The sequence below is a fragment of the Rattus norvegicus genome, chromosome Y, assembly GCF_036323735.1.
Source record: "Rattus norvegicus strain BN/NHsdMcwi chromosome Y, GRCr8, whole genome shotgun sequence".
In the NCBI taxonomy this organism is placed as follows: Eukaryota; Metazoa; Chordata; class Mammalia; order Rodentia; family Muridae; genus Rattus; species Rattus norvegicus.
The window spans coordinates 33,187,994-33,260,082 of NC_086040.1; the positions used below are offsets into that span (position 1 = coordinate 33,187,994).

The following is a 72,089-nucleotide window of genomic DNA, read 5'->3' on the forward strand; positions in this document are numbered from 1 at the left end:
AATATGGCAGCTTGCTATTTTTGTAACATGGTAATTTGGTTGAACACAATAAATTACAGTAGTAACTGATCTCCCCTTCTTCCTGGATGAGTGAGGTGATGATTAAATGTTGATGTCAGCATCCTTCAGCATATTCAGATGAGCTTCTGCTTCTGTTGAAAATGATGCTGTGTTTGATTGTGGTCTGAAGCTTTGAAGCACTACTTGGCATCTCCTTCCTTGGAGGTCTCACTATTTAAACATTACAGATTTGATAGCTTGTTGGTAAGGTGAGGTCCAGCTTGTCTCCACTAGGTCATCTTCATGTGAATCCGGTGGTTATACGGTTTTGTTTTAGGGATATTTCATTTTTTCAATAATGGTTTTAGCTGACATTCATGGAGAGGATGAATCCTTAGAACTGTGCCATTAGTGAAAGGAAATCCTGTCTCGAGTATGTTTCTTTACAAAGCTGTGTCACACCATCCTTTGGGTCCTCTGCTGGAAAAGTAGAATCAAGTCTCAAATAATGCCTTTTAAATTGTATCCTCTAGTATTATAGGTATAGGACAGTACTGTATCATACCTCTGTGGATGTAAAATAGCTTGTACCTGCTTTATGATACGTAGTAGTGACCGTGCTTTATCAGAGCTGTTTTTAATGATGTTGCTCAGAATGTTTTCTTTCCAGATGATAATTGAGAAGCTAATATAAAAAAAATGGTGCCAGGTACCACAAGAGTAATAGAACTGGTCTGTTTTCTCGGGTTTTGTTTTCTTACTTTTTTTTTCTTTTTTTAATGGAGTTTGCTGGATGTCTCTACAGTTTTGTTCAGATGACTGCAGAACCTGGAAAAGCTGTTGCTGCTGTTGATGCATAACACACTGCTATTATTGGTCTTTTTATATAAATACAAATATATATATACAGATATATAATTTGAATTTTTGGAAACTTTAGCTGTGCTGGCAACTTTGGAAAAAAGTGTCCCCGTTTACTGTGTTGAGTTGCCACTGTACAGAAATTAACAGCCATATTGGTCTAGAAATGTTGAACTTAAGTTTTTTCCATTCGTACAGGGGTAACGCACTGTATTAAATATGTAAGGTCTTATCTACGTGGGTTTGATTACAAAAACTAATAAAGTATTCTCTAAATTAAAAAAATTAAAAAAATAAAAAACAAACAAAAAAAGATTCCTTATATCATGAATCCTTGTAAAACCAGTATACATTCTAATAATATTGTCAAAAAAAGTATTATACGTACAAAATTATGTGGCTGAATACTTTGAAGTAGTAAGAAGAAATAAAAATACATTTTCATAATAAAAAAATTCTGTTTTCCAATTCCATTTTCTGCAATGATTTCGGTCACAAAGGGGGCCCAGCTATAGAGTGAGGATAACAGCAAAAATACTGTATACCTACTTCAAATAAGAAACACCCAAATCCTTATTTTTAACAAAAAATTACCAGACATTAGGAGAGAAAAGGACAACATGGAGTACTGAATTCAGATCTCTAGACCCATTTGATATCAATACACTCTATCTCCCTTCCAGTGTTTGCATGCCCAGACTTGAGCTAAGATGATGTACCATGATTCTTCTTAAGGCCAAATATAAAATACCCGGTGATGGATAGGGAGAAAAATGTCTTGAGGACCAGTTAAACATCTACTTCAATTGGTTCATAAAAACAGGAGAGAGTCTATTTGAAATAGTCATTTGTGAATTCTACATTATTGACGTATTTGGCCAGAATCCAGGATAACATTCCACTAAAACACATTGGTGTAGGAATCACCAAAAGTATATATGTATATGTCAGCCAACAAATCTAGATAAGATTTGAGGTAAGAAGTGCATTCTGCTAGGAACCGGATATAGATATTTACTGAGAGACACAATTATAGCATGTCAAATACAGAAGTGAATGCTTGTAGCAAAGCAGTGAACTGAAAACGGACCTCTATTTGGTAAATTTTGAAAAAGGATTAGAAGACCAGAGGGTGCTTTCAACCCCATAAGAAAAACTATGCTAATGAACCAGAGCTTTTTGTACTAGACCAATATAAAATGAAAGTACATGGACGGAACTATGGCTCCAAATGCATATGTGGCTGAGGATGGCCTTTTTGGGCAACACTGGAGAGAGAGGCACTTGTCCTCCCTAGTTTGTGTTCCAGTTCAAGGTAATGTCATGGGAAGGAAAGGGTGGTTAAAGAAGCAAATGGAATGGGTAGGGCACTTATGTTCAGGAAACTGGGAAAGGAAGTAGTATTTTAAATGTATATATAGAAACAGCTAGTTAAAAATTAATTAATTTTGCTAAAGTATAAATAAAACTGAAGGATATAAAAGAAAATAAAGCTGCAGAGTCATCACAATTATTGACTCGGAAAGCTGAAGTCGTAGTCATAGTAATACTACTGCAAATACTGAGTTGATTAAGTCTCAACTAGAAGAACATCTCTCTCCCAAATTTCAGTGTCAGAGCCAAACTACACTATAAGTGTCCGAAGCACGGAGGCTATTAAGTTGATTAGGGACACAATACTTGTTTTCCCTTCTTCCTTAGGACCTTTTCTTCTTGACGAAAAAAGTAAAAGTCATGAGCTCTCAGGAAATCAACTGTGCCTTTCACAATAGTTGGCTTTTGGAATAAAGAAATGAAGGATATAATCCCTCAGGAACCATAAGAACAGGGAAGTCCAGAAGCTTCTGAGAGTCTCCCAGGTCCTGATAACCTTATGTAGAAGGCTCAGATTAAGGCTATCTCTTCAGCGACCACTCAACTCCTACCATTCACTGAGCTTTCTCAAAAACCACATATTTCTTCCTTATTTTTTATACCAAGACAGAAGGCCAGCTTCCTTCTTCCCATTTCTGATGTCTTCATCCTCTTTGTTATCACACCCCAATTTGCTCTGAATTGGAGGATATTAGTAAAACCTTTTGGTACTGAAGGAATATCTGAGAGGCAGTTGCAGTCACGACAATAGTTGTGACATCACAGAAGAAGCCAGGACTCTCAAAGTTACAAGAGAGTTTTCAGGGAGGGCATAAATATGATGTCACTGAGAACTGCTGTGACCTACCTGCTGAACACCTTTCCTTACATTGACCAGATTCGAGTTTGCAATTTCTAGGTATGTCTCCTGTGACACAGTGGAAACCTGTACATAACCCATCACTCTAAAGCTAGAGACTTCTCTCTGCTTCACTAGTGGTTACATGTTCTGAATGGAGAAATTTAGACAGGGACTTGGCATGGGTTGTAAAGATTTAGGAACATGGAGTGTAGGAGATTCTTCTGGGTATTACTTATATTCCCAGGTTCATTCCTGTGACTCAGTTCAATATTCTAGGAAATCTCTGTTTCCCAAAGGCCAGTATTTTCCCTACAGACGTTTAATTGTATGAATACTGTATTTCAATTTCTTATTGAAATTCATTGTTAGGGGACTTTGGAAATATTCCACAATGTGTACTCGAAAATTCTGCTTTCTAATTCCATTTTCTGCGATGATTTTATGGGTCACAAAATGGGACCAGGTAAAGAGTGAGTATAAAAGTGTAAATACTGTGTACCTACTTCAAATGGTAAACTCCCAAATTATTATTTTATTGAAAAATTACCAGACATCAGAAAAGCAAAGGACAACATGGACTATTGAGATAAGTTTCTTGTCCCATTTGATGTCAGTACTACACTATATAGCTTCCAGTGTTGTGAAGACCAAAAGTAAGATACCGGATGATATGCAGGGAGAAGAATGGCTTGAGGACCAGTTATAGGTCTACTTCAATAGATTATAAAAACAGGAAGGAGTCTTTTAGAAATTGTCATTTGTGAACTCTACATTCTTGAAATATTGGGTAGAATCCATGTTAACATTCTTCCTATCTTCCATAGCTGTATGATCCACCAAAAGTATCTATGTATACATCAGCCAATAAAAACTTGATAAGATTGATGAAGGTAAGAAGTGCATTCTACCAAGACCTGGATATAGGTATTTCCTGAGAGACACAGATACAGCATGTCAAGTACAGAAGTGAATGGTAGTAGCAAAGTAGTGAACTGAAAAGGGACCACTTTTTGGTAAATTTTGAAAAAAGATTAGAAGAGCTGAAGGTGCTTTCAACCCCATAGAAACAACAATGCCAATGAACCACCACTTTCTCATACTAGACCAATATACAAAGAACATACATTGAACCTATGGCTCCAAATGCATATGTGGCAGAAAATGAGTTTTTGAGCAACATTGGAGAGAGAAGCCCTTGTCATCCCTAGTTTGTCTCCCAGTTTAAGGGAATGTCATGCAGCAGACAGGCTGGTTAGAGAAGAAAGAAATGGAACGGTTAGGGATCTTATGGGCCGGAAACTGGGAAAGGAAATAATATTTTAAATGTAAATATAGAGACATCCAATTAAAAAGTCAATAAATTTTGCTGAAAAATAAAAAAAAAATTAATGACATAAAGGAAAAGAAAGCTGCCAAGTAATCACACATATTGACTCAGAAATCTGAAGTGATAGAGTAATACTAGTGGAAAGTCTAAGATGATGAAGTTTCAACTAGAAGCACTTGTTTCTCCCAAATATCAGTGTCAGACACAAACTGCACTATAGATATCCAAAGCATGGAGGAGTTTACTCGGAGCTAGGGACACAACAGTTGTTTTTTACTTCTTCCTTAGGACTTTTTCTTCTTGACAAAAGAGTAAAGGTCATGACCTCTCTGGAAAACAACTGTGTCCTTCACAACACTTGGCTTTTGGAAGTAAGAAATGAATGATATGAATTCTCCAGGAACCATAAGAACAGGGAAGTCCAGATGCTTCTGAGAGTCTCTCAACTTCTGATTCCCTTACGTGGTAGGTTCAGATCAAGGCTATCTCTTCATCGATAGCACTCAACCCCTACCTATAAATGTCTCACTGAGCTTTCCATAGGACCATATATTTATTCCTTGTTTTTTATACCAAGACAGAGGGCCAGCTTCTTTCTCCCTAATTCTGATCTCTTCATCCTCTTTGTTATCACTCCCCAATTTGCTCTGAATTAGAGGCCAATTAGTAAACCCTAGAGTTACTAAAGGAATATCTAAGAGGCAGTTGCAGTCAGGACAACACTTGTGACATCATAGAAGAAGATAATGCTCTCCAGGTTACAAGAGAGTTTTCAGGGAGGCTTAATGTTGATGTCACTGAGAACTGCCATGGCCTACCTGCTGAAGACCTTTCCTTATACTGACCAGATTCGAGTTTGCACTTTCCAGGTATGTTTCCTCTGACACAGTGGAAACCTTTATGTACTTTATCTCTCTAAAGGTAGAGATTTCTCTCTGCTTCACTAGTGGTTACATGCTCTGAATGCAGAAAGTTATTAAGAGGCATGGCATGGGAAAAAAAATTTAGGAACATGGAGTGTAGGTGATTCTTCTAGATAATATTTTTATTCTATATGTCACAGGTTCATTCTTGTGACATAAAGTTCAATTTTCTAGGGTTTCTCAAAGATCAGTATTTTCCCTACAGACCTTGAATAGAATGAATATTGTATTTCAATTTCTTATTGTAAATTCCTTGATAAGGGACGTTGTAAATATTCCTCGATGTGTACTCATAAATTTTGTTCTCCAATTCCATTTTCTTCAATGATTTTGGTCACAAGTGAGTCTAGCTATAGAGTGAGTATTAACAGTGTAAATACTGTGTACCTACTTCAAATGATAAACTCCCAAATGCTTATTTTATCAAAAAATTACCAGACATCAGGAAAACAAAGGACAACATGGACTATTGAATTTGGTTTCTTGTCCCATTTGATATCAGTACTACACTATGATGCTTCCAGTGTTCCTATGGCCAGACTTGAGGGTTTAGGATGTTTTAACATGATTCTTTTTTCAGGCCAAATCTAAGATACTGGATGATGGGCAGGGAGAACAATGGCTTGAGGAGCAATTAAACATCTACTTCAATAGGTTCATAGAAAAAAAAAAAGATGAAGTCTATTTGAAATTGTCATTTGTGAATTCTACATTCTTGACATAGTTGGGCAGAATCCATGTTAACATTGCACTTAACTACATAAGTGTAGGAGTCACTAAAATTATGTGTATACATCGGCGAACAAACCCAGATAAGATTTATGACGGTAAGATGTGCATTCTGGCAGGAACCGGAAAAAGATATTTCCTGAGAGACACAGATACAGCATATAAAATACAGAAGTGAATGCTAGTAGCAAATCAGTGAACTGAAAACAGACCTGTTTTTGATAAACTTTGAAAAAGGATTACAAGAGCTTAAGGTACTTTCAACCCCTTAAGATCAACAATGCCAATGAACCAGAGCTTTCTCGTACTATACCAATATACAAAGAAAGTACATGGACTGAGCTATGGATCCAAATGCATGTGTGGCAGAAGAGGGCCTTTGGGAAACATTGGAAAGAGAAACCCTTGTCCTCCCTTGTGTATCTTTAGTTCAAGGGAATGTCATCCTGGAGAAAGGCTGGTGAGAGAAGAAGGAAATGGGAATGGTAAGGATCTTATGGGCAGAAAACTGGGAAAGGAAATTATATTTAAAATGTAAATAAAGAAACATCCAGTTAAAAAAAGCAATAAAATTTGCTAAAAAATGAAAAAAATGAAAGTTATAAAAAAAGAAAAAGCTGCCAAGTAATCACATATATTTACTCGTAAATATGAAGTGGTAGTCAGAGTAATACTAGTGGAAAGACTGAGATAATGAAGTCTCAACTAGAAGCTCTTCTCTCCCAGATATCAGTGTCAGACACAAACTGCACTATAGGTATCCAAAGCATGGAGGCATTTACACTGAGCTGAGGAGACAATACTTGTTTTCCTTTGTTTCTTTGGACATTTTTCTTCAGGGCAAAAAGAGTAAAAGCCATGAGCTCTGAGGAGAACAATTGTGCCCTTCCCAACACCTGGCTTTTGGAATGAAGAAACTGATTATATAAACTCTCTGACTTCCAGGAACCATATCAAGCAAGGAAGTCCAGATGATTCTGTGAGGATCGCAGCTCCTGATTCCCATGTGTGGAAGGCTCGGGTCAAGGATATCTCTTCAGTGAAATCACTCAACCCCTACACAGTAATCACTGAGCTTTCCATAGACAATTTATTTCATCCTTTTTTTATACAAACACAGAAGGGAAGTTTCCTTCTCTTTATCTCCCTCCAAAATGGCTGTTTATCCGGAATAAGAGGTCAATGAGTTAACCCTAGAGGTCCTCAAAGAATATCAAAGAGGCAGTTGCTGTCACCACGACACTTGTGACATCACAGAAAAGCTAGGGCTCTCCAGGATACAAAAGAATTTTCAGGGAGGGCCTAAGAAGATTTCACTGAGAATTGCCATCGTCTAACTGTTGAACAACTTTCCTTACATTGAATAGATTTGAGGATGCCCTTTGCAAGAGTGTCTCATGTGACACACTGGAAACCTATACATACTATATATCTCTAAAGCTGGAGACTTGTCTTTGCTTCATTAGTACTTACATGTTCGGAATAGAGAATGTTGGTCAGGGGCTTGGCATGGATAAAAAAGATCTAGGAACATGGTGTGGAGGAGATTCTACTGGATAATAATTCTACTCCCAGGTCCTTTCCTGTGACATACAGTTCAAGTTCCTAGGTTTTTTCTGTTTCCCAAAGTCCAATATTTTCCCTCCAGACGTTTAGTTGAATGAATATTGTATTACATTTTCTTGTTGTACATTCTTTGAAAGGGAACTTTATATATGTTCCTGAATGTGTACTCAAAAAATCTGTTTTCCAATTTTATTTTTTTCAATGATATTGGCAACAAATTGGGCCCAGATAAAGTGTGAATATAACAGTATAAATACTGTATACTTACTTCTAATGATAATCTCCCAAATCCTTATTTTATACAAAAATTACAAGCCATCAGTATAGCAAAGGACAACATGGACCCTAGAATGCTGTTCTGAATTTCTTTAGGCTTGAAAAATTTTGCCTACAAAGTTTTGTGGATGTACTTGTGTGTTTATCCCTCTTCTGGTGGTCCTTCCAGACTACAGGAGTTGGCGTCTTAATGTTCCATATCACCAGTGTAAGTCACAGCTTAGGTCACCCCATTGATTTGTGGGTACTTCCATTATCCAAAGTCTCCTTCTCTTCCTGGAGGTTTCTCCCACCTCCTCATCTCTAAAAGTTGAAGATTTCCTTTCTTTCTCATGACTATCGGGTCATATCTCCTGTCCCTTCCCACACAGGTTCCATTCTCCTCTTCCTTCCTTCCTTCTCCCATCTAGTTTGTTTCCTCAATCTGCCTCCTAGACTATTGTATTCCCCATTCTACATGAGAGTCCATCATATGCACTTGGGCCATTCTTCTTGTTTATCTTCTTTGTATCTATGAGCTTTGTGCAGAATGTCCTGTAGTTTATGCATAATATTACTTATAATTTAACAATTTCAACAACCCTGCTGATTCATATTTTTATAGCAGTATGTTAAAATGAAAATTATAGTTTAGTATGAGTGAATGTCAGGAGGACCAAATTTAAGTAAAAAGAAATTTAAAACATAGATCAAATCACAGATTTTAAAAATTGATCTAATAATAAAAATTCTCTACTATCATAAGGAATTATGATATCACAGGCAATTTTTTAAGTGCTACCAAAATTTGGCAGACAAAAGATGTTTTTACCAAATAATTATGGATAATATGACTAAGATCAAATAAGATAAATATATTGTTTTCTTTCTGATAAAACATGCTGGCATTTTCCTCAAACATGATGTATTAAACATTATGGTATTAGTTTTAAATTTTGATATTTATTTTAACATAACCTATAAAGTCACAGGATGCATTATATTATTTTTGTAGACATTCAACCTCATCCTCGCTTCCTCAGTTCTTTTTTCCCACCTGCCCTATGTCCCTCACCACTTATACTAGTTTCTCTTCATTATTCTTACTTCTACATTCATATCCCACATCTTCAATATCTTCCATACCACACCGTTTTAAACCCTACATTCTAATCTCTGCGACCTATACCAGTTAAATGAACTCAAACCACCTACAGCTTCACATAAATACAAGTATATTAAAAGGAGATTCTTTGACCTTTATGAGAAAGAACACATGGTACTTGCCTTTCTGAGTCTTTGTTACCTTACTCGGTATATTTTCTAGTTTAATCTATTTTCCTGAAACCGTCATAGTTTACTTTTCCTAGGGGAGAATGAATTACCATTGTGTATATTGTAACATTCTTATGTATCTAGGTATAAATGAACATTCTTACTATTCTCAATAAAACAGCAATAGATTTCTTTGTGAATAACTATGAGAAAGCTCATATAGAGAAGTCAAGATTAATTACTGACAAACTAAGAAAAAATTTACAAAGATAAAAATAACTAACATATATGTGGTTAAATTAACTAGAGCAGTGTATGCTAAAGTTAAAAAGGATGTGGTATTTGTAATATTTTTATACTACTTAAAATGTAGAATATTCAATACTTTAAAGAATGCTTATAAAATTGTCCATCACTAAGTGATATTTCCACCAAAAATGTAATCTTTTTATAAAATACTTTGGAGATATATATATATATATATATATATATATATATATATATATATATAATTTATATATACATTTTGGTTATATATTATACATTATATATATATATTTTTTTTTAAATTTACCTTCAAAATAAAGGACATTAAGAAGTTACTGTCTCAAATTCAATAACAACACCAAAAACCTGGTATATGAATAAACAATAGACTAGAAGTTATTGAAAATCTTTCCAGTTAAATTAAGAGACTTAGAAAAGAGATAGCATTTTAATACAAATGCACATGTCAAACAAGATACAATAAAATCCTTAAACTATACTAAGATGGTTACTATTCAATCCTATGTGCTAAGGTTTCATCAACAAGCATGGTACATGAAGAGATGGTATATATCAGAAAAATAAATTCATGTTTAACATAGTAACTTTCTTCATAAATCCCAAGCAGACACTTCACTTTTTTGTTGCTTAAAAAGTATGTACAAATCACGGCTTTTGATTATAACACTGATATTTCAAAACTATCATTAAATATGCAAAGATCTTAACACAAAGCCCAGGGTTTTCAGAGCAACCATACAAAACATATGAAGGAAAAGAAAACATTTTTAAGTACATAGATATGCGTAATGCAGTCCCCAGCTAACCAGTAAAAGGCAGGTCAAATTTTTTGTTCTATATATTTCATAGAATATTCTCTCCCAGTTCTTTATTCCTTAGCATATGTTATTGCTTATCTCTCTCTGTTTCTTATCTTCTGAGAACAGGCGGTATTTCTCACAAAATTAGTTCAAATCATCTGATCTTCATTCCGAACAATCTAGAAGTTGTTTACATTAGAGGAAAACCAATTAGAGGTTCTCATTCTTTATTGTGCACAATTTTATATTTGATTTTGTATGCTTAATATGCTTCTACACCTTAGTTATGACCATTCAACACTAGCCTGAAATCCACCATTCTTAATTCACAATGTAAAAACCCTTTAGCTAATCACAGAAAATCCTTCAAAGTGTTTTTACATAGGTTTATTTAGTACACATTCAGCTTATAGTTTAAGGGGAATAGTAATGGAAAACATCTTTTGATACATTTTTGGTGCCTTCACATTATTTTATACCTAAGACATTTCATTAGAATCAAGATAAAATTATTAACATCTTACTAAAATGAGAATTTTCTTTGTATAATACACAACTTATTCTTGAACTTTTTGAGACAGTGTTTCTTTTATATATCTGGCAGTACCAGAACACACTCTCTCTCTCTCTCTCTCTCTCTCTCTCTCTCTCTCTCTCTCTCTCTCTCTGTAGACAAAGCTGGCCTCGAACTTAGAGTTCTGCCTACTTGTGCTCTCCAGTGCTAATATTAATGGCCTGTGCCACCACACCCCGTGCTTTTCTCCATCTTTAACAAGCTCTTGTCTGATTATATTCCAAATCTTATGAAGTTAGTTCCCTAGAGTACCTAGAAGAAATCCAATACCAAAAATATATTTTGCATATCTAAGTTCTTCTTCCCGAGGTCCTGATTCATCTAGTCACGTAGCAAGCTCTCTGAAGGAACTGAAAACAACAAATATTTGCTTTCATTCAGGAATAAAGAAAAGGCCTCTTCACTGCACAATCTCATGATATCATGACAGAATTCTTCCAACAATACGAAGTGAAATCTCATAAAGAGACTGGTACCAGAAGCCCTAGATTCTTACCTTATATTTGGTTATGCAGAATGTGACCACCATTTCATTATAACCAGGTTTAACCCAAACATATTCTCTGCCCCAAAAATCCATTTCTACTATATAGACCTATTCAGCCATGTTCAGTTAAATTTAAGCACCGACCACACCAAAGTGAGGATTTATAAAATATCCATCAGAAACATGGGAAGAAATGCTACAAAAATAAATTTATAAAAATAAATAAACAAAAGGTCTTTTACTTGTTGTAACACAACATCTATCCATTTTCATTGTATTGATTGTTTCTGTGTATATTCACAAGCCAAGAAAATTGTATTTAAGCCAGGAAACAACTTGTGAGATTTAGTTCTCTCTATTATATAGACTATGAAGACTAAACTTAGATATCAATGCTTAATAGAAAGCCATTTTACATGTTGTGTCATTTCACTTTCTCAGATTTTTTTGTGTAATTGAAAAATATAGCTAAATCTTGTTATTTAATTTTTTCCCACTCCATTTCAACTTCTACTTTAATCCTGAGTAATAAGTCACAATGGGATCAGATTACATATATTGGCTCCATACGTATTTTTCGAAAAATTACAAGGCAAAGTTTTATATGTTGGAAAGTACACTTTTGGGAGTACATTATACTGGAAATTTAGTTCATCCTTTTTCATTAGTTTTCTCTGAATGACTCTTATTTGCTAATTTGTTTTAAATTTTTAGGTAATGGTGTGTGTTTGTTTCTGTATGTGTGTGTGAGTGCCTGTGTGTGTACACATACATACATATGTATATTTGATAATTCAAATATAATACCAGAGAAAGTTACTTTAGTGATATTGATAATTTATTGACGCAGTGAATTTTTGTATATGCTGTATATAAACTTGAAAATATTTTTTGTGTATTTTTTCAAAAGCAATTTTTAAATATGTATACTAGATCAAACATACTAATTACAGTTTTAGCTTTTTCCACACTAATTTTTTCTCATTAGATGTCTAGAAAGAAATACATGGATGGATGAATCTTATCTTAACTCCAATTTTAGGTAGAATCAATGATATATCTTTCTTTTGCTCACCTTTAGTTCACAAATTATATATTTAATTTGCTCTATTTATATTAGAAACGTGTGCCACATTATATGTATATGTATTCGTTGATAACTTCCTTCTGTCAACAAACATTAATAATGAATGATTTATATACATTATTACAAAATCTAAGAACATTCAGTTTCTTCCATAATCAACTACAATAATGGATGAATATTAGAACCATTTCCTGATTGACGCGATTAACAAAATTATTTGATGTACCATTCCTATAAACATACTACACTGGGGAAACAAGTCTTCATAGGATTAAGGGCTTTTCCTTCCAATCTTGCTGGACAGTGCATTACTCTACCACACATGTGGCTGGTATCATGGGTTCCTCATTCTGTACTCACTAGTGGGTTGTTTAATCCCCTGAATTTCTGGTGGGATCTTGTTGGTTGAAATTGTTGTTCTTCCTGGGGTTTTGCAAATCCCTTCATCTCAATAAGTATTTTTTCTAAAACCTCCATTGAAACCCCCTTGTTTAATCCAACAGTTAGCTGCAACCATACTCATTTATATCAGTAGGGATCTGTCAGAGCCTCTCAGGAGTCATCAATACCTGACTTCTATTAGCAAGGATTTGTTGGCATCACCAATAAAATCTGTATTGTGTGGCTGCATATTGGATGGATCCCTATGTGGGACAGTCTCTGGTTGACCCTTTCTTCGTCCTGCTTAACTCTTTATCATTGTATTTCCTCTCATGAATATTTTGTTCTCCCTTCTTAGAAAGAATGAAGCATCCACATTTTGAACTTCCTTCTGCCTGGGCTTCATATGACCTGTGGATTCTTTCTTATGCATTCCACACTTTTGGGTTGATACACACTTCCAATTAGTTTATAGTATTTGTGTTCTTGCCTCACACAGAATGATAATTTCTAGTTCCATCCCTAGAATTTTCTGCAAACATTGTTTTTGATAGCTTAGAAGTACAGGTGTGTAAATGCACCAAATTACCTTTATCCATTACTCTGTTGAGGGATATCTGGGTTCTTTTCATCTTCTGACAAATATGTATAATACATACATATATATATATATATATATATATATATATATATATATATATATATATACATATTGTTGCTACCATCAAACAGCATCATATGTCCTTGTTATTTGTTGGAGCATCTTTTGTGTATATACCCATGAATTGGTATTGCAGGACCCTCATGTACTACGAATTTTGTGAGAAAATTCCAGACTGATTTCCAGAGTGGTTATACCAGCTTCCAATCCCACCAACATTGGAGGAGTCTTCCTCTTTATCCACATCCTTTTAGGAATCATTTGTCAACTGAATTTATTTTTATCTTAACCATTCTGGTTGGTGTACTGTGGAATCCCAGGATTTTCTATCTTGTTTGTTTGTTTTTTTTTGGTTTGTTTTTTTGTTTTTTTTTGTTTTTGATTTCCACTTTCCTCATGGCTAAGGATGTTGATATTCCTCAGTTAAAAATTCGTTGTTTAGGGGTTGGGGATTTAGGTCAGCGGTAGAGCGCTTGCCTAGGAAGCAATGGCCCTGTGTTCGATCAACAGGTCTGAAAAAAAGAAAAAAAAAGAATTCATTGTTTAGCTCTATACACCATTTTGAAAGGACTATTTGATTCCCTGTAACATAATTCCTTGAGTCTTTGTATAGATTGAATTAGCCCTCTACCATATGTAGGATTGGAAAAGATCTTTTCTTAATTGGTTGGTTGCTCCTTTTTCCTAATGACAGTGCCCTTTGCCTTACAAAAGTTTTACAATTCTATGAATTTCCATTTGTCAAATCTTGATCTCAGAGCATAAGCCATTGGTATTATATTCAGGAAATTTCCCCAGTGCCCAAGTGTTCGAACTCTTTCGCATTTTTATTCTATTAGTGTTAGGTTATATGGTTTTATGTGGAAATCCTTGATCCACTTTGACTTAAGCTTTGTACACAGTGATAAGAATTGATTGATTTCCCTTCTTCTACATGCTAATCTCCAGTCAAAACAGCACTGTTGGGGCTGGAGAGATGGCTCAGTGGTTAAGAGCACTGACTGATCTTCCAGAGGTCCTGAGTTCAAATCCCAGCAACTACATGGCAGCTTACAACCATCCATAATGAGATCTGATGCCCTCTTCTGGTGTGTCTGAAGATAGCTAAGGTGTACTCATATAAATAAAATAAATTAAAAAAAACCAGCACGGTTTGTTGAAAATGCTATCTATTATCCATGGATGCTTTTGGCTCCTTTATCAAATATCAAGTTACTGGTGTTTGCCTTCATTTCTGGGTCTTCACTTGTATTCCATTGATCTGGGTATCTGTCTCTGTATCATAACCATTAAATTTTTATCATTATTTTTCTGTTATACAGTTTGTGGTAAGGGATAGTGATTCCCAAGGAAGTTCTTTTATTGTTGAGGATAGTTTTCTCTATCATGGTGTTTTGTCATTCCAAATGAGTTTTCAAATTGCTCTTTCTAAATCTATAAAGAATTGAGTTGGAATTTTGATGGCGATTGCCTTGAACATGTTGATCGCTTTTGGCAAGTTGTAGATATTGGCAATATTAACTCTACCAATCCATGAGCATGGAAAAACTTCCCATCTGAGATTGTCTTCAATTTTTTTCTTCACAGACTTGAAGTCCTTGTCATACAGACCTTTTACTTGCTTGGTTAGAGTCACACTGAAGTATTTTTTTATTATTTTTAAATAATGTTGCCGTCGTCATATCCCAAATTTCTTCTATACCTGTTTATCCTTAAAGTAGAGGAAGGGTACTGATTTGTTTCAGTTAATTTTATATCCAGCCACTTTCCTGACGTTGTTTATTGGCTGAAGGAGTTCTCTGGTTGAATTTTTGGGGTCACTAAAATATACTATCGTATCATGTACGAATCGTGATATTTTGACTTCTTGAATTCCCTTTGTTCTCCTTTTGTTGTCTAATTTCTGTGAATAAGATTTCCAATACTATATTAAAGATGTAAGTTGATATTGGGCAACCTTTTCTATTCCCTGATTTTTGTTGAATTGCTTCAAGGTTCTCTTGATTTAGGTTGATGTTGGCTACTCGTTTTTTTAATATTGCTTTTATTATTTTTATGTATGACCTTGAATTTATGATATGTACCAAATCTTTTAACATGAAGACGTACTGATTGTTTTCATTTTTGTCAGCATCTAAGTGACCATAGGTGTTTGCATTCATTTCTGGATTTCAAGGCTAGGATATCCGGTAAAACTTTCACTTACCATGAATGGAGAAACCAAGATGTTCCATGACAAAGCCATATTTACAAAATATCTTTTGACAAATCCAACCCTACATTGGATAATAGTTGGAAGCTTCCAACACAAGGAAGGAAACTACAACGTAGGAAAAAGTAGGGAATTTATCTTTCAACAAACCCAAAAGATGATAGCCACCCAAACGTAATTCCTTTTCTAACAATAAAAATAACTGGAAACAACAATACATTTTATTTAATATCTCTTATCATCCATGGACTTATTTCTCCAATAAAAAGATATAAACTAAGGGATTGGATACATAAAGAGGACCGTACAATTTGCTTCATACAAGAAACACACCTTACTTATATAGACAGTCACTATCTCAAGGTAAAAGGCTGGAGAGAAATTCCAAGCCAATGGTTCCAAGGAACAAAACGGAATAGCCTTTCTAACATAGAACAAAATTGATTTTCAACCAAAAGATATCAAAAATTATAAGGAAGGACAAAATAATTGTCAAAGAAAAAATAATACTAAGATAAACTATCAATTCTAAACATCTATGTTTCAAATGGTAGGGCACCTAAATTCACAAAAGAAACATCACTAAAGCTCAAAGCATATATTGCCCCCCAAAAAATAATAGTGGAAGACTTCAATACTCCATGTTCATAAATGGATCATTTGTGGAATCTCAAACTAAACTGATACAGTAAAAATAACAGAAAGTATTATTCAATGGATTTAACAGATATTGAAAGAACATTTCATCCTAAAACAAGAGATTATACCTTTTTCTCTACACCTCAAAGTAACTTCTCCAAACTTAACCATATACTCAGTCACTAAACAGTTCTCAATAGATACCAGAATATTGAAATAATCCCATGGACCCTATCAGATTACCATGGACTAGGTCTGTTGTTCAATACTTTCTTATTTTTATATTTGTTTTTATTATAAATATTTTCTTTATGTGGTATTTTTTGAAACATCCTCTTTCTTGATGGTTTGGAACTGTGCAATCCATTTTGGGTTTAACCTAATAGTAATCCTTCCATTTTTTCCTCTATAGTAGCAAGAGTGAGAGCTCCATTCCATTCTTGTTTTATATACTACATTTTGAGTGAACTCTTTGGGCACACAGTGCAATTAATGTTTTTCCTCTTTACTTAAATATATATTATTATTATCTCATCTTACTAATTTGTAGTTTGATAATAACATTTTTAATATCATGGTTCCTGAATAGATCTTTTGATCTCATTTTGTTCATATTTTATCGCTATTTTAAATGGATTTTTCTTTGTGAATTCTTTCTGTCTTTAAGTATATTTGTGTCTTTATGTGATTTTATTATTTTTTATCAATGAAAAAATGCAAATTATTTACAATAGCAGCCATACAGGAAGGGGAACACACGAGTTAGTTAGCTAATTGTATAGTATGGATTGCTTATTAAAAAATAAAAATCTCTGAAACAAAGGACAGTGATGAATTTCACACTATCCTCCCCCAATGATCCCAGCATACAATAATGCCCAGTAATGGCCTGAGGTTATGTGCTGTTGGGAAATAGTTTATGGAAGAATAAACCCACAAACCAGAAAATTTAAAGAAAGACTTTCTTCCTTACACAAAGATACATAATAGGATTACAGGGTGGTCAATACAATTAATTGAAGAAGATGTAAAGAAGTATGTTGTTATAAGAAAGTGAGGACAAGGGAAAAATTTCAAACCACTGTCAACTATACCATGGTGAACATTTGTACCCAAAAAGTTGTTTGTGTCAGAACAATAACACCTGGATTGAACCCACCTTTTATCTACACAGAGTGGGGAGCTATGGCCCTAATGGAAACAATGAAGACAGAAAACAAAAAGAATAGCAAAAGGGGGAATTAAAATAAGCAATCCTGTAATGCAAACTACCACAGACATCTTTATGTTCTAACCAGAAATTGCAGGAAAACTAAAGTCATATTTGAGCGCCCTATCTAATGCTAAGAGTGAGCAAGCCATGGTCTTTCTCCCTTTCATATTTTTCAAGTTCTTTACAGAAACAATAATCTCAGACTGCTTTTTCCATGATTTATTAAAGGGTTTTATAGGCCTCAGGTATTAAGGAATCATTTAAAAGTATTTTTAGCTACTTACATGGTTTTATTAACATTCTCAAACTTCTTGGACTAAGATTCCAAAGTGTAACTAGGTCCAACCCTGAGCTGTAAAACTATAACAAGGCAATAATAACAGATATTGTCAAGGACCAATCATTATAGCACTATACTATTGAGTACATTGATCCAAATTAATTCAAATAGCTCAAGACAGAAGTTAGAAAAAAAGGTTAGAAATGTGGTGAAGAATCAACTCCTTCCTTCTGTATGCAGCATCTATGGTTCTGCATTAAGTCCTAAGAGGCAGTATCCAAGTAGCAATGAGAGGAAATAACTCAGGCAAGACAGGGAGATAAACTAGCATGGCGGGTGTATGTAAGAGAAAAACTTAGACATGAAAATGTCCTGTAATTTTAAAAAGAGGTTTTTTTTCATTATTTTCTCATTCCAATCGAAACAGAGATCCATGAATATTTTTCCCGTAAGGCTTCCATAAAAGAGGTAAAACAAAAACCAACATAAACATTAAAAGTTTGAAAATAAAACCAACAAAAAAAAAAAAGAACTTGTGTATGTTTCATAGCAGGAACACTGGTAAATGAGCTAAATCTGTTCAAGATGAAACCTAGAGTGCCAAGCAGGAACTAGAATTAAGAGCTGCAAGAGATAGGCAGGGTAGCAGTGACAGGAACATGGCCAGGCCCGAGAGATAAGGCTGGTCCTTTACAGGGGCACAGAATGAGGTAAGAGAACATTTCAAATAAAGCAGCACCTTTCCTTTATGCTCACCTCAGTAATCCCATCCTCCAATAACCCCCATTTAGGGACTAAAACAGAAGAGTTATGGTATGTATGTCCCTCACTTCCCGTTTATTTTTAACCCTGCCCCCAAAGTCAGGAAGCTCCAAATTTTCTAACTTCCAAAAACAAAAATACAGCCCCAGGTATAAGGAGGTCCTGAGGACCAAGTGACAACTGCAAAATGTGAGAGTAGAGAAGGTGGAAACGTCTCATTCAACATAGCAGAAGTTTGACGGCCCAAGCTAAGAAGGGAAAAGGCAACCATATCAGGTAAACAAGGTCTGCTTCTCATAACATTTAACACATTTATACTATTTTTCCTTTATAAAAGAAATAAATTATTTGGGCTTACATTCAAGAATATCAGAGTCAGTGATGGATGATATCAAAGCAAAGATACACAGGCAGAGGTTGCTGAAAGATTACATCTCAAACCACAACAGGAAAGTGGAGAAAACTAGATTGAAATAGCTTCAGTCCTTTGAAACCTCAAAGCCTACCCCTAACTACATACCCCTGCAACAAGGACATACTACCTCGTGAGATTGCAATTTTTGGGCATTTACTTTATTCTAAACTATACTTAGTTCAAATCAATTTCCAGGTCAATCTTCATTTTGAATGAAGCTGATTTATCCTGCAATGTGTCTGTACCATCTTCTCTTCCTAATATTGGCTTTCATCATGGTGATAATAGATAGTTCTGGATGCATAGAGGATGTTTTTATTCCTATATATCTCTCCCTTTATGTACTATATATGTAGTGACATTTCAATGAGTTTCATTTGGAGAAGGTATAAGTGATTGTGCTTAAATATACGGTTTAAACCTCTATTGACATTTTTTAGAAAATATCAGGTATCCATTCTTTGTTAATAATTTCTTCTCTCAAATGATAAACAAACAATAAAATTTTACTCTAATCAAAATAATTCTCTATAATTTTAATATCCAAAGATACAGAAGAACATTAATATAATGTGGAATATTAAATCATCTGAAATGCATGTTCATTTATTTAAGAATAGGGAGAATCATTGAGATGTTTCTGGAACATAATATAGGAAAAAAATACAGAAAGCATTGAATAAATAGTGGCAGAAGACCAGGGCCATTTTATTAAATGTAGTTTACCTTCAGATCCACTGCTTTCTTTTATTTAGTAAAAATTCAATTTTTTTTTCTTTTCTTTTTTTCGGAGCTGGGGACCGAACCAAAGGCCTTGCTAAATCCGCTGAGCTAAATCCCCAACCCAGTAAAATTCAATTTAAATTCTCTCTTTCAGTATTTTTCATCCTGTCATTGACTCTACTTTCAAAGCTCTATCCCATAACTAGCCTGATTGTTAAATTTAAAACCAAGAATTTTGCATGTGTCAATCACTTTCTGCATTTCCTTATTTGTGGTTTACTCTGTTCCCAATGGCTATGTTGTGTTGAAGTCATGAAGAATTTCTGGCTCATTTGATGAAAATTTTCTGAAAGCATATGTTGTTCATAGTTGTAAAATGCTGTGCATATGTTTACTAGTACTGTATATTATAGATAAAAATCATATGAATAAGGAATTTTTGATTGAATATCATAACACACTAAAAAGCTAAAGGGAAAACATAGAAGCGCTAGGTATTTATTATATATTTTTACTCTTCTAGAGTTTGCAACTTTACAAAATATGAGTAAATCAATTCTTTCTGTGAAATTCATATTCATGAGCTTTATATTCTAATCAAACTGCTGTGTCAGCTCTCATGAAGTTGGATTAAATGCTAATTGTAATCCAAAATGTTTGTAGTAAGTAAATGGGAAAATTATTTGACTGCATGTATTAAACAAGCATGTAATGTAAGCATAGGTTTGCTCTTAATGAAATAAGAACTACCAGATATTATGTGAAAAATACATCTATTAAATAATTTTTTGTTATATTAATTCATGGTCTGATTAATGGCTTTAATCACCAAACCTTGAACAGTAAGTAGGGATTTTTTGTGAGTTAGAGGTTCTCTCAAGCATCTTCAAGTAAATCGATCCAAAATATATTCCTTTAAAATTCTCCTAAATACACTTATCATAAAATTTCCACATCAGAGTAAATAACTCCAAAAATTTTCATTTGCTCAAAACAAGACATTGTCTTTCTTTTCTTCCTGCCCTCCCCATAATCAGTCTACTACCAAACTCATAAATTTCCAGCATAGCTCTCTGATTCATATCTTTTTCATTATCACTGACAGTACTTCCAGATTGACTTCAAAAACATCCTTCAAATCATTCTCTGTATTATTTCATAATACATAAGTAACCAGAGTCCCTTACTATATACATAGTGAGTTTAGAAAACTTATTTAAAACTATTCAATGATTTCTAAGACATTTTCAGTAAACAAAAATTATATGTCTAATATTGTTTCTATATTCCCATATGTGACATTGTCTAAGTTTCAGCTTTATTTGGACCACTCTTCTTTCTCTTAATCAATACAAACAACTCTCATATTTACTTTTTGGATATGTCTAGGTCTTTGTCCTTTTATCGACCTTGTATTTACTGTGATTTTGCACAAATATAGTTCAATTATATTTCATCAATTTTAACTTAAATGTCACTTCCTTAGGACAATCTCCATGACCTTATTTCTAAAATAGGTTCTTCAACTAGTTGCATACAATCAACTCCAACACACTGATTTATGCATTCATTTCTTTCTTTTTTCTTATATCTTAATGCAATTTTTATAAAAGAAAGCTCATAATACTTTTTATTCATTCCTAATCTATACCACTATTATGTAGCCTGGTACATTAATGGAGATTTATTATTTATTACATGATTCAGTAAGTTGTAAAAATAAACTTTATACTATTCTTCGTTTTAATGAATATGCATTGCATGCATTGGTTAAACCATCATGAAGTAATTATGTGAGTTCATAAATATATTACAATTCAATGACCTAGATGACATTGCCTAAACATTTTTATTTGTCAATGATAGTCTGTTTCATATTCAACAGCAATGCTTTGTTGACTGAGCAATTATCTCAGCTAGGAATACATTTGACATGAAAGAATAAGATACCTAATTTTAATTCATAGGACCCATGTAAAAGGACCAGGTGCCATTCATCTGTGGTCCCATCTCTGAAGATACAAAGAGATGATCATTTCTAGGGACTTACTGGTCGTGGAGTCAAATTTCATTTGTGAGCTGTTTCAGGAAAAGATTAAAAACAAAGAGGAACCAAAGCTGTGTTTCCTGAACCTGTACCTCATCTCTCTGTCTCCATGTCCCACCAGGAAATGGCTGGACTTCCAGGAGTGCTGACACACTCAAGGTCACTGGAGAGACTACCACTCTTTAGAGGGAACTGCCTGGAGCCGTCAGAACCCAGGAACAGATGGGCAGTCTGTTATAGGATATTCTTGGTTTCTCTCTTGGTTCCATGCAGCTGAACCTGATCCACAGCTCTTGGTACACAAGATCCTTCAGGAGACAGCTGGTCTCCTGGAATGCTGACACACCGGCTTACAGGAGGATCAATGTATTGTCAGAGACAGTAAAACCAGCTAACCCCAAAGAAAACGAGATGGAGAGAAGGAACAAAAATGTCAACCTATGCTACTATGAAAATTCAAAACTACATAGATGGAGATACCAAGATATGCCACGACAATAGCAAATTTACAAAATATATTTCCACAAATCCAGTCCTTCCAAAGAAAATAGATCTAAAATTCCAGCACAAGGAGGGAAACCACTCCCCACACAAAGCAAGAAAGTAATCTACTTTGAAAAAACACAAAAGAAGTTAAAGAAGATAGCCACAGAAACATAATTTGACATCTAACAAAAAATGTAATAGAAAAAAGCAACAATTGGTCCCAAATATCACTGAACATCAAAGGACTCAATTCTACATAAAAAGCACACACTAACTGACTGTTTGTAAAAGAAAAGGCTTGTTCCTCTAAACGAGCCTAAGCCTGCACTGCTATTAAGAAATGACCTTTTCTAGGGGTTGGGGATTTAGCTCAGTGGTAGAGCGCTTGCCTAGGAAGCGCAAGGCCCTGGGTTCGGTCCCCAGCTCCGAAAAAAAGAACAACAAAAAAAAAAAAAGAAATGACCTTTTCTGACCCATGGTAAGGAGAAACCTGCCTGCACTTTCTGTTCTTTCAAGCTTTTTCTCTTTTCCCCTTCTCCTCTGCATTCTGCAGATTTGCCCCTTATGTTACGTATACTGTCTAAGTTATTCCTCCTCTACATTTCTTCTCAGCTCCCATCTTTTTGGCTCAGTTCTACTAAACTCAGTTCTCCATACCTCAAAGCTGACTTTTCAGCTCAGCCCCTCTCCAGCCCAGTCCATCTGTGTCTGTCCTTCCAGTTCAGTCCTTCTCTCTCAGTCCTTCTATGTGCCTTCTCTTTCTCCTCAGCACTTAAACATATTTCAGAATACATGATCACATGTTACAATGCTCATCACAAGTTCATATGAAAGATCAAATAATAAACTGAAATATAATTTACAACCAAGAATGTTTACATGAATATCCATCAGGAATAATTATCTGGCTCAACACTCATCACCAGTGTCATCTCCACAGGTTGACTGAAGATCCAAAACCATAGTTGTTAGTGAAGTTATACATAGACAAACCCAATCAATATCTTATCCTCTGTCCTTGCACCTGTTACAAATCGTTTGCTCTCTTTTTATGACTCTTGATAACTGTTTTACAACATCTTGGAATGTGTTCTGAGTAGGAGAAAGTCTGTTTACTATCTCAGAACAATTAACTGGTGCCACCTGGGAGACTGGTGGGAGGCTGCAATTTTGATTATTATGAAGAGACTTATAGCAGTCCCACTATAAAAGATCTTACTAACCATTCATATAATTTTAGGAATTATTGTAGGATCATTATTAAGACTAAAGAATCCATCTATTTGTCTGTATAGCATCACTACAGGACACTACAACTTTTTAGGCCTGCAGAGGTCTGCTCCAAAGGGGTGTGATATTACTCAATAATTGTTATATATGTCTAATATTAACAACAAGAATAGCATTTCAATAGCAGGAAACTTTCCGAAAATGAATCTCTTACAGCCTTGTTTAATAAGGGCGAACCATTTGTGGATTATAAAATAATCTGATGTCGATGCCTGCATCAACAGAATGTGAATATCGGGCGTAGGTCTGCAGGATTGAAATAAATCATGTACACAGGTCATCCGATTTCAGCGAGTGCCACCAAGGATTTACAGAGATCTCCTTCAATATCCCAGGCAAAAGCCAAGGAAAACAACAAGGTAGGTGAAAATACCCAAAGAGGAAAACAGGAAAAGTCTATGTGGTTAAAGATCAGGCCCAATCAGGTACATAAACAACTTCTTGACAACAACAAGCAGGAAGGATCAGTGGGGAGGAAGGTTGCCATGGAAAATTCCAGCCACAAATCAGGGACTAAGAGCAGCTCCCAAGGGTGTAAACAATTTCTTGCTAGAGCAGGCTAAAAGGCTCAATGAGGGGGCAGGGTAACAACCACTTAGGGCCCAACAATCCTTGGCAGTCCATCTGAGGATGATCACCTGCTAGTTAGTAGCTTGTCCTGTTGTGGCTCCTGACACTTTCTTCTCAGCCCCACATGGTACCTTCTCCAAAAATGACAATATTATCCATCACAAAACAGGCCTTAACAGATACAAGAAGATTGAATTAATCCCATGCATCCTATGATCACTATAGACTAAGAATGGTCTTCTATAACAACAAGAACAACCAAAGTCCCACATGTACATGGTAGCTGAAGAATGATTTACTCAATGAGAACTTGTTCAAAGATGAAATAAAGGAAAAAATTAAAGACTTTTTAGAATTTAATGAAAAGGAAGGCATAACTTGGGAACACAAAAAAGCAATGCTAAGAGGAAAACTCATAGCTCTGAGAGCCTCCACAGAGAAATTGGAGCTATGATACACTAGTACTTAGTACTTTGACAGAACACCTGAAATCTCAGAACCATTAAAATCCAAATACACCAAGATGGCTAGACAACATGATATAATCAAACTCAGGACTGAAATCAACCAAGTAGAAACAAAAGGAAATATATAAAGAATCAACAAAACCAGGGGCTGGTTCTTTGAAAAAACCAGAAGATAGGTAAATTCTTAGTATTCAAATTAAAAAAAAATCAGAAGTAAAATAGAGATATATCCATAGAAAATGAGGAAACTCAAAAATTATCAGATCCTACTATAAAAGCCTATACTTAACAAAATGGGAAAGTAAGGATTAAATGGATAAGTTTCTAGACAGATACAAGGTTCCAAAGTTGAATCACGATCAGATAAACCATCTAAATACTCCCATAAAACCTAAAGAAGTAGAAGCAGTCATTAAATGTCTCCCAACCAAAAGATCCCAGGACCAGAAAGGTTTAGTACAGAATTCTCTCAGACGTTCATAGAATACCTAGTACCAATATTCTCCAAATTATTCCAAAAACTAGAAATAGAAGGAACACTACACAATTTCTTCTCTGAAGCCACAGTTATGCTTATAACTAAAGCAAACAAAGATCCAACAAAGAAAGAGTATTTCAGACCAATTTATTCATGAATATCCCTGCAAAAATTCTCAGTAAATTTGTTGCAAGCCAAATCCAAGAACACATCAAAACAATGATCCATCATGAACAAGTTGGCTTCATTCTGGAGATACAGGGATGGTTCAATACATAGAACCTGATCATTAATCAACCTAAGCCCATTATAAAAGCAAATTCAAAGAAAACAAAACAAGCAATCATCTCATTAGATGCTAAGAAAGCATTATATAGAACCTACCCCTTCATGTTAAAAGTCTTGGAAATATCATAAATTCAAGGACCATACTGAACTCAGTAAAAACAATATACAGCAAACCAGTAGCCAACGTCAGACTAAATGGAGAGAAATTTAATGCACTCCCACTAAAATCAGTAAGTAGAAATGGATACCCACTCTTCCCTACCTTTTCAATATAGTATTCGAAGTCGTAGCCCAATTAATTAGAAACAATTGGCGGTAAAGGGATACATATTGCAAAGGAAGTATTCAAAATGTCACAATATGCAAAGGATGTGACCTGACAAATTCCACCAGTGATCTTCTAAGCCTGATAAACCACTTTAGCAGAGTGGCAGAGTATAAAATTAATTCAAAAAATCAGTAGCCTTCCTCTACACAAAAGAGAAACAGGCTGAGAAAGAAATTACAGAAATGACACCCTTGACAATAGTGAAAACCATATAAAATACCTCAGTGTGACTCTAACCAAGCAAGTGAAAATATATATGAAAAGAACACAAGTCTCTGAAGAAATAAATTGAAGATCTTAGAAATTAGAAAGATCTCCAATGTTCATGTATTGGCAGAATTAATATTGTAAAAATGGCCATTTTGCAAAAAGCAACCTTCAGATTCAATGCAATCCCCATCAATATTCAGACTCAAATCTTCACACACACATAGAAATGGCAGTTTGCTAGTTGCTAACATTAAACTAAATGGGGAGAAATTTGAAGCAATCCCACTAAAATCAGGTACTAGACAAGGCTGCCCACTCTCTTCCTACTTATTCAATATAGTACTTAAAGTTATAGCCAGAGCAATCAGACAACAAAAGGAGGTCAAGGGGACACAGATCAGAAAAGAAGAAGTCAAAATTTTACTTAAAAAAAAAGAAAAGAAAAAAAGTGAAGTCTCTTGCTTTAGAGAGATGTACTGTGTAAAGGTTTAAACTGTGTCACAGGAGACACTCCTGGAAAGGGCACCCTCAAACCTGGTCAATGTAAGGAAAGCTGTTTAGCAGTTAGGCAATGGCAGTTGGCAGTGAAATCATCATTAGGCATCCCTGAAAAATATGTTGTATCCTGGAGATCCCTAGATTCTTCTGTGATGTCACAAGTGTTGACCTGACTGCAACTGCCTCTCAGATATTACTTCAGTACCTCTAGGGTTTACTAATTGGCCTCTAATGCATTGTAAACAGCCATTTGGGAGGGAGAACACAGAGGATGAAGAGATCACACATGGGGAGTGGGAAGCTAGTCTTCTGTCTTGGTATAAAAAAAGGAAGAAATACGTGGACAATGGGAAAGCTCCTTGAGTCTTGGGTAGGGATTGAGTAGATTCACTGAAGTGATAGCCTTGATCTGAGCCTTCCACATATGGGAATCAGTTTCTGTGATTCTCTCAGTAGTATCTCACTTCCCTGCTTGTTATTTTTCTTGGAAATAAGTTAGTTTATAAAATCCATTTCTTTATTCCATTAGCCAGATATTGGGAAGGTCACTATAGTTTTTCCTGAGAGCTCATAGCTTTTATCCTTTTGTCAAGAAGGAAAAGGTCCTAAGGAAGAAAGAAAGGCAAGTATTGTGTCATCAGCACAGAATAAACTCCTCCATGCATTGGATTCTAATAATGCAGTTTGTGTCTGGCACTGATATCTGTGAGGGACAAGTGCTTCTAGATGAGACTTCATCATATCAGTCTTTCCACTAGTATTACTCTGACTATTATTCCCCGATAGTAACCTCTTAAATTCTGAGTCAATAGGTGTGATTAGCTGGCAGATTTCTTTTCTTTTCTTTCTTTCATTTTTTAAAATTTTAACAAATTATTGCTTTTTAAATTGGAAATTTCTAAATTTACATTTAAAATATTATTTCCTTTCCCATTTTTCTGACTATATGATCTCTTACCAGTCCCCTTACACTACTCTTACAACTCCCCTTACTGTCCCTGGACATTCATTTGAACTGGGAGTCAAACCTAGGCAGTACCAAGGGTTCTCCTTCCATTGTTAACCAACAAGGCCATCCTCTTCAACATATGCAGTTGGAGCCATAGGTCTATTCATGTACAATCTTTGAATATTGGTCTACTACCAGGAAGCTCACTTTCATTGGCATTGTTGTTCTTATGGGGTTGAAAGCACCTTCACCTCTTCTAATCCTTTCTCAAAATCTTCCAAGAAGAAGTCCCTTTTTCAGTTCACTGGTTTTCCACTAGAGTTCTTGTTGTGGTTTGCCCTGAAGTTATCTGTGTTTGATGCTAATTCTACTGCCCCAAGGTCAGCTGCATAGTACTGTACTCAGAACTCAGTTGACATCACCAGTACCACCTCACTATTGAATTTGTAAAGTTTATGTGAGTGGCAGGAACAGCATAGAAGGAGGGTTAGCATGGGAGGGGAAGGAAGAATGGGCGGGAGAGAAGTTTGAAGGAAGAGGGGGAAACTAGAGGAAAAAAGAGAGAAAGGAATATGACAGAGTGAGAAGCCATGGTAGGTGAATTTAAGATTCTGCTCTGTGTATTTACATGTCATTATTAATGTTCCTAAGGGATAGATGGTACCAGGCTTTATATGTTTAAGTTGGCTTTTATATCTAATAAACTGTATCAAAGATTATTGTGTTGTGCATTCTTTATGAGAGGGTTGTGTATAGGAAATGGTGCTCGACAGGAAACATTGGGTAGCCGAGGAGTGGGAATGTGTTTCTGCCAATATATCTAGCAGAGAAATTCAGACACTTCAGTGCCAGAGTTAGCAGGGTAAAAAACAACTTTACTTTTTTATTTTTTATATTTTTACAATGACACATTCACTTCTGTATTTGATATGCTCTAGCTGTGTATCTCAAGAAATATCTATATCCTTGTTCCTGACAGAATGCTCTTCGTAGCTTCATCAATCTTATATAGTTTTGGTGAGTGATGTATACACACACACACACACACACACACACACACACACACACACACAAACACACACACACGGGTGGCTCCTACCGCTATGAGGAATGAGGATAGGTGGAATTTTCACATGGTTTCTGTGAACAAATTCAAGAATGGAGAATCCACAAATGACCATGCCAAAGATTCCCTCCTGTTTTTATGAACATACTGAAGGTGAGGTTTCACTGCACCTCAAGCAATTCCTCTCCCTGCCCTTTCTCATATCTTATTATTCCATAAATAAAGAATCATGGTAAAACACCCAAAACCCTTATGTCTGGCCCTGGGAACACAATGAGGTAGATAATGCAGAACTGATATCAAATGGGACAAAAGAACCGAATTCTATAGTCCATGCTGTCCTTTGCTTTGCTGATGAATGGCAATTTTTACCTAAAATATGTATTTGAGACTTTATATTTTCAAGTAGGTACACAATATTTACACTGTTATATTCACTCTATAGCTGGGCCACATTTGTTGCCAAAATCATTGCAGAAAATGGAATTGGAAAACAGAATTTTTGAGTACTCATTCAGCAAGATTTATAATGTCCTGTATCATGAAATTTACAGTAAGAAAGTGAAGTACAATATTCATTCAATTTAAGGTCTGTAGGGAAAATACTGGCCTTTGGGAAACAGAGAAAATCTACAAAATTGAACTGTATTTCATGAAATGTACCTGAGAGTAAAATTATTATCCAGAATTATTCTCCTCTACTCCATGTTACAAGATCTTTTCTACCCATTCCAATCCCTTGAATACATTTTTCAATTCAAAGCATGTAACCACTAATGGAGCAAAGAGAAGTCTGTAGCTTTAGAGAGATGGAGTACATAAAGGTTTCCATTGAATCACAGGAGACATACCAGGAAAGGGCACCCTCAAATCTGGTCAATGTAAGGAAAGCTGTTCAGCAGGTAGGCCATGGCAGGTCTCAGTGACATCATCATTTAGCCCTCCCTGAAAGATCTCATGTAACCCGGAGATTCCTAGCTTCTTCTGTGATGTCACAAGTGTTGTAATGACTGGAACTCCCTCTCAGATATTCCTTCAGTACCTCGAAGGTTTACTAATTGGCATCTAATTCAGAGGAAACAGCCATTTTTGAGAGAGAACAAAGATAATGAAGAGATCAGAGATTGGTATAAGGAAGCTTCCCTTCTGTTTGGTATTTAAATTGGAAAAAAAAACGTGGTCCTTGGGAAATCTCAGTGAGTCCTTGGTAGGGTTGAGTGATATCATTGAACTGATAGCATTGATCTGAGCCTTCCACATATGGGTATCAGGAGCTGGGAACCTCTCAGAAGCATCTGGACTTCCACGATATTATGCTTCCTGGATGTCAGAGAGTTTATATCATTCATTTCTTTATTCCAAAAGCCAAGTGATGGGAAGGGAACAGTTGTTTGCCTGAGGGTGCATGGCCTTTATTCATTTTGACAAGAAGAAAAAGGACTTAAAGAAGACAGGAAGGACAAGTATTGTATCCCTATCTCTGAGTAAACTCTTCCATGCTTTGGATATCTATAGTGGAGTTTCTGTCTGACACTTATATCTGGGAGAGAGAAGTGTTTCAAATTTGGACTTCATCATCTCAGTTTTTCCACTAGTATTATTCCGACTATAATTCGCTGACAGGGACCCTTTGGATTACTGAGTCAATAGGTCTGATTAGCTGCTAATTTTCTTTTCTTTTCTTTCTTTACTTTTTTTAGCAAATTTTATAGCTTTTTTAATTCGATATTTCTATATTTACATTTCAAATGTCATTTCCTTTCCCAATTTCCTGCCTATAAGATTCGTAAGTGGCCCTTTTACCCTTCTTCTATAACCCCTTAACTGTGCTTTGACATTCCCTTGAACTAGCAGTAAAAACTAGGGAGAACCAAGGGCTAATCCTAACATTGTTGCCCGACATCGCCATCCTCTGCCCCATATGCACAAGGAGCCATAGGTCTGTCCATATATAGTCTTTCAATATTGGTTTATCACCAGAAAGTTCTGGTTAGTTGAATGTGTGGTTCTTATGGGGTTGAAAGCCCATTCAGCACTTGCAATCCTTTCTCAACATCTACAAACAAGGGTTCTGTTTTGAGTTCTCTGGTTTGCCACTAGCATTCACTTCTATATTTGACATGCTCTAGCTGTGTCTCTAGTGCAAGATCTACAACCGTTTATTGGCAGAATGCACATCTTAGCCTCATCAATCTTATCTAGTTTTGGTGCCTGATTTTATACACACACACACACACACACACACACACACACACACACACACACCCTTTTGGTGGCTCCTACAACTAGGAATTTTTGTGGAATATTTACATGGATTCTGAGCAACTAGGTTAAGAATATAGGATCCACAATGCCAAACAGATTCCCTCTTGTTCTTATGAACCTGTTGAAGTTGACGTTGCACTGGATCTCAAGCCATACCTCTCACTGCACATCCCCCTTAAATTGATGTTTGGTCTGAAGAAAGAATCATGGTAAAACATCCAAAATCCTCATGTCTTTCCCTGGGAACACAGGAAGGTAGATATTAGAGAACTGTTACCTAATAGAACTACAGAACTGCATTCTACAGTCCATGTTGTCTTTGCTTAACAGATGTCTGGTAATTTTAAATAAAATAGGATTTGGGAGTTCATCGATTGAAGTATGTACACAATATTTACACTGTTATATTCATTCTATAGCTAGGCCAAGTTTATTGCCGAATTCATTGCAAAAAAATGGATTTTGGAAAATGAAATATTTGTGTAAACATCCAGGAATATATATAATGTCCCCTATCAATGAATGTACAATCAGAAAATGTAACACAATATTCACTCAATTAAAGGTCTGTCGGGAAAATACCGCCACATGGGAAACTGAGAAAACCTAGGGATTTGAAATGTATTTCACAGGATTGGACCTGGGAATAAAATAAATAGCCAGAATAATCTCCTACATTCCTTGTTCCTAGGTCTTTTCTACCCATGACAAGCCCCTGACTAACTTTGTTCATTCAGAGCATGTAATCACTAATGAAGCAGAGAGAGTTCTCTAGCTTTAGAGAGTTGTAGTATGTAAGTTTTCCACTGTGTCACAGGAGACACTCCTGTAAATTGCACCCTTGAATGTTAGTAAAGCTGTTCAGCAGGTAGTCCATGGCAATTCTCAGTGACATCATCATTAGGCCCTCCCTGAAAAATCTTTTGCATCCTGGAGAACCCTAACTTCTTCTGTGATATCACAAGTGTTGTTATGTCTGCAACTGCACCTCAGATATTCCTTTAGTACCACTGGGGTTTACTAATAGGCCTTCTATTCAGAGTAAACAGCCATTTGGGAGGGAGAACAAAGAGGATGAAGATATCAGAGATGGGGAGAAGGAAGCAGGCCTTCTGTCTTGGCATAAAAAAAAGAAGAAGAAATATGTGGATCTTGGGAAAACACCCTGTACAGTTGGCTTTAGTTCTCTTTTTTTATGGGTTAACTGTGCTCATGGAGAAGTTGCTGAACATTCTAAAGACCTTTTGTCAGATGGTAAAGTTTCTAGGTACCCCTTTTTAGATTTCAATTGTCTGGGGATTGTATGGCTCATGGTAAATGTTTCCCAGGAAGAGTGCTAGAGTCAGATTGATTGTTAAACACTGTAGAAGACAAGGGATTTTTCTGATATACTTGGGCTAATGGTACAAAGTCTAAATGATTTTTTTTGATGTGGACTTTCCTTCATACCTTTGGAAATATAAAAAAAAATGTTTTGTACTTTTGAACTCTAATTTGAACAATGACAAATCACTTTGAGCATGGAGAACACTTTCTGGAGCCCTTGAAAGGGGTGAAGAAATTCCCTAAAACCCTGGGGCAGATGGTGAACATGCCTTTTAGGTAGAAGGAGAAATTACTTGAACATCTTTGGGAGACATGGGATGTCCAGCATGTAAGGATTGTCAAATTTTCACATTTCCTTCATTTTTTGGAAAATTCCAAGGCCCTTTGGACAGATGGAGAAGGTGTGGGACTCACCTGAGGAGTAATTGTACCTTTTGGTGTCTCTTTGGCAGCAGAAGATGGCACACGATCCCTTTTGGCACAAGGGGGAAGGTTGAAACTGTCTTCCTTAGAGGAGAAATTTCTCAAGACTCCATCAGAAGTACCATATCTTAACCCTTTGTTTCTAGAAACTGGATGCCTGTGGTCCATTTTGGTAGAGGGAGAATGTCCACTATTTCTCCCAGGAGTGGACATGTGAAATAAATCTACTTGGGTAGATGGGGATAGTTGTAAAGCATGCTGTTCAGATGCAGTAGATCCTAAGACATCCTTGTCAGATGAGGAAGGACTTAATGTACCATGTATATGTGTAGAAATCCTGACTGACATCAGAATGGGGGTCAGGTATTAGAGCTACAACTGAAGATGAGACCTCTCCTAGAGCATCATGAATATATGTGAGATGTCTGAGAGCCTCATGAGCAGATAAGGATGTTTCTAGATATCGTTGTGTAATTGGGGAAGTTCCAAGAAAAATTTCATCTGCTGGAAAAATGGAAAGAGACTCTCGAATAGAAGTGTCAGATTCCATAGCCTGCTTGATAGACAAAACAGGTTCCAAGGCCCCTTCAGAAGATAAGGTAAAATCCAGAGCCGTCGAGGTATTTTGCAGATGTTCTGGGTCTGCTTGTGTGTATAAAGAAGGACTGGCAACACTTTGTGCATATTTGGAAGAGTGTGTAGTATCTTCTGTAGTTGGGGAAGTTGGCTGATATTGAGGAGATCAGGAAGTTTCCATAGACTCCTGTGAAGTTTGCAGAGGTCATATACATTCTTTTGCACTAATGGAATCCAAGGAATCCCTTTCCTCAGATGATGAGGATGCTACAGACACTGGTTTTTGCATATCATGTTCCACCACTCCTCGTTCACATATGGTTGGATACATAACGTTCTCTAAAGATGGATTTTAGAACATCTTTTGTACATGTGTCACATACACAAGCCATTTATAAAGATGTGGCTGTGGGTAAAACTCCTTTTGTAGATATTTCTCATCCCACAGTCTCTTTATGAGATAGAGTACTACTCAGAGAATCCTGCTCAGTTTTGGCAAATTCTAGAATCTCTGATGTATATGTGGAAATTTTTGGAGCTGCTCTTCTCAGGACAGAATGACCTAGAATCTCCTGAGGAGGTAGGGGATATATTATCTTCTCTGTACATTGTATACATACGGAGTCTGCATGGCTCATTGAGTGTGTGGGGATAAACTTTTCTCTTTTGGGCCTGATGACAAGTCAGGAGGGTCCTTTTCTTTGGTAAAGGATATTTGAATAATTCTCCATTGTATAGGGACATTGGAAGTACTGGGCCAGATGGTGAGTGTGGTAGAACATATATTTTATGTGCAGAAGGCATAAGAGTTCCTTGGTGGACTCAGAATTTTCTACCACATCTTCCGTGGGTGTGGAACTCTTAAGAGCCCCTTCTGAATCTGGCAGTGGTCCTTGATCTAATTGTGTACATGCAGAAAGTTTTGTCTCTACTTGGACTGGTATGTGTGTTAGGAGGTTCACTTGGGGATTTGTGACTGCATTTTGCCCCCTTGGACCACAAGTGATTAATAGTTTTTAATAGTTGAGGACTTTGAAGGTCCTCTTGTGTTAATAGGGAAGTTCTGAAATCCTCTTTGTCATCAGAATCCGTTTTCAAACTCATTTTACATGAAGCAGATTGCATAAGGAACTTTGGTGGAGATGAGGGACATCTTTGACTGTCTTTGTGAGTGGACATAGCTCTCTGCCCTGCCTTGGCAGTTAGCGAAGTTATGAATGTCTCGTGTGGAGAGGGGGCAGCACTTAATCCATTTGTGGAATATGAGAAATCACTGAGATTACCTTTAAGAGAAGTTATGCAGCCCTCTTTATTTGATGGGGATGGTTGTACCTCCCCTTGACCAGAGGGGTCTTGTCCAAAACGCTTTGTAGTAGAATTGGGAAGTTGGAGAATTGTAGGATGGGGAATGAACATTTGAAACTCCTTTGGAAACTCTGTGGGACAGATCACCCAGAAGAGTGGGCAATACTGAGACCTCAGGGTAGGAGAGCCTGCCACTTGTGCCCACCTGGGTCCAAATCCCTAGCCCAAGAAGAAACTGCATATTGCCTTTGGACACATGTATATAGGATCAGTCAAGCTGCAGGATTCCTGCAGTCCAAACTGCATCTGTGTCTGACCGGTCCAAACTGCATCCTACACTCAAATCTTGTGTGAGGTGGGGAAAACATAGACCATCAGAGGGGGAAAACCCCTGAGAACTCTGATAACATTCCAGACTCAAGAAAAAAAAAAAAAAAACACGAAGCTCCATCTGTGCCTCCTGTGCATAGGGACCTAGTAGCCATAGGGGATGGACATTTCTGGTTGCTGCCCTCATGGATAACTGAAAGACAGCGAGAGGAGTGACTTCAGGCCTGAGAGCGGAGGTGAAACCAACTTTTCTGCTCCAAGTGTCCTGCCTGATGGACTCAGGACACGCAAATGCAGAATTTCCATTGGGACCAGGCACTTCCAGGTTCTAGTTGGCACATGAACCTCACTGATCCTGGCCCAGAACTCCCTGATCCTAGATGCTGTGGGAGAGAGAGCTGATCACCCAGGAGTGTAGGCTAAACTGAGCCTACAGGGACGGAGAGACTGACACTTATGCCCAACATTGTCCACATCTCTGGCCCAAGAGGAAACTGCATAATTCCTCTGGACACAGGAATATAGGAGGAGTAAATTTGCAGGATCACCATGTTCCACACTATGCCTGGATCTGAACAGAACTGGTCAAACAGTTCCTTGCACCCAAATCCTGAGGGTGGGGAACTAGAACTTCAGAGGAGCAGACACTCCTGGGAAACCAGAGGAGACTATTCTCTGCCCAGATTCCTTACTCAACAGGAAAACACTTTGTGCCATCTGTGCAACCCACCCACAGAGAACCAAGGAGAATTAGGTGCAGGTCATGCTGGTTCCTACCCACAGGGACAGCTGAAAGCCAGTGGACAGGAGAAACTATACGGCTGAGAGCAAAATACTCTGTTCCCATAACTGGCTAAAAGAAAACAGGAAAACAGGTCTACAGCAGTCCTGACACATGGACCTAGAGGACTCTCAAACCACTGTCAGAGAGAGTCAGACAAGCTAACTCCAGAGACACCCTGATGGCAAGAGTAAAGCACAGGAAAGCAAGCAACAGAAATCAAGACTCCCATCAAAGCAACCTCTGGATATCCAAACACACCAGTAAAGGAAGATCTAGATTTAAATCACATTTTATCATGACAATCAAGGATGTTAAGAAGGTCATAAATAAATCCTTTTAGAAAATACAGGACAACAGAAGCAAACAACTAGAATCCCTTAAAAAGGAAACACAAAATTACCTTAAAAACTACTGGAAAAAAACAACAAAACAGGAGAAGTAAATGTACAAAACCATCCAGGAGTTAATAATGGAATTAAAAAAAAAATAAAAAAGCATGAAGGGAGACAACCCTGGAGATGTAAACCAAGGGAAGAGACCAGGAATCATAGATGCAAGAATCACCAACATGATACAAGAGATAGAAGACAGAATCCCAGGAGCAGAAGATTCTGAAAACATCCAAACAGCTGTCAAAAATGAAGTAAAACAGAAAAAACTCCTAGCCCAAAACATACAGGAAATCCAGGAAACAATGAGAAGCTGAAACCTAAGGAAAAGAGGTATGGAAGAGAATGAAGAGTGCCAGCATCTAGGGACAGTAATATCTTCAACAAAATCATAGATGAAAACTCCCTACCCTAAAGAAAGAGATGCCCATGAACATTCAAGAAGCCTAAAGAACTCCAAATAGATTGGGCCAGTAAATAAAATTCTCCCGTCACATAATAGTAAAAAAAACAAATGCACAGAACAAAGAAAAATATAAAAAGCAGTAAGGGAAAAACATCAAATAACATATAAAGGCAGACCTATCAGAATCACACCAGACTTTTCTCCAGAAACTATGAAAGCCAGAAGACACTGGACAGAAGCCATACAGATCCTAAGAGAACACAAATGCCAGCCCACGGTACTGTATCCTGAAAAACTCTCAATTAACATAGATGGAGAAACCAAGATATTCCATGACAAGACCAAAATTACACAATATCATTCCACATACCCAGTCCTACAAAGGATAATAAATGGCAATGCCCAACATACGGAAGCAAGTAAAACCATAGATAAAGTAAGAAATTAACGTTTTCACAACAAAACAGAGAAGAAAAGCACACAAATATAAACTAACCTCAAATACTAAAATAACAGAAAGCAACCATCACTATTCCTAAATATCTCTCAATATCAAAGAACACAATTCCCCACTAAAAAGACACAGATTAACAAACTGGGTATGGAATGAGGACCCAGAATTTTGCAATAGAGGGAACACAGCTCAAAGAAAAAGACAGACATTACCTCAGAGTGAAAGACTTTAAAAGAACTTTCCAAGAAAATCGTCTGAAGAAGCAAAGTGGAGAAGTCATTCTAATATCAAGTAAAATCGACTTTCAGCCAAAAGTCATCTAAAAAGATAAGGAAGGACACCTCATATTCATCAAAGGAAAAATTCACCAAGATGAATTCTAAATCATAAATATCTATGCTCCAAATAAAAGGGCATCTGCATACATAAAAGAAACCTTACTAAATCTCAAAGCACACATTGCACCTCACACAATAAGAGTAGGAGATTTCAACACCCCACTCTAAACAATGGACAGGTAATGGAAACAGAAATTAAACAGAGACATAGACAAACTTAGAGAAGACATGAACCAAATGGACTTAAACTATAATTATAGAAGATTCTATCCTAAAGCAAAAGGATATACATTCTCCTCACCACCTCATGGCACTTTCTCCAAGATAGGCCATATAATTGGTCATTAAAACAGGCCTCAACAGATACAGAAAGATAGAAATAATCCCATGCATCATATCAGTCCACCAAGGGCTCAAGCTGGTCTTCAATGACAGTAAGGAAAGAACGCACACATATACGTGGAAGTTAAACAATGCTCTACTCAATGATAACCTGGTCAAGGAAGAAATGAAGAAAGAAATTAAAAACTTCTTAGAATTTAATGAAGTTACAACATACCCAAACTTATGGGACACAATGAAAGCTGTGCTAAGAGGATAACACATAGCTCTGAGTGCCTGCAGAAAGAAAGAGGAGAGAGCATATGTCAGCATCTTGACAGCACACCTGAAAGCTCTACAACAAAAAAGAAGGAAATAAAACCAGGAAGAGAAGAAGGCAAGAAATAATCATACTCAGACCTGAAATCAAGCAAGTAGAATCAAAGAGGACCATATAAAGAATCAACAGAACCAAAAGTTGTTTCTTTGAAAAATCAACAAGATAGATAAACCCTTGGGCAGACTAATGAGAGGACACAGAGTGTGTGTCCAAATTAACAAAGTCAGAAATGAAAAGGGAGAAATAATTACAAAATCAGAGGAAATTCAAAAAACCATCAGATCCTACAACAAAAGCCTATATTCAACAAAACTTAAAAATCTGCAGGAAATGGACTATTTCCTAGACAGATACCAGGTGCCAAAGTTAAATCAGGAACAGATAAACCTTTTAAACAACCCCATAACTCCTAAGGAAATAGCACCAGTCATTAAAGTTCTCCCAACCGAAAAGAGTCCTGGTCAAGATGTTTAGTTCAGAATTCCTTATTTATTATAGCCAGAAGCTGGAAAGAACCCAAATGCCCTTCAACATAGGAGTGGATGTAGAAAATGTGGTACATCTACACAATGGAATATTACTCAGATATCAAAAATAATAACTTTATGAAGTTCATAATCAAATGGATGGACTCGAAAATATCATCCTGAATGAGTTAACCCAATCACAGGAAAACACACATGGTATGCACTCATTGATAAGTGGCTATAAGGACAAATTCTCGAATTACCCTAGATGCACAGAACACATGAAACTCAAGAAGGATGACCAAAATATGCATGCTTCACTCCTTCTTTAAAAGGGGAACAAGAATACCCTTGGGAGATAATAGGGAGGGCAAAGATTAGAACAGAGGCAGAAGGAACACCCATTCAGAGCCTGTCCCACATGTGACCCATACATATACAGCCACCAAACTAGATAAGATGGATGAAGCAATGGGGTGCATGCCGACAGGAACCAGATGTAGATCGCTCCTGAGTGACACAGCCAGAATACAGCAAATACATAGCCGAATGCCAGCAGCAAACCACTGAAGGAAACAGAGAAAGGACTGGAAGGGGCTGGGAACCCCATATGAACAACAATGCCAACCAACCAGAGCTTCCAGGGACTAAGCCACTACCCAAAGACTATATATAAATGGACTGACCCTGGGCTCCAACCTCATAAGTAGCAATGAATAGACTAGTAAGAGCAGCAGTGGAAGGGGAAGCCCTTGGTCCTCCCAAGGCTGAACCTCCAGTGAACCTTATTGTTGGGGGGAGGGTGGTAATGTGGTTAGGATCAGGAAGGGAAAACCCATAGAGAAGTGGAGGGGGAGGGGTTAGGAGAATGTTGGCCGGGGAACCGGGAAGGGGAATGACAGTCGAAATGTAAATAAGAAATACTCAAGTTAATAAAGATAAAAAAATGAATGTGAACAGATAAACACATACCAGTTTTCACTTCTTCATAATTTCAACAAGAATCTGAAAGAGAATATATAATGTTCCAGAGACAAAATACAGGAATTTAAATTAGCCGGCATAAATAGGTTGTTAAAATTTTCTGCCTTCTGTTATTTAATAATTCTGACTATTCCTGCTATGAATGAAAAAACGGTTGTGTACTGTCTACCAATCCCAAAAGCCTGAAACATTGTGAAAACTGTCGTATTTCTCTCTAATATGGGTCTTTGATCACCATCCTTTTCATTGCCCATCTAAATTCTCTGTTTCTCAAGTAGATCAGAGGACTACGTGAGGGTGTCTCTCTCATGTAGAAGACCAAGGAACTTTCTGTACTTGCATCTATTTGCTCTTGTGAGCATGTAAATAAAATGTTCAGTTCCAAGAACAAATCATGGCCATCCAATGGGACCCTGTGAACCAAAATCTTTCTTTCTGCCATCAGTGAAATTTAGCACACTGGTAACAACGCAGACTATAATATAAAGGATTAATCCTGGAATAATAATCATAATCATAATAATAATAATAATATAGATAATGATGATGATGATGATGATGATGATAATAATAATAATAATAATAATAATAATAATAATAATAATGGAATAATGCCCTCGAGGGATCACGTACAAAGGAAAGTAAATATTGAGCCGTGTATCCATGAACGCAAATTACCTCACACATTAAAATCACTCACCCTGTCACAGCTTCACAGAGAGAGTTGAGAACCAGATTGGTCTTTTCTAAGGACAAGAGAAAGATTCGCCAACCTTCCAAAAAGAAAACAATCCAGACAGTCTGTGTGAGGATGGTTAGCTTTTGCATGACTAACACACACACACACACACACACACACACACACACTCACACACACACACACACACACATATCTCTGATGTCTGCTTCTTAGAGTGTCCAGGTGCACACCAGGTGTGAAAGGATGAAGTGGCCCCAGGAAACAATCGGTCAGCAGAATCTTGGTCTGCCTGCAAGTGAGTTAGGGGTTCCTCCAAGGAATTCAGTGTCACAGTTCTTTTAGAAGGTATTCGTGGATGCGCTGTGTGCATATATTTTACTCAGGGTGAACAAGGACTACACAAACCTTGGAGAGCAGGAAAGGCTTTTCGGGTGCATTTACATTGATGGAGGCCTCATTTGGTTGAGCTTCTTTAATCTCTTGTCCAGCCTCAGTCTGTGGTTCAGGGATTTCCATTTGACCTCCTCAGAAACCGACTCCACTGAATGTGCCCCATCCCCACCCCTGAGGTCTTGCTTGCTCGATTTCAAAGGATTGCACGGTCAGACTCTGCATTCTCCATCAAATAAAATTCTCAGGAAAGTCGCCCACTATATGCCATGAATTAACAAGTTCATAGGGTCTCTGCATTAACCCGTATGTCCCCTAATTCTGGCCGGTGCTCTCTGCACCGCGCTATCCCTCCATCTTCCCCACCGACCCTCTGTTCCTGTCCTCAGTCGCTCTCATTCACCCACAAAATCTGTTCCAGTTTTCCTTTCAGAGAGGTCGATTCTTTCCCCCTCATGGGCCTTCTCCTTTCCTGTGTCCTCTCTGCATTTGTAGATTGTAGATAGAATATGATTTGTCTCACAGATGATACCATGCATAGGTAAACGCCCGCCATGTTTGTGTCACTAGGTCTCAGTTTGCTCTCGAGCTGATTTCTTTCTTCTAGTTTAATCTATCTTCTCTTAACATTCATGATGTCATGCCCTACTCAATGATGTCGTACCCCGCCCCCAAGATGTGATATCCCCGCCCCCAAAATGTCATGCCCCACCCCATGATATCATGACCACCCCAATGATATCACACCCCCGTTCCTGTGATGTCATGTCCTCGGTCCCTCCTTGCCAGAATGATTGTATCTATTCACCAGGTAACATTCTGAATGCTGCGCTGGCACCACAATCCTCAAGGCCCCCACCATTTAGAGTCTCTCCTTCTATCCTCTCCCCTTCATCTCTGAGAGAGTGGAGGACCCCTCTCGGTGCAACCTCTCCCCTGGCACATCAAGTCTCTGTAGGACTAGATTCATCATCTCCCACCAGGTCCTGAAAACGCAGCCCGGGTAGGAGAACAGGATCCACAGAAAGGCGACGCGTTTAGTGACCCCACGTGAAGACCATTGTGCTCCTCTGCCTCTCTCAGCCGTTCCCTCTGCTCTTCAGTGAGAATCATTGAGCTCCATCGGATATTTGGCCGTGTGCCTCTGCTTCTGTGTCAGTCGGCTGCTCCGTTGAGCCTTGCAGAGGAAAATATGTTATCCTCTTGTCTGCAAACATAAGAAAGCACCATTAATAATGTCAGGGTTTGACGTCTGCCCATGTGATAAGTCTCACGTGCGGCCACTTATCCTGTTGCCATTCCCTCATTTCCTCTTCTATCTCTGTCCCTGTGTCTCTTATAGAGAGGGCAATTACTGGGTCACAATTTTGGGAGTGGTTTTGGGTACTTATTCTTCCATCTTGTGTCTTCCGCTTCTACGGAAAGTGACCATTTCAGTATCCGTATCCCCACTGCTACGAGTTTCAACTAAAGTCACCCTAATGGATGCCGGGGTAGCCTCACCCATCCCAGATTGCAGGCAAATCATAGAGATAGCACCCACCCTGGACAGTAACTGATTTCTCTTTATTCTCTTTGCCATCTGTCCCTCTTGCTCGTCTCTCCTAAGAAATGATTCTCAAACCCCATTTCCTGTCCCATCCCCTCAGTCACCCAATCCTTTCCTTCCATCTGCCTCCTTTCATTATTTTATTCTTCCTTCTGAGTGAATTTCAAGAATTTTTCTTGGGTCTTTCTTCATGGTTAACCTCTTTGTTTCCGTAGATCACAGTGTATGAAGTCTGTACTTTATGGCTTATACCCTCTTTTAAGTGAGTATGTACATGTTATTTTGGGTCTCAGATTTCTCATTCAAACAATACTTTCTCATTCCATATACTTCACCGCATCTTCACGATGTCTTTATTTTTCATAGCTGCGAAGTACTCCATAGTGTAAATGAACCATATTTTCTGTAGCCGTTCTTTGGTTGAGGGGCATCTGGGTTATTTCTATTTCCTTCTCATTATGAAGGAAGCAGTTAGAAACCTTATGGAGCACATGTCCTTGAGGTATAGCAGAGGTCCTTTCAGATATAAGGCCAGGAGTAGTATTGCTTGGTCTTTAGGAAGAATATTCCCCAATTTCTCAGAATCCACTGGATAGATATGCAGTCACTATTCGGATTTTATATTCCCCCAGCAAATATTATTTGAATCCTGATATTTATCTGCTTCCTCAAATGATAATATATAATAATTTGATGTAATAATACAATATATCTGTATTTATTATTTATAATAATAATATTATAATTTAATATATGAATATGGTATATTGATATTTATTTTATATTATCATAATATTGATATATAAAATTTAATATGTTAATATACTATATGAATATTAATTATATTACTATAGTGTTAGCATATGACAATTTAATATATTAATTTATTATTATAATATTTTTATATGTATATACACACACACACACACATATATATATATATTGCATTATATGCAGCTTCCACAAATTTAACTCCAAGTGGAGCTCGCATGTAAATGGGAAATGCTGAGGGTAGAATATTTTTTCAGTTCAGTTTGCTTATATGGTGGATCACTTTGATGGGTTTTCATAGATTGATCCACTCCTGCAGCCTCAGGAGGAAGCCTACATGATGGCACTGAGTGGCGGTTTTGATATGCCCTTGGATATTATTTTTGAGCATTTTACCTAGCATTTTGTCCACCAATGTTCGTAAGGGAAATTGGTCTGAAATTCTTTCTTTGTTGAGTCGTTTGCGATTTAGGTGTCAGGGCGACAGTGGTGTCATGGAATCAGTTTGGCGATTTTCCTCCTGTTTCTGTTTTTTGGAGTAGGTTGCAAAATCTTTGAAAATCTGGTAGGAGTCTGTGCTCAAACAATCTGGCCCTCGTGCACTTTCAGTGGGGAATCTTAATTAATGTTTGTGTCTCTTTAGATGTTGTAGAGCTATTTACATAGTTTATGTAATCTATATTTACCTGTGGTCAGTGTTATCAGTCTACACAATCATTCACTTCATTCAGAGCTTCTAATTTTGGAGACAGCAGTTATTTGAAGTGAGACCTAATGATTCTGTGACTTTAATCAGTGTCCATTGATATGGTTCCATGTTCATTTCTGATTTTGTTATTTGGATGCTGTCTCTCCACCTATTACATTGTCTGTCTGAGGGTTTGTCTGTCTGGTTGATTTTCCCAAGGAACCAGCTCTTCTTTTGTTGATCTTTGTATTCTCTTTGTTTCTGAAGGATCACTTTAACCCCGAGTCTGATCATTTCTTGCTGTCTCCTCCTTTAATATGTATTTGCTTCTTTTTATTATACAGATTTAGGATGTGCTGGGAAGATGCTAGTGTGGGGGGGTCTCCGGTTTCTTTATGAAAGTGCCCTGTGCTGCATATGCATGTTCTTCTTAGCACTCCTTTCTTTGTGTCCCTTAAGTTTGGAAAAGCTGTGCTTTTATTTTCATTTAATTCTAGGAATGCTTTTTTTTTTTTTTCATGTCTTGTCTAAACTGGTGGTTCCTCAGTTGTGAACTATTGAATTTCAATTAGTTTATACACTTTTACTTATTTTTGAAGTCCAGTTTTAATCCATGGTGATCTGAGAAGTTCCAATTGGTAGCGCAGTCTTTCTGTATCTGTTGTGGTTTGTTTAGAGTGGAAGAACATAATCAGTTTAGGATAAGGTTCCCTGAGGTACTGAAAAGAGTGAGTGTAGTTTTGTGTTCATGTGAACTATTCTGTAGATATCAGTGATGTCAATTTAATTAAATCCTATATTAGTTACTTTATTTATTTATGGCCTGCCCTTTGCGAGAGAGGGAGATTGATGTTCTCTATTATTAATATGTGAGGTTCGATGTGATATTTAAGCTTCAGCAATATTTCTCTCACCAATGTTGCTGCTTTTGTCTTTGAAATATAGACATCTGGAATCAAGATGCCATTTTGGTAGATTTTTCCTCTGATGCATATGAAGTGTCCTTCCCCATGTATTTTCATTACTTTTGGTTGAAAGTCCGATTTGCTGGATGTAAGAATGGCTACACCAACTTGTTTGTGTCCAATTGCTTGCAAAACTTTTTTCAACCCATTAGTCTGAAGTTGTGTCTATCTCGTTTGCTAGATTGTGTTTTTTGAGTGCAAGAGAAGGATTGATCCTGTTTTTGAATCCATTCTGTTAGACTGTGTCCTTTTACTGATGAGTAGAGGACATTAATGCTTAAAAGTATTAATGAGAAGTGATATTTAGCTCATGCAATTTTGATGTTGCTGGAGCAGGTTTTTTTTTTTTTTGCATGTTTTCTGGTTTTTGTTTTCTCAATTAGGATGTTTCAGTGTGTATGTGAGTATTAGATCTGTTCTGTAGGATGCATGGTTTTTTGTTTTGCATGTTTTTGTTTTTGTTTTCTGGGGGAACTGTTAGAGTATGCATGTGAATATGAGATCCCTTTGTAGGTTATGCTGTGTAATTATTAATTTCTAGTGGGAGGCAGGGATGGTTCAATTTCTGAAAATATATCAATATAATCCACTATATAATGAAACTGAAAGAAAAAAATCACATGATAATCTCATTAGATGCTGAAAAATTTCAAAAGTGTTCCAACCCCCCTTCATGTTAAAAGCATGAGAGCGATCAATGATACCAGTCCGATGCAGAAACATAATAGAAGCAAAGGACAGCAAGTCGGCACCCAACATCAACCTAAATGGGAAGAAATATAAAGCAATTCAATTAATGTTAAGGAAAATGTAAGGCTTCCTACTCTCCCTATTCGGTATAGTATTTGAAATTCTATCCAGGGTAAAAGCATGGTCCAAATTTGGTTCTGACCTGAATATGGCCAAGGCCTGTGAAGGAGGAATGGCACAGAGCTTTAGAATTCCTGGGGTATGGCCCACTCTTCAGCACAGCCTCGTTGGACCTTGGTAAATCATGAAACCAATGAGGACTTCATGCAGAGTGTCGCTCACTTATTGCACTTATATCTCTCTTAATCTAAGAAGTGCATGAAAATCCTCATGGAGCTTCCAACCACTCAGAGGTCAGCTCCATTGGCATTTGCAATAACAGTGGTCCAGGTCTTTTAGCAATTGCCTCTGGAGCAGATCAGTGTTTCCATCATTGTCCAAGGAAATGTAAAATGGTCAGCGACGTCCAACACCCTTAAAAAGCATTTGAAAAATTAAAATTGTTCGTGAAGCTGGCTAAGATCTTTTGCCTACTAACTCTTATGTAAAAAACAATTTATTGAACAATTTTAAGTTCGGAATGGCTGGGACCTTTTAAGGTCAGGGATCAAGAACAATGGTGGCACCGGCTAATGGTGTGACTGTCACATAGGCTGGACTGTTGATTACTGATTTATGACCCTGTTTTACCCTCAGCTTCCTGATAGGATTTAACAAGGATTGCCAATCACAAATGTGCATTCTGATCATTTAAAGCAGATATGACATTTTTATACAGATGTTTATATTTGTTTTTCTAAAGATTCTTATAGAGTACTTTTAAAGATAAATAATACAGTATGTAACCATTACTCTGTAAATTCAAATTGCTTACGTATGAAGTCACATTGTCCTTGGGAGTAATTTGTTTTCTTTAGGTGTACTATGTAAGATTTGTTCTAATACAGTATTGGGTATCACTTTTTTCAGCACAAAGCAAGAGAAGAAAACTAGAACTTGATCACATTTGTGTAATACAATATTCAATAAATTAATGGTCTTATAGGGAAAATACTGCGTGTTGGGAAACAGAGAAAACCTGGAAAATTGAACGGTATGACACAGGAATGAACTTGGCAATATAAATATTATCTAGAAGAATCTCCTATACTCCATGTTCCTAAATCTTTTCTATCCATGCTGAGCCCCTGACTAACTTTCTCCATTCAGAGCATGTAACCACTAATGAAGAGAAGAGAAGTCCCTAGATTTAGAGAGATGGAGTACATAAAGGTTTCCACTGTGTCACAAGAGACTCTCCTGTAAAAGGAACTCTTGAAACTGGTCAGTGTACGAAAAGCTGTTCAGCAGGTAGGCCATGCCAGTTCTCAGAGACATCATCATTAGGCCTCCCTGAAAAATCTCTTGTAACCTGGAGAGCCCTAGCTCCTTCTATGAGGTCACAAGTGTTGTTCTGACAGCACCTGCCTCTCAGATATCACTTCAGTACATCTAGTGCTTAATAGCTGGCCTCTAATTCAGAATAAATAGCCATTTGGGAGGGAGAACAAATAAAATGAAGATATAAGAGATGGGGAGAAGGAAGATGCCTTTCTGTTGGTGTAAAAAAGGAAGAAATACATTATCCATGGGAGAGTTCAGTGAGTCCTGAATAGGTGTTTAGTGGGTTCCCTGAAGAGATAGCCTTTATCTGAGCCTTCCACAAACGGGAATCAGGAGATGGGAGCCTCTCAGAAGCATCTGGATTTCCCTGCTCGTTATGGTTCCTGGAAGTCAGACAGTTTATATCATTCATTTCTTTATTCCAAAAGCCAAGTGTTGTGAAGGGCACAGTTGTTTTCCTCAGAGCTCATGGCCTTTATTCTTTTTGTCAAGAAGAAAAAGGTCCTAAGGAAGAAGGGATGGAGGAGTATTGTTTCCTCAGCTCAGAGTAACCTCCTCCAGGATTTGGACCCCTATAGTGCTGTTTGTTTCTGACACTGATACCTAGGAGAGAGAAGTGCTTCTACGTGAGATTTCATCATCTCAGTCTTTCCAATATTATTCCTATGACTATCATTCCCTGACAGTGAACCATTAGATTTCTGTGTCAATATCTCTGATTAGCTGGCAATTTTCTTTTATTTCTTATATTTTTTTTTTATTTTTTACAAATATTATTTGTTTTTTAAATGTATATTTGTATATTTAAATTTATAATATTATTTCCTTTAAGAGTTTCTTCCCTTAAGATCCCTAACAGGTCCTTCTCCTCTTCTTCTATAACCCCACTTACTGTCCCTTCAAATTCCCTTTAACTGTGAGTCAATCCAAGGGAAGACCAGGGGCTTCTTCTTCCATTGGTGCCCATCAAGGCCATCTTCTGCTACATATGCAGTTGGAGACATAGCTCTGTTCACGTTCAGTCTTTCAATATTGCTCTCGTGCCAGAAAGCTTTGATCATTAGCATTGTTGTTCTTATGGGGTTGAAAGCCCCTTCAGCTCTTGTTAGCCTTTCTCAAAATCTACCAACAAGACGTCCATTTTCAGTTCAATGGTTTGCCACAAGCATTCAATTTAGTATTTGACATGCTCTAGCTGTGTCTCTGAAAACATATTTATATCCATTTTCTGGCAGAATGTACTTCTTAGCTTCATCAATCTTATGTATTTTTGGTGCCTCACACACACACACACACACACACACACACACACACACACACACACACACACTTTTGGTTCTTCCTATAGCTATTTGATTAGGTGGAATGTTAACAGGGATTCTGCACAACTAGGTCAAGAATTTAGAATTTACAAATGACAATGATAAATAGACTCCCTCCTATACTTGAAGTTCAGGTTTCACTGTTCCTCAAGGTTCCTTCACCCTGCCCATCCTCCTGTTTCTTATATTTGGGCTTAAGAAAGAGTCATGGTAAAACATCTAAACCCTTCAAGTCTGGTAGTGGGAACACAGGAAGGTAGAAAGTGTAGGACAGATATCAAATGTGACTAGAGAAGAGAATTGTATAGTTCATGTGGTCCTTTGCTTTATTGATGTCTGGTAATTTTTAGATAAAATAAGGATTTGGGTGTTGATCATTTGAAGTATGTACACAATATTTCCACTGTTTATTCACACTCTAGCTGGGCCAAGTTTTGTGCTGAATTTATTGCAAAAAAAATGGAATTGGAAAAATGAAAATTTTGAGTACACCTGATTGTGTGAATATATATATATATATATATATATATATATACATATATATATATATATATATATATGTATGTAATGTCCCTGTCAATTAATATACAGTCAGAAAATGTAAAACAATATTCACTCAATTAAAGGTCTGTAGGGAAAATACTGGCACATGGAAAACTGAGGAAACCTAGGGAATTGAACTGTATGTCACAGGATTGGAACTGGGAATAAAATTAATCGCCAGAAGAATCTCCTTCAATCCTTGTTCCTAGATCTTTTCTACCCATGCCAAGCCCCTGTAGAACTTTCTCCATTAAGAGCATGTAATCACGAATGAAGCAGAGAGAAGTGCCTAGCTTTAGAGAGATGTAGCATGTAAAATTTCCACTGTGTAACAGGAGATTCTCCTCGAAAGGGCACCTCCAAATCTGGTCAATGTAAGGAAATCTGTTCAGCAGGTAGGCTATGGCAGTTCTCAGTGACATCATCATTAGGCCCTCCCTGAAAAATCTCTTGTATCCTGGAGAGCCTTAGCTTCTTCTGTGGTGTCACAAGTGTTTTTGTGGCTGCAACTGCCTCTCACATATTCCTTCAGTACCTCTAGTGTTTACTAGTTGGTCTCTAATTCAGAGTAAACAGCCATTTGAGACGGAGAACAAAGAGCATGAAGAGATCAGAGAGGGGTGAAGGAAGCTGGCCTTCTGTCTTGTATAAATAAAGGAAGAAAGAGTTGGTGTATGGGAAAGCTCAATGAGACATGGTTAGGCATTGAGTGGGATCACTGAAGAGATAGCCTTGATCTGAGCCTTCCACATATGAGGATCAGGAGCAGGGAGCCTCTCAGAAGCATCTTGACTTCCCTGCTTGTTATTTTTCTTGGAAGTCAGAAAGCTTATGTCATTAATTTGCATATCTCAAAAGCCAAGTGTTGGAAAGGGCAGAGTTGTTTTTCTGAGGGCTCATGGCCTTTATTCTTTTTTGGACAGGCAAAAGTTCCATAAGAAGAAGGGAAAGACAAGTATTGTGTCCTGAGCTCAGAATAAACTACACCATGCTTTGGATTCTTTTTTTTTTTTTTATTAACTTGAGAATTTCTTATATACATTTCGTATGTTATTCCCTTTCCCGGTTTCCGGGCAAACATCGCCCTCCCCCCTCCCCTTCCTTATGGGTGTTCCCCTCCAAACCCTCCCCCCATTGCCGCCCTCCGCCCAACAGTCTAGTTCACTGGGGGTTCAGTCTTAGCAGGACCCAGGGCTTCCCCTTCCACTGGTGCTCTTACTAGGATATGCATTGCTACCTATGAGGTCAGAGTCCAGGGTCAGTCCATGTATAGTCTTTAGGTAGTGGCTTAGTCCCTGGAAGCTCTGATTGCTTGGCATTGTTGTACATATGGGGTCTCGAGCCCCTTCAAGCTCTTCCAGTTCTTTCTCTGATTCCTTCAACAGGGGTCCTATTCTCAGTTCAGTGGTTTGCTGCTGGCATTCGCCTCTGTATTTGCTGTATTCTGGCTGTGTCTCTCAGGAGCGATCTACATCCGGCTCCTTTCAGTCTGCACTTCTTTGCTTCATCCATCTTGTCTAATTGGGTGGCTGTATATGAATGGGCCACATGTGGGGCAGGCTCTGAATGGGTGTTCCTTCAGTCTCTGTTTTAATCTTTGCCTCTCTCTTCCCTGCCAAGGGTATTCTTGTTCACCTTTTAAAGAAGGAGAAAAGCATTCACATTTTGATCATCCGTCTTGAGTTTCATTTGTTCTAGGCATCTAGGGTTATTCAAGAATTTGGGCTAATAGCCACTTGTCAATGAGTGCATACCGTGTATGTCTTTCTGTGATTGGGTTAGCTCACTCAGGATGATATTTTCCAGTTCCAACAATTTGCCTACGAATTTCATGAAATCATTCTTTTTGATAGCTGAGTAATATTCCATTGTGTAGATGTACCACATTTTCTGTATCCATTCCTCTGTTGAAGGGCATCTGGGTTCTTTCTAGCTTCTGGCTATTATAAATAAGGATGCGATGAACATAGTGGAGCACGTGTCTTTTTTATATGTTGGGGCATCTTTTGGGTATATGCCCAAGAGAGGTATAGCTGGATCCTAAGGCAGTTCAATGTCAAATTTTCTGAGGAACCTCCAGACTGATTTCCAGAATGGTTGTACCAGTCTGAAATCCCATCACAATGGAGGAGTGTTCCTCTTTCTCGGCATCCACGCCAGCATCTGCTGTCACCTGAGTTTTTGATCTTAGCCCTTCTTACTGATGTGAGGTGAAATCTCAGGGTTGTTTAGATTTGCAATTCCCTTATGACTAAAGATTTTGAACATTTCTTTAGGTGTTTCTCAGCCATTCGGCATTCCTCAGCTGTGAATTCTTTGTTTAGCTCTGAACCCCATTTTTAATAGGGTTATTTGTCTCCATGCAGTCTAACTTCTTGAGTTCTTTGTATATTTTGGATATAAGGCCTCTATCTGTTGTAGGATTGGTAAAGATCTTTTCCCAATCTGTTGGTTGCCGTTTTGTCCTAACCACAGTGTCCTTTGCCTTACAGAATCTTTGCAGTTTTATGAGGTCCCATTTGTCACTCCTTGATCTTAGAGCATAAGCCATTGGTGTTTTATTCAGGAAATTTTCTCCAGTGCCCATGTGTTCGAGATAAGTTAGTTATTTTTACACAGTTCTTTTTGTTTGTGTGTGTGCACTCTCCCTTGTAGACAACAGCTTTTTGTTTTCCTCATTGAGGATTATTGCTCATTTGTGAGCCTTCATTGACTCAACATGAAATTGTTAAAAATATTTATCCTGTTAGAATAGGCTGCATCTTTTTAACAACTCATTAATAAACAAGAACAGTGGAAGCAAACCTCAGGCTTTTAAGATGACTTATACAAATTCACATTGTTTACCAAGTTGTGGTAGTTTAAGAACTCTACTTAATAGGCAAAATAATCTTGCTGTACATTTAAAAAAAAAGAAAAGTAAGGTTTCAGAGTTGCAGAGGAACAGCCTTGAAAGATGCTATTGACATGGAGCCTCAGCACATGAGGAAGACAAAAGAATACAGAAGTCTTCAATTTCCTGCTAGAACTGTTGCAGTGCACATGTGCCCTCCTGAAACTTGGGTAACTGCATAGGAGAGCCTGGATTCTGAGGCTACAAAGGGACGCATTGCGCTTTCTCATTACCAAGCCCAGTGCAATACAAAACAGTACAACTCAGAAAATGGTCTCTCCTTCTCTTGCAGTTGCAAGGGGAAAGGAGATGTAGCTTTGGACAGTTCTCAAATACCTTCTGAGTCTCCACTCTCCAGCTCTGAGGCCAGTTTGTTGGATGTGAATTCTATGATCCCAAATTCATGTTCAAAAACTTTTTCCTATAATCCAGCTTTTCATCAAAGACGCTAATAACCAAAAGCTAAACAAAAAGCCATGGCTTCTTAAGAACTTTTTACTGCTTTCATTTTGAACGGCTCAGGCCACCATCAAGGTGACTAAAGCTAGGGTTACCATGCCAAAATCTCAGAGGTATTGGGCCTGAACTGGGAAGATCTTTTCAGATACCCCTGGAAGGTTCTGGATACACATACAAGGGATATATTGGTGGAACTCTTTATCCTAGTATCTAGATGTGGAAATGGCACTTCCAACTCCTATTAATGGATGGCTTAACCAGGGAGATTGGCTCAGTGGTTCAGAGCATTGGCTGTTCTCACAAAGGACCCAAGTTCAATTCTAGCAAGTAACTGTGAACTCACAACCAAAATGATCTGACACCTTCTTTGGCTTTCTAAGCATCAGGCATTCATGTGGACACCACATAATGCAGACAAAATACCCACACACATTAAATACATAAAAACTGACAATCAAATAAATAAATATCATGTACGTATCCTGAAAAAAAAAACATGGCAGTTTAAAATAAGGAGATACCCAATGATAAAGTGTCTCCCTATCATTGAGAAATTACTGCTATGGACACTGTAGCTCAGGTCCTTCTCAGTACTGGAGAGTGAGGTTTCACTGAAGTACGACAATGTTTTGTTTCCTGTTTGCATTACTCAAGCTTCTCTAACTTTCCATACAGCACAGTTCCAACTGTTAGAATTGATGTGTTTTATAAAAAGTGTAGAGAACCTTTCTGTTGCTACTTGCTTCTAGACACTTAGCAGGAATCTCACATTATCAGAACAAAAGAAAAATCCTGGGGCAGAAATCTTACTTTGGGTTTGAACTAAGAAAATAGACCCTGATTAAGAACATTTACATTTGAGTTAATGCAAAGCTCAGAGCAGGGTCAGCAGAAGCTTGTATGGCAGTCCTTTTGTATTAGTCATCCTGATTAGTCCCCAAAAAGGATTAACAGGATTTTGTTTATCACCTCAACTCAGAATTGATCTGATCATTCTGCATGTAATTAAAGTGACATAAAAGCAGACTGAGAAAATTAAAGCTACTTCAGCCTCAGAATGTAATATTAAATGTTGCCTAATTGTCTTTTCCTTTGTAATCCTCACTCCTGTCCTGGAGAACCTGTTGAATGACTGAGCTGGCTTGGTCAAAAAAGCCAAATTTATGATTTAAAGAGTGTACTGGAGGGGATACCTCAGCCGGCCCATGCTGACGCATCCTCCCCTGCACATCCAGACACCAGTCATTATATGGGGACTAGTATAGAATAAAGTTTATTTAGGAGCATGGGAAGGGGAGTTGAGATCAGAGTACAGGCAGAGAAAAGGAGGAGATGGAGAGAGAGCGGAAGAGGGGAGAGAAAAGAAAATTATACAGATTTAAGGTTTAAAATATAAAATAAAAAGAATAAGTTTCAAAATCCAGACAGGGTGGGGCCTGACCTATGGCCAAGACTGGCGGGCCACTAAGAAAGAGAAGGGCACCTCCCCCAGCTTATTCAGAGTCACACCTTAACCAGACCTCTTTCAAACCCTGATAAGCCCCTAGCTTCTAAAATCCTGTAAGCCCCAGTCAGCACGTACTCTTCTGCTGTGTTGTCTGTTTGAAAGAGCCAATCACTTATAGCCATGGCAAAAATTAGCCAATTGTGTGTAACCATGCCAAAGCCCCTAGCTTTCCCTATATAAACCCCTCACTTTTAAATTTTGGGGTCAACACCTCTGTCTCTTACGCAGGATACATGTCAGCCCAGAGTTCTCTATAGTAGGTCTCCGTAATAAACCTCGCCTTTGCTTATTACATCCAAAATGGTCTTTCTTTGTCTGGGGTCTGCGATTTCTCAAGACTTGAATAAGAGTCTCTCTGTGTAGCATCTTTTATTTGGGCTCCTCTGGGATCTTTGCGTCCACCTCAGACTCCGAAGACCCCTTGGAGGTGAGTTGGATTTTTGTCTGAGTGTTTCTGTGTGAGCAGTGCTGCATTGGTCAGTCTGTGTTTGTCTGTTTTCGTTCTGCCATGTTTATGTGTGCACATGTGCGTGTTGGTACCTATCAGGAATCTCACTCTGGACGGCGCTTAGAGAGTAAAGTGGAATCTTACTCTGGTCAGTGCTTGAGAGTGGAAGTAGAATCCGACTTTGTGCAGCTGCTTTAGTGATCCGTTTACTATCTTCTGGCTGTGCAAGTGCGGGACGCCCCTGGGTCCTCAAGATGCGGCCCCTGGAAGACATTTCACGGGTGGAGGACAGTTGAGAGAGCCTGGCTGTGGGCAGTCAGGAGGACCTGATTGTGGTTTTCTGGAACAGAGGAGTCGGAGTGCTCCTTTTACCTAGATGGGAGCGGACAAAAAATCCCACTCTTTCGGAGGTCGCATTCGGCTGCTTATTTAAGTATAGGTGCGGACAAGTGTGATTGGACTTATTAGTGTCTGTTGTCTGTATTCTGTTTATGTGTTTGGTGTTCTTTTTCTTTGCCATGGGGCAGACTTTGATAACCCCTTTTTTATGGTGGACCATTGGACGGATTTTAGGACAAGAGGACACTCTGGAATTCTGTTGGGAGGTAAAATGAGATGGTCCGTCTCATCCCAGAAGCAGCTAAGGTTAAGCTGCAGTTTGGACGAGGTAATAAAGGTACCAGGCATCTGTGGAAATTGGTTTTAGGATGCTTTGTCTTGGTCTTGTTTGTCTGGTTTGTTTTCTGTGCTATTGTCTAGAATCTTTTTGGCTTTTGTTTTGTTTTTTAATTTGGACTGACGACTGTGTTTGAAAACTTGGACAGACGACTGTGTTTGAAATCATGAAACTGTTTGCTCTTTCATCAATGATTTTACTTGATCCTCTTGGTGCTTAAGTTAAAAGTTAAAATTAATTTGTTTGAGAGAAATTGTTTTCTGCCAGGAGTTTTGTCTTTTCTCTTGAGCCTCCTCCCCTAAGGAGAGATGCCCCAGGTTGGAGGGCAGACAAGTCCCTAAAATAGTTTCAAAAAATCAAACTGTGAAAAACTTTGTTTTCCCAGTCAAATTTTAATGTTTTCTTTTCCATGGGCCTTTAACCAAGTGAGACAGCTTGGTGAAGTACTACTACTCCAGTCTTAGTATTCAGAGACATAGAAAGAGATATAGATTTTTTTTTTATTTAAGGTTGGTACTATAGTATTAACAACTTCTTTATTAGATAGAAGAGACATGAAGCCCCAGGTGAACTGGTAATAATTCTTTTGTCAGCTGCTTAGTATCTAGCACCCAGGTTCTAACCATCTCTCCATCCTGTTTTTATTAGTTGTTACTAGAATCCTAGTGTCATTTGGATGCTGGTTCTCTTGAGAATCAAACCACCAAGCTCACACTGAAGAGAGATATTCCTTGAGGGCAAATCTATGTCCAGAGAGACAGCTTGTAACAGATAGGCTGCCCCTCTGCTCACTTTTCTGTTTCACAGACACAAGGCCTGTTTGTCCCAAGAAAGCCTCCTGGCTTAGCTGTATGACTAAATGCTATTTGCCCTCTTCAGTGAACCTCTATTCTAAAGATTCTCTTGTTTTCTCACCATCCCATTTGAGATGCTTGTTAGTAACTGTTACAGGTCTTCTTTAGCACCAAGGAAAGAAAGAATCCTACTAGAGACCAGAGAAAAATGTTCCAGACACGGATGGAAGGCCCACACTTCTGCCTGCTATCTTCAGACGCCTGAAGGTAGGGAGTGCTCCAGGTCTGCAGCCAGACTCCAAGTGTGGGTCTCCGAGGGGATAAAAAATACCCCACCAATCTAGCTAAGATAAGAAAAAGGCATAAAGAGAAAGTTACAGAAACTTGAAGGGTTAAGCTAAGTCACTGAGAGAGTTATTTTAAGTTGCTGAGAGTTAGTATAAGTTACAGAGAAAGTAAGGTTAAACAGAGAGACAAAAAAAAAAGAGAGAGAAAGAAAGTGGGTAAAAAGAAAAGGAAGCCAGAGAAAAAAGAGATAAAAAAAAAAGAAGTTCGAGAGCTAAAGAGAGATAAAAGACAAGAGAGGAACATATACTTGCCACAGTAGTTAGAAAACCTAAGAAGATAGTACCTGGTAACAGAACTGAATTCCTGGCTAAAAATCATTGTGCTTATTACAAAGAAAAGGATACTGGGTCAGGACTGACCCAAGAAGAACAAGAGGGGCCACTAGAGAGCCTCTCGGTCCTAGAGTGCTGGCTATACACAGAGATAGAGGAGAAGCCCATCCAGTTGTTTTGTGGATACAGGAACCCAACACTCTGTGTTCCTATGCCCCACTGGGCCAGTATTCAAAGACCTTGGGTACAGTGCCTACTGACAACAAACAATATTTATAGACTGCCCGAAGAACAGTGGACCTTGGCATGGGCCCGGTAACCCACTAGTTCATGGTCATCCCTGACTACCCCCATCCCTTGCTCATGAGAAATTTGCTCTCCAAAATGGCTTACGTGGGCTGAAATGGCTGGGTGGGGCCATGTGTATGCATATCTACAGACTGTGTATGTGGAGATTAAGACCTGTCTCAGTGCACCAGTACCTGATGCTGGGAGATGTGTGGCTTAGAGCTGTTCTGCCTAGAACACAGCATTCCTGCCAGCTGGCCTCTGACAATAATCACCCAATCCAGGACTTAAACTTAAACACATTAGAGTGGCTGATGTTTTGCCTTTAAATAAAATGTCCCAGAGGATGGGACGACTGGACAGCTGCCATGGAATAGATTCTCCACCTGTTGGGTGCAATCTGGTCACCTTTCTGCCCAATCCAGACCTGGAGCCACCACAGCACGAGTGTCAAGCACTGACAGAAGCCCATGGGAAGAGAAAAGACCTCTGCTACTGGATGATTGACCCCTGCTGAAAGCCGAGGCTACCTTGTCTTCGGACAGGAACAGTTCTCTTCATGAAAGTCAGAGATAGTGGGTGCTGCCATGGTAGACAACACAATGTCATCTGGGATGGCTGAACCGCAAACCCCCAGCACATCAGTGCTCTAGATGCCTTTACCATCTCTTGGATGCCCTGGTGAAGCCAACAACTGTGAGTATTATTCATTGCCCAAAACATCAAAAAGGAAGAGATTCAGTGTCTTGGGGCAGTAACAAAACATATAAACTGGCTCAAGAAATGGCTATACAAGAGCCTACCCTGGATACAGGCCTACAAGAGAGAGCCACTGAGAACTAGGATCAGAATAAGGGATGGCCTCAGTTAGAAAAGGCCCAAAATGCTTAAAAGATTAAAGGACAACGATACACTTTAGGGGAAAACTATACTTCCCAGAGAACAAAGAAAAACTCACTTTGCCAAATACAAACGTGTACTCACCTAGATAAGAATCTTGTCCAATTAGTTAAGATATATATAATAGACTTTAAGATTCTAGCCGGAGAGGCAATAAAAAAATATAAGAGATGTCAATAAGTAAATGCTTAACAAACAAATAAGACAAAGAGACCTAGAGAGTTTAGTGTTGAAGTCAAAGTGAACTTCACTGAGATAAAACCAAGAAAATATGATCATGAGTATCTCCTAGTGCTTGTAGAAACCTTTTCAGGAATAGACAGAAACTTTCCTCACCAAACAAGAGACAGCCTCTACAATCATCAAGAAGATACTGGAAGAAATCTTCCTCTGATTTGGAATACCCAAGGTAATCTGGTCGGACAATGGCCCTACTTTCATTGCCAAGGTAAGCCAGGGTGTGGCCAAGTATTTAGAGGTCTATTAGAAATTACATTATATTGACAGACCTCAAAGTTCAAGACAGATAGAATAAATAAATAAAACTCTAAAAGAGACCCTTATCAAATTGACCATGGAGACTGGCACAGACTAGGTGGTACTCCTTCCCTCTTGCTCTCTTCAGAGCAAGAAATATCCCTTCCAGATCCAGCCTTATCCCCTTTGAGATCTTATATGGTGGGCTCAGCTCCTCTGACTATATTAGATAATGTTATTGAAACAACATGTCATGGTAATAATGATTTATATGCCAGGCAAAAGACCTACAGGTGATACAGAAAGAATTCTGCTCACAGCTGACAACAGCCTATGCCCTGGGGACCCCCGAGAGATCTCATCAGTTCCAGCTCGGAGACTAGGCTATATACAATGGTACCAAACCCAGATATTCGAGCCTCACTGAAAAGGACCATACCTGGTGCTGCTGACCACCCAGACAGCTGTCAATTCTCAGCCCTCACCAGCCACGTACAAACTGTTGGGGCTGAGAGCTGGGACCTAGAGGGACACTCAGCTTGTTTGCCCTGGGTTCCATCGGGATAGGTGTGGGAATAGGCTTAATTTCTATTACAAGTGATGTAATATTACATATGTTAATACTTCTAAGACTTCTTGGGACTGTGCCTCAGGTATCACAGTCTATATAAGTTTAGAAGTTCTGAAGGCTAGTCATGACCTTGGTGTATAGGTTTAGATAGTGTCCACATTAGAATCCTGATGCTAAAGACTTAATAAGACAAAAAAGAGTTGAGAATTATTTAAGACTAACTAGGTGCTGCAAGGGCAGCAAAAAGACATCTGCTGTTGCCCTAAAATACAAGGCTTATAGAGAATTCAGAAATGCCATTGACACAGATATAAAAAGAGTAAAATACTTTTTAGCTGACCTCCAAGAATACCTAACCTCCCTCTCAGAGGTAGTCCTTCAAAATAGGAGATTAGACTTGATATTAATTAAAGAAGGAGTCTGTGTGCTACACTAAAAGAAAAATGTTGCTTCTATACAGACCATTCAGGAATAATTAAAGACTCCATGAATAAAATTAGAAATAGGTTAGACAAAAGACAAAGAAACACATCAGAGATGGTTCGAGAGTGAGTTTAGTAGATATACTTGCATGACTACTCTGATATCTTCCCTTATGTGACCCTTCTTAGTTTTGTTTCTGCTTCTGATTATAGGTCCATGCGTGTTAAAGAAACTAGTTAATAGGCTTGACTCCTACAAAAAGATAGAGACGCTCAGCAAGGTTGGTTTGAGTCTTGGTTCACTCGGTCTCCCTTGATGACTACCCTACTCTCTGCTATATCTGGGCCATTACTAGTAATTTTCTTGACTTTAGTTTTTGGGCCTGCATGACAAACAGGTTAATTACTTTTGCTAAAAATCGAGTGGGTGCTGTGCAGTTAATGGTACTGAGACAACAGTACCAGTCAGTTAGGACAACTGGTGAGACCAAATACGAGATTTGGTAAGGAAATTCAAAGATTAGAATTACTTAATAGAAGAAGAGGGGAATGAAAAGAAAATTATACAGATTAAAGGTTTAAAATATAAAATTAAAAGAATAAGTTTCAAAATTCAGACAGGGCGGGGTCTGACCTACAGCCAAGTCTGAAGGGCCACTAAGATACAGAAGGGCACCTCCCCCAGCTTACTCAGAGTCACACCTTAACCAGATGTCTTTGAAACCCTGATATTCCCCTAGCTTCTAAAATCCTGTACGCCCCAGTCAGCACGTACTCTTATGCTGTGTTTTCTGTTTGAAAGAGCCAATCACGTATAGCCACGGCAAAAATTAGGAAATTGTGTGTAACCGTGCCAAACCCCTAGCTTTCCCTATATACCACTGACTTTTAAATTTCGGGGTCAACACCACTGTCTCTTGCACGCGATACATGTCGGCCCAGAGTTCTTTGTAATAGGTCTCCATAATAAACCTCGCCTTTGCTTATTACATCCAAAATGATCTCTCTGTGGTTGGGGTCCATGATTTCCCAAGACTTGAATAAGAGTCTCTCTGTGTAGGTAATTCATTTTGGGGCTCGTCCGGGATCGGTGTTTAGGGTGCACCATCCTGAGACTCCAGCTGGGATCTTTCAGGGAGAAAGACTGAAAGACTGAGTGGGGGAGGGAAATAGAGAGAGAGAGAGAGAGAGAGAGAGAGAGAGAGAGAGAGAGAGAGAGAGAGGAGAGGAGAGGAAGCTGGCTGGGAACATGTGAAGAGAGATGGGGGAGGGGAAGAAGAGAAAAGTGAAAGTGGTCAGGGAGAATATGGAGGTTAGAGAATCAGAGAATGGAAGAGAGTCCAAATAGTCCCTTTTATAGCAAGCAAAGCCTACCTGTCTGTTGCTAGGTAACTGTTGGGTGGAGTGTAGAATGAATGCCAACATTATCATTAATTCTGCTCCAAGTGCAAATGTCTGCATCAAGTTATCAAATAAACCTTTGATGGTCCATTTGTTCAGACTCACCCAGGTTCCAAACTTGTTTTGCCTTAGGACACACCTACTTAGAAACATGCTAGCTTGCTGAAGACTTGGCCTGCTGCTCCTTTTGAATGGCCTGCTTCTGCCTTCTGTTCTGCAACACTGACTAGAGGTTAAGATTCATTCTTAGGGATTGTGACATTTGAGTCTTTACAAAAAATATTATTTATTCACCTCTCTCTCTCTGTGTGTGTGTGTGTGTGTGTGTGTGTGTGTGTGTGTGTGTGTGTGTGACAGCCGGTGACTTGGTGGCTGAATAGAATGAGGAATAAAGACGAAGGTTGATTCCTAGCTTGATTTGGGGGATTGATCTGTCAGTGACATTTTTTATTCTCAGACTGTTAGGCTGACTAGAATCTCAACTGTGAGATCTTCACTTTTGAGATTTCTTTCAAACATAGCACTGGCTAGACAAGTAGACACACATAGAGAGCCACATGTAAGTCAAGGGCTGGAATAAAGACAGAGAAAGCTGTTCCTCGGCAGTTTTGTAGCCTTAGTGTGAAATAGACTATAGACAAAAACATTGTGCAACATATGACTGTGTATACAGAGCATAGAGACAGAGAGAGACATATACAATAGGTTATATTTCTTTAAGAACTCTAATACTTATTTCTTGAAATCTTAAATTCATAGATTTCCTTTATGGATCTATAATTCAGAGGCTTTGGAAGGCAAGCTACTTGCTGTAGGTCACTCTTCAAAGATAGGCAAAGATAAAGGTGAAGGAAAGGAGAACTACATGGAGGAAGTGGACACTGGGCTTGCATCATTCCGTTGACAGGATTCCTGTCTTTCAAAATATTCAATCTTTACTTGTTGATTTCTACACATGTCTAAATGTTTTCTAAGAGAGTTTTCTAAGAAGTCCATCTGTACCTGGTAATAAACTAGACAAAGCTCACACCATTCACTGTAGCAAACATGTGATGAAAACTGGAGATTAGATTTAAAGGATGTGCACTGTCATCCACACAGTCCACAGAGTCCTGGGAAGTTTCTATGTTGCTGGCTATTGGATGTTTCCTATTCTCCAGCACCATCAGTCACTTTCCTTGGTTCTCGTTTTGATCCTGAACCTTATTGAGGATCTGTTAAAATGGCAAACACACACACACACACACACACACACACACACACACACACAAAGGATCAGTTATGTGCTTTAGTTTGTCCACCAGTGTGGATGCTAAGCGATTTAGGACACTCTTCCAGATACCTTCAGATATAATGTTTGGTCAGCTCCTTGGCATCCCATGCCTGACCAAGTTGACATGCAATTAGTAGTCACATGATGTTCCCCAAACACAGTGGCCTCAAGAACAGGAACTGAAAATTAGCAAAGCTTTATGTCTCAATTCTAAAACTGAGGGTAACAATATGTTTTCTGTTAAATTCTACACTATGCATAAACTAAACTTGTACTGAGATTCTGATGCTACAATTAGAATTGGGAAGAAGTCATTTTTGAACCACAAAATGAGGATTTTAATGTACTAAGCCAACTTGATGGTGTAACTGCAGAAGTAGAGACAGAGAATCAACCATCCAGTCATACATCTGAAACACAGAACACAGTATAACTGCTACCTCTCTCTGTCCATACTAGAAACAAGCAAGCAAACAAACAAAAATGGTAACTTGAATATGTGGCAACTGAAACCACGCAACCCAGAGTGTAATTGATAAGATATGAAGTTCTAAGGATTGTAAGATGCAGCTCTGGTCTCTTTCTTGTGACAAGTCCACCTTTAAGTATGGATTACTCACAGAGACCCAAAGCCACCTGTACTGTAGACAAACTTCCCTGCACTTGAGATCAGGGGATGCCCTGCCTAAATGTTTGCCCTAAGCAATGGTCAGGAGGTTCATACTGGCTGTTTCACATAATTAGGATGCATATACTAGGGCTTGAGGGGTTGTCATTGAGGAAGTGATGTAGACAGAGCTTGTCCATCAGAAACTAGATTGTCCACACACCTCTGTGAGAATCCTCTCATAGTGCACTACTGAGTTGGGGTGAAGACTACTAACATAATGGCAGAGGGGGTGGGGATGTGAGTCTCGAATTTTCTCTGGTATCTATTGAAGTCAGCAGAGTCTGGGCACCATGTACTCATGTAGTGAAGAGATAGAGACAATTACATAGAAATAGTGTCACAGAAGCTTTTGGTATAAGGGGAACATGAAAACAGAAAGGGTATAAAAGCATTTGGTAAGTAAACACAGTGGAAAGTTCATCAGAGCCTGCGTGTCTTTCTCATTCCACGAACCACATGTGATGAAATGGTACTTGCCTCCAGTTTACAGCTTGAAAGAAAACTGGAGGAGTTTCATATCCAATCCTTCTATGCTATACAGAGTTTAGCAGTGAAGCAGATAGCTACTGATGTGGGAATGTGCCAGCAAACTTCATAAATAAATTCTGCTTGCTTTTTCTGCTAGAAAATTCTCTGCACTGCAGTCCCCAGACAAAGAAACATATGAACAAATAATCCAAACCTTTTAATAAAATTGGTTCTTCTCTCCCTCTCTCTCTCCGTCTTCCTCTTCCTCTCCCTCCCTCCCTCCCTCTCCTCTCTCCTGCCTCCTACCCTTTTGCTAGAGGCTGGATTTTCCAGTGATGCAAGAACTTTTCCTGAGTAGCCTATAGATCAGCCTGGTTTTACAGTCAAGCGATCGGCCAACTTACCTCTGTCTCCAGGGTGCTTGGTTTAAAGATTTGTTACCATTTCTTGTTCTCTGACATTTTTTTATTGTTGTCAAAAGATAAAATATAATTCATATTTTTTTGAGTGAATTTTGTTCCTTGGCAAAATTTTTTTTGACTTTCTAAGTAATTTCTTGTAAGTCTAGAATGAAATAAAAATGAGTTGTTGAAAGAGAAAGCTACAGATGCCTTTCCCTCCCTAGGTGTTGCTTTGATGTTCTACTGGAAATGCAATTGTGGTGATTAGAGAAGTTACCGGGGCTTCCTTTATTCAGACAGGAAAACCCTAGAAGACCTCAGGAATTGTTCAGGAATGAGAGGTATCTTATTATCTTTAGTGTGATGTTTTCTCCCATTTTGTACTAGGAGTTTTCCTACATGTTATATTCTGGTTCTCAAGTTGGAGTGTATTTTTACGTAGCATTTGCCCTCGGCAAATTTTATTTTGTAATTCCTTTTATATCTCAGTCTCTACATTAAGTCATCGGATTGAAAGCCTTGTGCCCAACACTTAAAAATGAATGTGAACCTAGGAAGCGCAAGGCCCTGCGTTCGGTCCCCAGGTCCGAAAAAAAGAACCAAAAAAAAAAAAAATGAATGTGAAACACTACTTCTTTTTTAACATTTGTTCCAAAATTTAATAATAGTTGGTAAATTACTGTGTTTGGACTATGCTCCTGGACTCTTTGCTAAATGGTTTGCCATTTAACATCCCAAAGCACTATTTAAATTTGGCAAATGAGAAGGAACAGGTTTGCAGAGATAAGAATACTTGATTGTCTCACATGGTATAAAAAGAACCAGAATTTTTATTTCCCTTTGATTCATGACCCATTTCCTAACTCTTGTGAGCTTCATTTTAAACAGACAAATTTTGCATTTATGCCATTTATTTGTAAATGCGTGTTCTTCAAATTACTGGCAGTATTACATTATTTCTGCTTAAGAGGATGTTGTCTGATTCCTGGCAGCTGCAGTGACTGGTGATTGCAGGATGCTGGGATTTGGACTCCAGGCCTTATGATGGCACAGCAAATTCTTTTAAACTGGGAACCATCTGTCTAGTCATGAGAGCTGTTTTATAAAGAGGCGAACATAGATTTATGCATGGACACTAAGGGAGGGGAAACACACATGCAAGCATGACAGGCATGAGAGAAGGAGAGGCAGATGTGGGGAAGTGAGCTGTGTAAACGCAAGACAGAAGTTAGTGGGGGCCAAGAACAGATGATTTGAAAACATTTAATTAATTAATCCATTAATCTGTTAATTAATGCATTATCGTACTGTGTGCATATGTCTATATGTGTTAGTGTGCATATATGGACGTCAGAGGAGAAGGAGTGAGGTGGTCATCCTCCTACCACATGGGTTTTAGTGATAGAACTTGGATCCTCATGGTTGATGACAAGTTCCTTATCCCCCTTTTAAATATTACATTTATTATTTGTATGTGTAGGGTGACAGGAGTTGTGTGTATAGATGTTGTAGAAATTATTTAATCCAAAAACAGGGTTTCTCCCCTGTGTCTGACCACTTAGTTCGCAGATAAAAGACATCCACAAGCTTTATGTTTAAATTAAGCCTTAATCAGCACAGGAGCTTGGCAGTTATGGATCCTCTGGCTGTTATATCTGTTTTCCAGCTAATGTTCTCACTATATAATTTGCTGTGTTTCATCTGGGTTGCTCTTAACTCCAATTAGGCAACCCACCTCCCTTCACCTACTTTGCCACTCGTGGTTCTTCTCTGATTCCAGAAGTCCTGGGATGCTAAACCCTGCCTGTGTGTCTTCTGCCCAGCTGTCGACTGTTGGCCTCTTTATCCACCTATCAGAAATAAGTTGGGGACACAAGTTTACATAGTATCACGTGAGCCTCCATGTGAACTCTCTTGTCTCTGGGACAAGCAGGCCTTGCAGGACTGCAGTTAGCATTACAATACAGAGCAGCAGAGAAACCCCAAGGCATGGAGGTCAGGGGCGTCTGGTACGAGTCAGGTTCCCGTGTATGTCCCAGGTATTGAACTGATTACATCAGGCTTTGCCACACAAGAACCTTTACCCATTGAGCTATCCTCCAGGCTCATGAAAAACCTTTTATAGGCTAATTTGGTCCTGTGGGTCTGCATATGTGAGCTTGCATGTGTGGAGGCCTTAGGACAACTTTAGGTGTTATTCTTCAGGTGCCATCCACCATTTTTATAAAACAGGAGTTTTCATTGACTTGGAAGAGGACAGGTAAGCTGGGCTGGCTGGCTAGTGAGGACATGGTGTCTCTGTCTGCCCAGCAAAGGTTTGTGCCACCAAACCAGATTTCTTTATTATTGTTCTTATTTTAATTGGCTTACTTTGTCTGGACTGAAGTTTACCATCTGAGTTTCTGTCTTCATGACTTTCCATGTGAGCAGGAGAGGACAAAAGAAAATTTCTGTATTTGATGTGTGTATTGTGTATGATTGTCCTTAAGTCTAGTATAAAAGTGAACCAGAATGCTGCTTTCTGGCTCAGTCTTGCTTGGTCACACTCAAGGTTTAAGAGGAACTTATTGAAGGTTCAGTTACACAACAAAGGTTGTATAATTCTCTAAAGTCCCTGACTCTTACATCTGAGATAACTAAGAATTTACTTCCTTTCATTTTTTCTCATTTTAGTCATTGTGAATTATGTAGCTGAAATGTGGAACAAATTGCTAATACTTAATTACTAAGTGTTCCTAAGTTAATTGGGGCACAGACCAAGCTATTGGAAAAGACTGGATCTTGTGTAAATATTAAGACGTTTCCCTTGCCTGTGAGAGCCCAAAAGTAGGCAGCTAATCCACAGAGGGCAGCATTTCTCTGGCTATTCAGCGCCAAAGGTCCCTCTGTCTGCTTAGCCATTCTCTAGGGATTAGGGTTGACACTATTTTTCTTTAATTTAGAGATATGTCATGAGGCGGCTGTTCCTAGCTTGCCAGCTGCAGTGCACCCTAAGATGGTAAAATTATCCTCACCACACTGAGATACAGAGGAGGCAACTTCCTCAAGCAGAGGATCCTGGTGCTCTGTCTGCCAAATCTGCTGTAAACCTGAGGACATGGACTTCAGGGTCATTTTCTCATGAGAATGTAACTTTGTTTATAGGTTAGACAGCAGCACCTCTAATACACCTAAGAGTTGGACTGCTGACAGATTTCTCAGTCTGCAAGGAGGTTCAGGTCACTTTGATACAAGATGTGCTATTGCTAGAGAAATAGCTTCTGGTGACAACTAGAAACAGTGGGAAACTTTTATCCTGCTTTTTCTTTAGAAGATGTTGAAACTGAATAAACTGTACATTGGTTGAGTGGGCTGTGTAACCATTGTGTTAGGGTTAATGCGACCCTCACTTGGGACATCAATGTACGAGACTGTAGTGAATCAATTAAACATCTTTGGCTCTGTAGTACAGGCATGGCACCTGCCCAAGAGTTCTCTAGTTTCGAGAATGATAGACAGACATACATACAGACAGACAGACAGACAGACAGACAGACAGACACACACACACACACACACACACACACACACACACACACTCAATGTCTGGACATTCCTAATCTTCCTGACAGCTACTGAAAGATCCCATGCAGAGAGACCCTTACTCAAGTCTTGGAAAACCGTGGACCCCAGACACAGAGAGACCATTTTGGATGTAATAAGCAAAGATGAGGTTTATTATGGAGATCTATTATGGAGATCTCCGGGCCGACACGTATCCCACGCTGGAGACAGGGGTGTCGACCCCGAGAGGCTGGGAGAAAGAGTATTTAAAGGCAGAGGCTGTGACCGCAAAGGGATGGGGAGATGTCAAAGGAGAATGTACCGCAAATTACAGGATTGTTTTATGGCTCCAGGAGATAATGGGACGTCAAAAGTTTTTATGGCCCCCTGGTTCTTGGAACAGAGCTACTAAATCAGGAGAAGGGTCGGGTCTTCAGGTCCTCATTATTTTTAAAAGTTTGTCAGAATTGATGAAGCATATGTATTTGAAACATCTCTGGTTAGGTTTGGGCTGCCGGTATACTGGAATGCTCTCTGTAGGACACGATGGGTGGAAAGCACAAGTAGGGGCTTAAGTAAACATCACAGGGGCAGAACACAGAACAGTTGCTCACACTGGGTGATAAGCAAAGTAGTTCTCTTGTATTTTTAACAATCTGTCTTACAGAGACAAGTCCTGTTGCTGAGATTTGGGCTAATTAAAAACTCTTTCTCTCACTACCATCTCCCTTCTACCCCGCATGCCAGGTTTAACACCTTTTAAATCTATGTTTTATCTTTGGTGCCCTGTTACCTTCTGGGAAACACCCCACTCTCCAGTAGGGTTCTATTCTTTTTCACCTACATTGTTGGCTGCTTTCTCTCCTGTAGCTCTTAACTCTGATCCTTCTAACACTGGATCATGGTGATTTTCTTCATCCTCCCCTCTCTCTCAATCCCTTGACCTGGCTTTCTGTCTTTCTGCCCAGCTATTGGCTATGGCAACTCTTTATTATCAGTTGTAGCTCTCAGGGACTCTCATGTCTGGAAGTGTGGCATTTTGGGAGCCAAAATAAAACAATTCCCAACACCAGGTATTGTAACTTTACACATACATCCCTGATATTGAATAAAGAAACTATATTTAAGTATATAGGAATTTGATCCTCAATACTAGGGAGGGTAAACATAAAGAAGAAAAACGGCACACATTTTGACTGTGGCCTCTGTTCATATGTTGCTGGCTAGAAATTAGTCATATGCATACTCTTATAGTGAGCAATATTGGATTTGGGCCTGGACAGTTTTGTGACTGTTTAGCTCAAAGGGGCTACGTGACTCTTGGCCACACATACTCCTCTAAGAGCCTCTCCCAGGAAGACCCTGGGAGGAATGACAGGATATTTCAGCCTGAGCAAAACACCAGACGTCAGAGAGCATATTCCTGAGAAGGGTTCGACCTTTTCAAAGAACATGTCCCCGAAAGTTGTTGCTTCTTTCTTATAGGAGGATATCTTGCAGTGTAGAGATTCACCTTATATCGTTGGGCACTTCCCAAACTCCCCCACCCTAAGCTTCAATTCCCACTTCTATTCCTGCCTCACAGCTTTAAATGCTGTACATTTCTCTCAATGAACGAGACATTGACCACAGAACTTTTGCTTCGTCTTATTCTTCTCTCGCCCCCCCCCCATTTAGGCCCAAGTGTAGCACCCCATTGGGACCCTGAATAACTGGGACCCCGCTTGCGGGGACAAGTGGCACCTGAACAGGGACCCTGAAGTACGGCCAACTACCGGACACTGGAGACTTGAGATCCTCAGAGAGATTGAGGACTCTTCAGGGTGCATCTCTCGTGCATCGCTGGAGAAGGAAGTAAGACTGGTCGAATAAGTGTCATCCCATCGCCATGGGGAAGGTATTGTCTAAGGAGGCTTGATTCATAGGAGAGATCAAGTGCTCACTCAGGGAGAGATGAAAGAGTTAAGAATCGGGATTTAATCAAATTTTCTTGTTTTATTGATGAAAAGTGTCCTTGGTTAGTTTTTTTTTGTTTTTTTTTTTTTTTTTCGGAGCTGGAGCTGGGGACTGAACCTGGGGCCTTGCGCTTGCTAGGCAAGCGTTCTACCGCTGAGCTAAAACCCCAACTACCTCCTTGGGTAGATTTAAGCGGCCCCAATATACACCACCTTACTTGGAATAAGGTGGGTAAAGACTTCAATAAACTCTTGAAAGCCGGTGACCCAGTGTCTGTGGCATTTTTCAGTTATTGGGGTAAGATGATCTAGAAAAGGCCTTGATGATTTGGGCTAGCATAAGTAAAACTTGTAATAAAAAAGGGACAAGGTAATGGTAAAGTGTTTTTCTGTATGTGTTCTTTTATTGTTATGTTTTAGTCTTTGGACCCTGATCAGAGATAGTTTACACCCTAGACTTGAAAGAGAATGGGTTTGGGAAAAAGAGTCTTTCTGGACTCTCCACAGATGCTTTGGAGAAAGAGAAAAACTTTCAGAACTCTCCTAGGAACAAAAGAAAGGCAGGAGACGTCCTGCATCTCTGCTGGCTCCTATTGGAGAAATGCTTATTTCTGGTTCTGGATTCCACAGGTAGGATATTTGGGTCCCTTCTGTAGGACACCATCTAGTTTTGCCCCTTTCTGTCAATTGTCTCTCATTGGTGCACCAAGCTGGCCATGTCTGTCAGTTTATGTCTGTGGTTTTTGTATCTCATTCTTTAAATGTTCTATGTTTCATGTTCAAAAGAAAAAATGGTAAAAAAAAAAAAAAAAAAAAAAAAAAAAAAAAAAAAAAAAAACAGAAAAAAAAACTTTATCTTCCGGTCGTTCACACTTTGACTTGCTTTTAACTCATTTCACCAAAAAAAGGGGGGGGGTAAAAATTAATAAAAACCAGTTTCATTTGGCCTTTGGAGCCCTGTGCCTGTTGCTGGGAGCCTAGGTCAGCTGGAGAAGCTGCCCGGGGCTGAGCGTCTGCAGGAGCTGATCCTAAAGGCACCAACAGATAGCTCCTCAGCTTCTATGGTATGGGAGCTGATGGAAGGTTTTTCTTAGAAAAATCCCTGACTTATTATTAGACTTAGCATGTGACAAGGTTCTTCTCTTAAAATCACAGCTAGAATAGTAAAAATGGTGATTGGTCTAAATATTTTAGGCATGTGTAGCCACTTCAATTTTGTTTCTAACTGGTTCTAAATGTATAAATTTGCTCTATATGCTATGGTCATGGATTATTGGCTTCTAAGTTATATGATATGGTTAAAAAGGTTTAACATTGGTAACAGAAAGTTGGCCTAAAACTGTAATTTCGATAGAGTCATACTAGACAACATATGGTATGAGCCAACCTGGGGAAACAGGTCTAAATTGAGATAATATTTTTATGGAACTCTTATCCTAGAAAACAGGCTTCTACAAGAATTTAGGGAAATGTCTCTTTGATGAGCTATTGGAGACAGCACCATCATGCATTCATATGTAGTAATTGGCAGTCGAACTTTGTAGCATGAAGGATAGACTCGGTATTTTGGAGACTATACAGACTAGGTTGTTGGAGGTTGTGTTTTGCTTTCCAAAGTTGTGCTTTGCCCTTAAGTTACCTATATTTTTATGCTAATTCCACTGTCCCAAACACAGGTCCGTAGTCACGTACTCAGAACTAAGGTGACTTTCCAAAGTTGTGGCTGTGCTCTGGTGTTACAAGGAAAACTTAAAGATTGTGATTAAAGAATGCCAGTGTTACATTGACTAACTCAAACTTATTTATAAAAAACAAAAAAAAACAACAAAAGACAGGTAGTGATTGTTACAAGATTTTGGCAGGACTGATGAGGTTTTAGAACTTATGAGAGTATTACAGCTTGTTTGCTTACTCCAACTGCCATTTCAAGATAGATTTAGAGGATTGATTTATACAATTTGTTTACGTCATGGCGATTCTGAGTTTTCATTTTGTGAGCTTGCTTATAATTTTAGACGGCCCATAAAGTGATATCATTAAAAATTTTACAAAAAATGGCTAATAGCCACATATTATGTAATATTGTCACTTCTTCAATGTAAGAATTTAAAACTTTAAATCTTTCAGTGTATATGGAAATTTTTACTACAAACCTTTGTTCCCAAAATGAGCTTTAATATTTGGGGAGTAGATCTTACACTATTCCAGAAAAGAATATTTGAAACTAATTTAAAGCTTCTAAGGATATGTTAATTGGCTAAGGACCTCACCTTACCAGAGGACTTATGCCTTTATTTGTTATCCTCATTGGAGATAAAGCTTCAGTTGTATTAATACAGAATTGTAGGATACAGTCTTTTTTTTTTCCTTTTCTTTTTTTCAGACATGGGGACCGAACCCAGGGCCTTGCGCTTGCTAGGCAAGTGCTCTACCACTGAGCTAAATCCCCAACCCCTAGGCTAGAGTCTTGGAAGTATTTTAAAAAGAAACCTGGTAAAACATATCTTATTCCAAACAGCAATTAAATTGGTTATTACAAAATACTGATATTTGGCCTATCACATATACAAATTTTTCAGGCAAAGTTGATAATTTTACTCTTTGCATGCTTTTGTATTTCCTGTAAATTTGTGCATGCAACCCATAGGAAATTAGCTTACTGTATTTATAGGTGGTTCATCTAATGAAAAGGCTACATGTATGATTTGATCACTTCTTTTTTTTTTTCTTAAGTTTCCCTTGCTTCAGCACAGATTATTAAATTATGTGCTGTAGCCAGTTTTTAAAATGTTAAAAAAATAAGCTTCATTTCACATACAGATAGCCAATGTGTGGCTTATGGTTTACAGTTGATTAAAATGTTTTCTTTTTTTTTTTTTACATACTTCTAACCCTTTAATTTTACAATTAGTTAATGCTTTATTGGAGACAAGTTTTCTACATGAAATCAGTGAGTGATGATTTCGGTGTGAATGTCTGACAACTCACTTTCCTTTTAGAGCTCTGGTGCAGACAACTAAATTAAACAATAGACTCATACTCAGCTCTTTAAAAATGGTAATGGAGTTGATAGCACACCTTCACAGAAAGAGGAAGACTCCATTTGCTTACTCTCTATGTCCAGCCTCACCCTGCCAACTCAGGGATTTCTAAATAAGGCTAAGTCTGGACCTTGTTTACAGGATTTGGCATTTCTAGTTAATGGTTATGTTTAGGTAAATGAAGCTGGTGAGGTGCTGGAAAGGTGGCTTAGTGGTTAAGAGCACTGAGTACTGTTCCTTTATAGGCCATTTAAGAATGCAAACTGGATTGCCTGGACACCTTAGCAAGGGAGGTCAATGATACCAGGCAGATTATAGCCCTTACATAGTAACAATTAGTCAAAAAATCTCATTCTTTGTCACCAAAACTATAATGCTAGAGACAATAATTTGGTATAAAAGTCAATTTATAAATATAAGTGCTCAGTGTCCTCAATTTAATCCTCAAGGACTTATCTTAATAAATAATATCTTAACTATATCTTAATAAATAAAATGGGGAATTACAACCCTGTATGCTATACAATTATTTAATAATACCCCTTTTATTTCCAATTTTAAAATTTGTATGCCAAGGAACACTCTGAGATTATGGTACCCTACAACTAGGCATACTTCTGCCTAGGTGAAATAGAAAGATCCACATATTGGCATGATTCTGTCAAGGTATTTTTATGGGTAAGAGGGAATCTTTGTGTTTTTTTTCTACAGGATGCTACAGGAGTATGCCAGCTGCCAGAGGTGGCTGGTAAGACTTGCTGATCCTGGGAGCATGAACATTCAGCTCTTGTGGTTGGGTCCCTGGAGTCATTCTTGTGCCCTTGGAGGAAGATGGAGGATTCCCCCTCATCTTTTGTCATCACGGAGATTTTGGCATTGTTGCAGTCATTGTGTCCCATCCCACCACAGCCTGCGCTCTGACCCTCTGTGCACTGCTACTTACTGGAGAAGACTGGACACCAGCTGCTATCACCTGCCCCCCTCATTCCCCTGGTGACTCTTGCTGCCTTACCTGGTGTTGTCATTTTGCAGTCTGTAGTCTCACAAGAGTGCCATCTGCATGAAGCTGCTGTGGACTGGGGAACTCTGCCCTGGTTCTGCAGATCTCAGACATGATTCCATTGCCTGCTAGTTGTTCCAGAGAAGAATGACCGATCTTGAAC

The 72,089-nt window shown here is 38.3% G+C and overlaps 2 long non-coding RNA genes across 2 annotated transcripts in view; both read right to left on the reverse strand.

The window, feature by feature from the left end:
• Positions 1 to 3,046, reverse strand: part of LOC134484402 (uncharacterized) — a 3,069-nt gene extending 23 nt beyond the window's left edge. The window contains exons 1-2 of the long non-coding RNA XR_010061847.1: positions 2,838 to 3,046; positions 1 to 480 (exon numbers count right to left, since the gene is read on the reverse strand). The exon at positions 1 to 480 is cut by the window's left edge and continues 23 nt beyond it. This is a non-coding gene — a long non-coding RNA (uncharacterized LOC134484402). The remainder of the gene's footprint in view (positions 481 to 2,837) is intronic.
• Positions 3,047 to 13,728: 10,682 nt separating this feature from the next.
• On the reverse strand, positions 13,729 to 29,290 carry LOC134484403 (uncharacterized). The gene is made up of 2 exons (XR_010061848.1): positions 29,202 to 29,290; positions 13,729 to 13,941 (listed from the first exon to the last, which is right to left on the reverse strand). It is a non-coding gene; the product is annotated as an uncharacterized LOC134484403 (long non-coding RNA).
• Between the last annotated feature and the right edge of the window lie 42,799 nt (positions 29,291 to 72,089).